General features: G+C 45.5%; 3 protein-coding genes across 8 annotated transcripts in view; 2 read left to right on the top strand and 1 right to left on the bottom strand.

The window, feature by feature from the left end:
* Window positions 1-2132, bottom strand: part of rrp15 (ribosomal RNA processing 15 homolog) — a 5519-nt gene extending 3387 nt beyond the window's left edge. Inside the window, exons 1-2 of the mRNA XM_079275948.1 lie at window positions 2080-2132; window positions 626-987 (exon numbers count right to left, since the gene is read on the bottom strand). Coding sequence (XP_079132074.1) covers window positions 626-987; window positions 2080-2119 — 402 coding nt within the window. The 5' untranslated portion in view covers window positions 2120-2132. The remainder of the gene's footprint in view (window positions 1-625; window positions 988-2079) is intronic.
* Window positions 2133-18262: 16130 nt separating this feature from the next.
* LOC306781616 (alpha-N-acetylgalactosaminidase-like) lies at window positions 18263-53620 on the top strand. 2 transcript variants are annotated; one of them, XM_079274547.1, is made up of 9 exons: window positions 18263-18347; window positions 21609-21765; window positions 22466-22606; window positions 26675-26886; window positions 27011-27105; window positions 35999-36160; window positions 40600-40797; window positions 40968-41108; window positions 53247-53620. In XM_079274547.1, the coding sequence occupies exons 2-9, from the start codon at window positions 21611-21613 to the stop codon at window positions 53451-53453; spliced, it is 1311 nt and encodes a 436-aa protein (XP_079130673.1). In that variant the 5' UTR covers window positions 18263-18347; window positions 21609-21610; the 3' UTR covers window positions 53454-53620. The 2 variants fall into 2 exon arrangements, with proteins under 2 accessions (XP_079130673.1, XP_079130674.1); XM_079274548.1 differs by lacking the exon at window positions 35999-36160.
* Window positions 53621-63108: 9488 nt separating this feature from the next.
* Window positions 63109-72089, top strand: part of hace1 (HECT domain and ankyrin repeat containing E3 ubiquitin protein ligase 1) — an 89534-nt gene continuing 80553 nt past the window's right edge. For all 5 annotated transcript variants that reach the window (XR_013772236.1, XM_079274967.1, XM_079274968.1 and 2 more), the window contains exons 1-3: window positions 63109-63366; window positions 65011-65065; window positions 65239-65328. Coding sequence is in view for 4 of the 5 variants with exons in the window: in XM_079274967.1 (XP_079131093.1) it covers window positions 63276-63366; window positions 65011-65065; window positions 65239-65328 (236 nt within the window). In the remaining variant the exon portion in view is untranslated. The remainder of the gene's footprint in view (window positions 63367-65010; window positions 65066-65238; window positions 65329-72089) is intronic.

The following is a 72089-nucleotide window of genomic DNA, read 5'->3' as shown; positions in this document are numbered from 1 at the left end:
TCATGTGTTAGGATTCTGATCATATTGGACTCTTAGGTTGTTTATTATCTGTGTCTTCATTTCAGATGTGAGTGGGTACGTTTGCTCTAAAGAGTTGTTCTTTGTCTCTTTAGTGGCGCTTCACATTACTGCTTTTAATTATCGTCACGGTCTCTGAACATGTGAGACACACTGGTTTTAAACTGTCCATGGGGAGAATGATCCTATAAGAGTCTGTTCATTAATGGTTAAAGACTCTGGTCTATCCGACCACTCTTCTCTTTTGGAGGACGTCATGTGAGATAACTTCTGACTCACACATTATTCTCCGACTGTTGACTCTCTGTGTGTGAATATCTCACTCAAGTCGAGGGTGATTATCAGAATACACATATTTGATATCTATGGGTTTTAGGTCCAGGTTACAACAGCGTCTGGGTCCGGACCGCCTATGAGTGACCCTGCACTACGGCATCGCTGTCATGATACCTGTATTCTGTATGTACCAGACCCGTTTGCTTTATGCCTGGAGCAGAACTAGCTTTCCCTTTTTACCGTCATTGGATTTCCCAGTATATGGGTTGGAAGTGTATTCCTGGGAATAAAGACGGACTACCAATAAAGAATGTGACAGCACCAGTGTTACCTGCTTCCTTCTCTCCAGCTGCTCCTGTCTCTCTCTCTCCTTCATCTTGTCCAGCTCTTTGTTCTTCACCAGGATGCTGGTTCTGCTCTCGGGAGTTTTCTTTCCCAGGATCTTCGCCATGGCCTCAGCCCACCCAGCATTGGCGTTACTGCCATCTCCCTCCTCCTCCTCCTCCTTATTACTCCCTCCTTCCCCATCTCCCTCCTCATTACTCCCTCCTTCCCCAGCTCCCTCCTCATCCTCCTCCCCATTACTCCCTCCTTCACCGTCTTCTCCATCACTCGCTCCATCGTCTGACTCTTCATCGTTGCTCCCTTCTTCAGAATCCCTCTGGTCCTCAAATTGAGGCTGCGCATCATCTCCTAAATGACACAAACACAAATGTTTTTACATTACTTATGGTCCATCACAAATATGAGATCAAACATCTGTACAATATTCCTTTCTCACAAAACCCTTCAGAATGGAAACCCATTGTCTAAATGTTTGTGGATAATCTGCTTATAAAAAGGCACAGGAAACTCAAAACGGGCAATCACGCAGCTTAATAGGAGCTAATTATGTCTGCTGTCATTGTATTTTTTCCAATTTTATTGTCTGCCTCTGAAGAAGGAATGGCGGCCGCCAACGAGCCGCTGCAGCAGACACACAGGGAATATTTTAAAATCTCACTCCGGGAATTCAAGATGTATTTTGACCAAACCAGAGTTTATTGTTGGAGCAGTGGAAAGACTCAGCTAGTGTACTTGTGTGTGTCAGCGTCTCACAGCATGTGGTCTATGCTGTGGGGAATGGATGCCATGCAAGGCAACGTCCTGTAAATCAGATGAAAGAATAACCCGAGGATATAACAATGCATCTGCAACACAGTAACTTAACAGAATACACACATTACTAGATATATTACTCAGATATCATAAATGCATTGGTTACACATTCACAGTCAGGGATTTATTACCAGCTGTCCTTCCTGCATTTGGCAGTTTAAACTGTTACTTTCAATGAAGTGTTTCACTTTTAATATGATCGTTCTCGGTCAGTATAGCAGCACTGGGGATGTAGTTCTTCAGTGGACTACATTTACCATGAGCACTGATTGGACATCAACATAAAAGCTGGCGAGATTTCCCTTGAACGTTACCGTTCTTCCTCCTGTCACAGGTTAGTGCTCTCCTACAGTGCTGCACTTTGTAGAGGATTCAGAAGCTCGTCGAGCTGTCCAGCTTTAACTGTTAGTTAAAGCTGGACGTTAGTTAACGTTAGTTAAAGCTGGACAGCGTTAGCCGACTACAGAGCTCGTGCTAAGCTAGCTACGGAGCATATCAACGTCTGCCACCGAACACAGTAGCATCCGCTAGCTAGACAACGTGTGTCTGTGAGATTAGGAACAGGTGGCACACACATTTGTCGTGTTTTACAGAGGCAACAATAGTGAACTGAGTATAAAAACTCACCAGAAGACTGCACATGTGTTTTCATCAGCGCTGCCATCATGGAGTTACACTGAAACGTGTCCGTAGAGTCCAGCTCCAACCCGTTCCGTCACTACTTCTTCGGTTTTATGACGTTAAAGCGCATTACCGCCACCTACTGTGTTGGAGTGTAATCCCAATGGCCCTGCTTTGACCCCTCAGGGAATGGAAGATGATTGGCCCAATCCCAATGTCCCCCCTAAACCCTCAAGGATTTACTGACCTCACCTGGTAAGTGGTTGAGTGTGAGAGGCTGTGAGGGCTTGAAATGGTGTGAATATGTCCCAAACACAACCTCCACACTCACGGACTTTGAGGAACACACGGTTTAGTTCTGTCCCACTGTCAAATCATCTCTCACTGACATGTTGAGCCCTTTATGAACACTTTCCGCGAGTCAGCAGTAGATGCAGACTTTGCCAACGTTAAACACGGAGTCACCAGCAGAAGCATGGAGACGTAACAAAAAGGTAATCACAGACGACGGCTCACGTGTGTTCAGCCTGGTGTATTCAAGTTACACAGAAACATTAAGGGTTAAAGATGGAACATAAAAACACATGAAATCAGAGGATATTTATTAATTTATTCATCAAATATTTGATTTTGTCATTGAAGCTGTTTTGACAAAACCGAATAAATAGATTATATGAAATGACCTCATCTTGTGAGGAAAGAGCCTGAAGAAGCCAGTTATGTGATGAACCGATCAGACTGATCAGATTTTTCTAAATATCACTGGAGTTTCACACCAGAGTGACGACAGATCAGATTAAAGTCAAGCTTCATATTTTGGTTAGTTTTCTGATTCATCATCTGGTTTAAATAAATGTTCATTGTAGACTGAACAACAAAAGGACCACAAACAACTCTCTTCATTTTTTAGAAAGGTTTGTCTTTTCATGATCTGATGTTTCCCTCAATAACTTTATTATGAAAGCAATTACACGTGAGGCTGATCATTCCTGAGTGTTTGATGAGTTTTATCATTTAAATTGAACCTGCAACATGGAGCCTAATAAATTAATTCCAGTGTTCAAGAGAAAGCATAATCATATTCTTGGTTATATGATAATGACGTCACGATCACAATTTCAAAACGTACACACGGTGTCTGTATTACTTATTAGTATTATTAGATACTATTATTAATCATCATGTGGGCGGACACAAACTTCTCAAAAGTCTCTCCAGCTGATGAGGAAAGGACGTCTCACCTCCTCTCCTCTCACCTCCATTACCTCCTCTCAGCTCCTCCTCTCCTCTCAGCTCCTCCTCTCCCCTCCCTCCTCTCCTCTCCCCTACCTCCTCTCCCCTCCCTCCTCTCCCCTCCCCTACCTCCTCTCACCTCCCTCCTCTCCCTCCTCTCCTCTCCCCTACCTCCTCTCACCTCCTCTCCCCTCCTCTCCCCTCCCTCCTCTCCCCTCCCCTACCTCCTCTCACCTCCCTCCTCTCCCCTCCTCTCCCTCCTCTCCCTCCTCTCCTCTCCCCTACCTCCTCTCACCTCCCTCCTCTCCTCTCCCCTACCTCCTCTCCCCTCCTCTCCCCTCCCTCCTCTCCTCTCCCCTACCTCCTCTCACCTCCCTCCTCTCCTCTCCCCTCCCTCCTCTCAGCTCCTCCTCTCCCCTCCCTCCTCTCCTCTCCCCTACCTCCTCTCACCTCCCTCCTCTCCTCTCCCCTACCTCCTCTCCCCTCCCTCCTCTCCCCTCCCCTACCTCCTCTCACCTCCCTCCTCTCCCTCCTCTCCTCTCCCCTACCTCCTCTCACCTCCCTCCTCTCCTCTCCCCTACCTCCTCTCCCCTCCTCTCCCCTCCCCTCCCCTCCTCTCCCCTCCCTCCTCTCCCCTCCCCTACCTCCTCTCACCTCCCTCCTCTCCCCTCCTCTCCCTCCTCTCCCCTCCCTCCTCTCCCCTCCCTCCTCTCCCCTCCCCTACCTCCTCTCACCTCCCTCCTCTCCCCTCCTCTCCCCTCCCCTCCCTCCTCTCCTCTCCCCTACCTCCTCTCACCTCCCTCCTCTCCTCTCCCCTCCCTCCTCTCCCCTCCCTCCTCTCCTCTCCCCTCCCTCCTCTCAGCTCCTCCTCTCAGCTCCTCCTCTCCCCTCCCTCCTCTCAGCTCCTCCTCTCCCCTCCCTCCTCTCAGCTCCCTCCTCTCAGCTCCCTCCTCTCCCCTCCCTCCTCTCAGCTCCTCCTCTCAGCTCCTCCTCTCAGCTCCTCCTCTCAGCTCCTCCTCTCCCCTCCCTCCTCTCAGCTCCCTCCTCTCCCCTCCTTCCTCTCAGCTCCCTCCTCTCCCCTCCCTCCTCTCAGCTCCTCCTCTCCCCTCCCTCCTCAGCGCCTCCTCTCAGCTCCTCCTCTCCCCTCCCTCCTCAGCGCCTCCTCTCAGCTCCTCCTCTCACCTCCCTCCTCAGCGCCTCCTCTCAGCTCCTCCTCTCAGCTCCTCCTCTCACCTCCCTCCTCAGCACCTCCTCTCCCCTCCCTCCTCAGCTCCTCCTCAGCGCCTCCTCTCAGCTCCTCCTCTCAGCTCCTCCTCTCCCCTCCCTCCTCAGCGCCTCCTCTCAGCTCCTCCTCTCAGCTCCTCCTCTCAGCTCCTCTTCTCCCCTCCCTCCTCTCAGCTCCTCCTCTCAGCTCCTCCTCTCCCCTCCCTCCTCTCAGCTCCTCCTCTCAGCTCCTCCTCTCCCCTCCCTCCTCTCCCCTCCCTCCTCAGCACCTCCTCTCAGCTCCTCCTCAGCGCCTCCTCTCAGCTCCTCCTCTCCCCTCCCTCCTCAGCTCCTCCTCTCAGCTCCTCCTCTCACCTCCCTCCTCAGCGCCTCCTCTCAGCTCCTCCTCTCAGCTCCTCCTCTCACCTCCCTCCTCAGCTCCTCCTCTCAGCTCCTCCTCTCAGCTCCTCTTCTCCCCTCCCTCCTCTCAGCTCCCTCCTCAGCTCCTCCTCTCAGCTCCTCCTCTCACCTCCCTCCTCAGCTCCTCCTCTCCCCTCCCTCCTCTCAGCTCCTCCTCTCCCCTCCCTCCTCTCAGCTCCTCCTCTCCCCTCCCTCCTCTCAGCTCCTCCTCTCACCTCCCTCCTCAGCTCCTCCTCTCCCCTCCCTCCTCTCAGCTCCTCCTCTCCCCTCCCTCCTCTCAGCTCCTCCTCTCAGCTCCTCCTCTCCCCTCCCTCCTCTCCCCTCCCTCCTCAGCGCCTCCTCTCACCTCCCTCCTCAGCGCCTCCTCTCAGCTCCTCCTCTCCCCTCCCTCCTCTCAGCTCCTCCTCTCAGCTCCTCCTCTCACCTCCCTCCTCAGCTCCTCCGCTCAGCTGAGTACCAGGAGCACAGAAGCTGTGTAAGCTGTGTAAGGATTTTTAGATGACATAGATATTTGAAGTTATTCCTCTCACAATCCCGTGATACATAACAAACAAATACACATTGTACCTTTCTGTGCTTTCCGCTGTAGACTTCACTGCCTGACCCTGACTGTGGCTAAGTGGATAGCAGGGCCGTCTTTCAATCAGAGGGTCGGCGGTTCAATCCCCGGCTCCGGCTCTGCTCGTCGCATGTCGATGTGTCCTTGAGAAAGACACTTAACCCCGAAATGTCTCCCGTAGTTGTGCCTACGGTGGAGAAATGTGATAGACTCTGAATTGTAAGTCACTTTGGATAAAGTGTCTGCTAAATGACTGTAATGCAGCATCCAGTTCCAGCTGAAAGAACTTTGGAGGAGGAAGATCAGAGATGCTGTCGATTCATTCTGGCTGGGGAGGGAGACGCCACAATGACACCATCTTCATGAGGTTGCGCACAGGAAAGGAGCCTGGCCAGAGACCCGTGGATTCCAGCTCTGTCTTCATCCAGATCCTCTGCTGCTGTGAACAGGTCCACTGGCTGACTTCATGCTCGTAGCCAGGGAGCTGTGGAGGAGGACGGGTGGGGACAGCTAACGTCCTGAGTGATGGCTCACCTAGTCAGACAAGAATAAACGGAGCAAATGAGTACGATTCTGGTTGCGTCTTGATTTAATCTTTTGACATGAAAAACCTTCTCACACTAACTTTGATCTCTCTGTGCAGGTGACAGTTGAGCGGGCTCTGCAGACGTCTCAGGAGAAATCAGGGGGGCCTCTGACACTATCGAGAATATTAAACATGTTGTCATTATTATTGACAGTAAGATGAAGCAAGGATGTAACATGACAGCTACACTGTAGTCTGTGAAACTCAGCAAGCTGGACACTGGAGTGCTGCCTACCTATTGTCTGAATACAGTGCAGCAGCAACTGTATAGCATTAACAACAGTTTTGATGAACACTACATAAAGTATATTTTTAAGATGCAAATACAGGTCAAATAACACACACCAGGGACTGTGACAGTCGCCTCTGTTGAGGACGACCCGCTCCTTCTGGCAGCAGACACGTGAGCTCCTGAGGAACAGGCACTGGTCTCCTTACAGTTACAGCTGCAAGGAGAGAAGGATCACAAAACATAATCAATGGTTTATAACAGATATGAGCACAGTGAATATGACAGATGTGTTTAAATGTTGGATGTATTTACCATCTACTTGTGAACCCTTCAGATGAGTTGGTGCAGCCAGTGTAGCAGATGGTTCTACAATGGAAAACACCTTGTCAGTAATTTATATTTTGACAATATACAAACACAACTGTTAGTATCGTTACTTCACCTTTCTCAGCCGTATCCAATGACAGACTGTTTCTCATATTAATATATAAAGAATATACTTCATTCATACACGTGTGTTTGTCTTTCAATGGGTTAATATTCAGTCGCCAGTCATTGTGATGTAACCTAGGCAGGTGAAGCAACATGGCACACTTCAAACACATGCATTCAGGTGTTAGTAACACAGCAGTTTCATACATACATATTGTTTATTTTTATCCATATAAGGAAACAAAGAGTGATACGTACCCTCATCATGACTGGTATCAATTCATAGTCACGAGGACAACAAGCAGAACACCAAAACATGAGACAGAACGGTTCAATGCTTCATGTGGGATAAGAAGTCATGGTCCCATGCTTGTCTGTTGATGGCAGAACGTTTTTGGTGAAAAACCTCTTTCTGTTCCCGGAGCCTGTTGTCTGGCTGTTTGATGATGCAGAAACAGCTGGTAAACAAACAAAAAACATATCATATACACTGAATAGAACACACGATTAACCGTTCAGCAAACCGGCTGAACTGTAACTGATTTTAAATCTTCAGGTGGTAGAAATGAAAGACATCAAATGTTTACTCTCAGCTCTGCACATGTGGCTTTGAAGGAGAGATACTCAGCATCCCTCTCTCCAGCTCTTCATCTTCATCCATCACTGAGATGCAAACAGACGAGAATTAGAACGTCATTAAATTAATATCTTCTTGCACTTCTTGTACATAAACATTTTTTTAACAGTGATGGAGAAGGTCTACACATCTTGTACTTCAGTAAAAAAATATGTATTAATACCACCACATGGTGGAAATACTCTTTAAGTGAAAGTCCTGCATTCAAATCTTACTTACTCAAAGTCTGACTTAAGTAAAAGTACAAAAAAGCATGTGTTCATCACTTTAATGACTTTATATACTGCTGGTAGTTTAATCTGTAATAACACATCATTTATTAGTTGAGTATATTTTGTCTGATATCCTGAATCTGCCAAGTAACTAACGTTAGTAACTAATGCTGTCAAACACACGTGGAGCAGTTAATGTACATAACTATGAACTACATGCATTAATGACGATACGTGACGTGATACAACGGAGACGTGCATGTTTATTTAACGTTAACGTGATTCACATGAACCACCGGGTCCGGTCACAGCTTGTTGTTCTTTTGTTACGTGTCCGTAAAGTAACAGAGTATATCTTACGTTCACCACAACCTTAACCGGCCGCTGCTCAGCCTCTATGTTCACTGACATACGTAGTAAACGCTAACTCATTTTATTTGAATGCACGTTCGTGTTAACTTGTGATACTTTTGGTCACAAAAACGCATCAAAGTCGGACATGAATTAACCGATATGAACCGTTAACGGCTCCAGATTACGTTACGTTGTAAGGTAACGAACTCATACAGAAGTCCGACTTCGACACAATATAACACAAAAAAAACACAACTAACTTTATCTTTGAAGCTTTCAAGTGAATGTCAGACAGCCCAGACTAATTGTCATGACATTTTAATTCATTGTTATTCATCTTAATGACTTACCGTTCAACGTAGTGTCCACCCAGCGAATAGCTCCGGAAAATGCGGGCTGTCGATGCTCTTTCCAGGCTCCGACTGACTGACAAACACCGGAGAAAATCTTTCTCTCGCAAAACGGCACCACAGCGCTGCTGCTGCTGGTGGCCAAAGATATATTACATCCGTACTGGTTTAGGACTACCATTGAAAATGAATGGGAAACGGTTTAGGGAGTTTTAGCTAAAGAATCCCCGGGTGCCGCGCGGAAGACCAGGGTTCGATTCCCTGACGGGGAGTTTTATACCAGTTGCTGGTAAGACAACAGCCATTTAACACAGAGACTATACGTTTCGAGCATGTTCCTGCTGTCAGCTTCACGTTGACGATATGATCGCCTACCTCGGCATGCATGAAAGGTTGCACATCAGAATGGAAAATACTGGTTCTCTTCATCCAGTTTGCTAGGAATGCTAGTCAGAACACTTTGATTGTGTGGAGGAAAAGCTAACCCTGGGGCAGTTGTACTTCTTATCCAGTTTCTGACAGTTCCAGAAAGTAGAGTTTTATTGTGTGGAGTAAGCAGGAACAAAGAACCCTGTTTCCGCCCAGTTTCGAACAGGGGACCTTTCACGTGTGAAGCAAACGTGATAACCACTATACTACAGAAACTGCTGAAAATGACTTTTACGCACCTGCCCAGGCTCAATGCACTATTCACCATTGACAGCAAATATTTCAGATGCCAGACAACATGATTTCCGAATGGATTCAGTCACAGCTGCTGTGTCATTGAGTGACAGTAAATGTCTACTACACTTAAAGCAGGCATGTCCAAAGTCCGGCCCGCGGGCCAATCACGGCCCGAGGTCAGATTTTATACGGCCCGCGCCTTCTGTCTTAAAATGCATTATTTATGGCCCGCCAGCACAGTCAAAACGGAATGAATAAATCATACAAATTCAACATGCAATTCCTATTTCTACCTCATGGTGGCAGCACCACTCTGTAACTGTCTCTGTAACTTGTTTGAAATTGGCTCTGACCCTTGAACTGTCATGGCTACGGCAAGTAAAAAAAGGAAAGTCGATAATGAGGGCCGCCGCTTCCAGGAGAGGTGGAGATCGCAATATTTTTATCACCGAAAACCGAAACAACTGTCTCCCTAATTTGTCATGAGACTGTTGCCTTGTTTAAGGAATATAATGTAAAGAGACACTACGAGACCAAACGTGCTAATGCTACAACAAGCTATCAGAGAGCGTCCCTGCTAGAAAAGTGAAGCAACTCCAAGATAACTTGGCCACACAGCAGCGGTCCCTTTCACATGAAAACATCATCAAAGTAAGCTGCGGAGTGGCCGTGGTAATTGCTAAACATGACAAACCTTTTACGGAATGTGAGGTTATCAAAGACTGTGTTATGAAAATAGCAGAAAACATTTGCCCCGAGAAGAAGACAGAGTTTGCTAATGTTTGCCTGGCTCGTAACACTGAAGAGCTATCATCAGATACGAAGAGACAACTTGATTTTTTTCGTGAGCCTGTTTCATGTGTGTTGAATTTAAATGTTAGACAACTTTTCATCACCCTCACTAAGTCATATTTAAGATTGTCTTGAGGTGAGAATATTGATCGGTTTCTATGTAATTAGCTTTTAGATGGCTTGTTCTTTGTTATCTGACTTTCAAGATGTGAAAGAAAGGCAGAATAGTTGTTGAGATGTGTTCACACATGAATGCTTACATTTGGTTACATTGCTATTTGCTGTCATTGAAAATAAAATGATAAAATAACAATGTATGTATAGGCTACTTGTATTGTTTAAAATAATGTCAGCAGGGACTGTTGGCCCTTGGGCATTTTCACATTATCAAATTTGGCCCTCTTTGAAAAAAGTTTGGACACCCCTGCTGTAATGTAATGACCCTCAGTCCCACAGCAACCAGCTGTTGCTAGAAGAGCAACACTTTGCTACACGTTTCCAGGCTCTGGTCAGAGATCCAGCAGAATGGAGGACAGAGCCAAGGTGACGAGATCAAAAGAGAGAACACAACAGCTGCGCTGGCTTTTGTTGACCTAGTGATATCATGGATCAGCTGACAGTAACCAACAGTAACTGTAAACGTTGAGTCCGTGGGCGGAGTTCAGGGCTCAAGGATCCCTCGAAGCTGAGTTAAATGACTCAGCTTCCATTTTGAGTGAGGAGTCTCTACCAGTGGTGGGTCATCAGGGCCTGCAAGGCCTTCTTTGCTGACCTAGACAGAATCACAAAGTTATAGCTATTTTATAATTTAATACTTTTTCATAAATACACTACATGTATTGTAATTTGTTTTTCATGATCTTATGTTCTCATTGCACAGCTCCTGTGTTCCTCAGTTGCTCTGCTTCCAGTGCAGCTTGTTATAAGTAGAGCTTTTATCCAATCAGATCTCACCTCTGTGTCTCTAGGTAGAACAGAGCCAGAGGCCTGCAGACTCACAAGTGAATCCATGTGCACTTTAAGTGAATGGGGACGATATTGTTGATTGTCATAGTGTTCAACCAATCAGATCTTTAGTTTGACATGTTGGGCATATTCTTTGACGTGTCAGCGCTGCTAGCTGGCCTACAAGTACGTGATTGGTCAGTGGGCTAGCGTGACATGTTGGGCGGTGACAATCCCAATATCTGCTGCCTCTATGGAGCGGACATTTTCAGCCTCAAACGCATTTAAACGTATTCAAGAAATACAACTGGGGAGGCTCAACTGTCTTCACTGGCCAGTGTTGCCAACTTGCTGACTTTCTCGGTAAATCTGGTGACTTTCCAAACCCTCTTGGAGACTTTATTTGTGAAAAACTATTAGCGACACATCTAGCGACTTGTTCTGTTGTTGGAGACTTTTCTGGTGTTGTGACTCTGACGTTAAAGCACGTACGGTCTGCACTGTCATGAACGAGCAGCGGGTGCTGCCGTGAGCCCCTCCGCCCCAAAGCACTCACAGCCGGCTACTCTCACAGCAGTGCGCAGCAGTCAGCTGCAGTCAGAGCAGAGAGGAGACGCACTCTCGGCATATTCCTGTATCTGCACTCTGCAGTTAGTGTATTTATAGGTGTTGAGCCAACCCTAACCCTACATAAAAAAGGGCCGGGAAATACATATGGCATTAGGAAATAACATTCTGCTGAAAAGAATAAATGTGGAATAATAAAGTAAAATAAAATTCTGAATGATTTGTCCTTTGAAATATGTCCTTTTTTAAATAATAAACATATATTTAATAATATTGACGAATTTAAACATTAACATTTATTTATGTATTTTTTTGCTTCATTTGTTAATCAGGATACATTTTTTCATAGGCGTGTGTATTTATTCATTCGTTTATGTATTTATATATTTAATATTGAATGAAATGGCATTCCGTATGAACTCGTTTATATATTGATTCATTTACATTCATTTAAATGTTCCTGAATTTATTTTATAGCTATGCCTATTTTTCTCTACAGAAGGATACCAGTCCTAAAGTGATTGTCACCTCATTAACATATGGGTTAAGAAATACAGAGATAGATTCAAGTTCTAAAAATAAGTAATTTCTCCAAAAAAAATATTTACATTATAATTGTTTTCTATTTTGATATATTTCTGTGCATATTTATTCATATTCAAATGAACCTGCTCATGTACTTGATAATTAAGGCTTTAATCTTTTTCATTGATACGTGTGTTGTGATGGTCGCTTTAGTCCTCCATACCGATCACCTGGAGGAAGGATACAGAAAGGACAAAGCAATAGTGGGTGTGTCCTGTATGGGCTGCTGTCATATAAACAGGGAGAAAGAAGCACTTTCAGACATAGTTTGTGCCTCACAGGGTTCTGTCGACTCACTTAGGAACAGGTCTGGAGAGAGCCTGACAAACCTCCAGGGGAAGAGGATTTGTCAGTCTACTGCCCATCTCAGGACAACATGGCACGCACTAAACTGGGTAAAGACATGTCCACTGACTAAATCTACTTTCATTCATCTCTGTGTTAATGATAAGCATTGCATGCCTCTGTAAACTGTGCTTAACAAAATACAATTAGTAGTGCACCCTTCTCTTGGGATTATGCTTCGAGTGCTTTTATTTTCAATGACTTTCATTCTGATATTTTCACTGCTATGTATTTGAAGTGGCTACGTGGGGCATACTCTCATGCCATGTGACACAGGTCACATGACCTATTGATGACACTGCCCTCATCACACGTTATACCCTGATGAAGACTTGCTGAGTAGAAACCTGTTGCTCGTTCAGAAGTAATAAAAGATTTGAACTCACAATCGGAGTGCAGACCTTCCTTTAAGAGTAAGCTGGACACGCATTGTTTTTGATGCCTTACTTGAATACTTTCCTAACCCTTGAAAGGCACCAAGCTCCCTGTCTTGAGTTGGCTTCACATGCAGAGTGTGAACAGATAGGAATCAGGGCAGCAGGTTGTCTCTGCCGGCTGAACCTGACTAACCAGTCTGTTGGGAGTCTCTGCAGGCGTGTCATGCACTACACATCGTGACTTTACTCACTCACTCACACATGTCATTAGAAAGTCATGTCAGTGGTTAACGAGTACATTTGAATGAAGAAAGAGGAGTTCTGTTATTCAAATGAAATCTTTGTGCAGTCATTGAAAGGTTTAACATTTCATGTATTATCATGTAGTCCTGAACAGCAACTGTTCAAAAGGAAATCTACTTCACCTGATTCTGCTAAAGAAAATAGTAAAAAAAGCATGAAGTAGATAAGCGACTATTAAACAATACACCCTGCTACAAGTTATCAAAATACCTTCAAAAAAAGAAACCAAGTAACCAAAGCTCTATGTAACTATTACAACATCACACAAAATAACTTCCTCAGTGCTGAATGCTTTTGTTCTTGTCATGCTTCAGGAGCTCGGAGCCCTTTAATGGAGGCAGCTGTGGGGTTTGCACTGGGAGCAGTGGGAGGCTGCATACTGGGAGCCACAGAGGACCCAGTGGACAAGACCCTGTCGGTGATGACTGCAGCCGGTCCACTGAAACCAGTGGTGGATGAAGTCAGGACAGTGGGTGCTCTGGGGCTGGGGACCCTTATTGGAGCCACAGCACTGACCACGGCCATGACTTCAGTAGTAGCTGGTGTGATTCTGGCAGCAGCTGTAGCCTCAGTGTTTGTGGGCACGCAGAGCTGTGGTACCGCCCACACAGGCCTGTGGGCATCAGCAGGACTCGCTGGGGCCTTCGGGACCACTGTCAGTGGAGCCACGCTCGGGGTCTCTATCGAATGGATTGTGAAGAATTATGGCATGGTGGGTCTTCTGTGGGCGCTGAGCATATTCGCCGTGCTCAAACCGCTTCTGCACTTTGTATTTAAGCTCCTCTGGAAGCAGGGAGAGGTCTGTTGCACTCTGGGATCTAACGACTGGGACAGTAAGAAGAAACACACAGAGATTACAGAGTTGCAGCACAGGCAGAAGCTGGCTCTGCAGACAGAGCAGAGGATCCTGACACTGGAGAAGGGAGGCAGCGCCAGCGGGATGGAGAACATGACCACATGGGTCACTGAGCGAAGGCAGAGAGGGGAGATAGAGAAGAGGAAAATGGAGAATGAAGAGGCAGAGATGGAGCAAAGAACCATGCAAGACTGGATCAACACAGTGGTGGTCAAATATGTGGACTTCTTGGCTTTCTCAGGGATTCCAATGACAGTGGTTGCCATAGTAACATCAGGGTTTGGGGTGTTCGGTTATGGAGGCCACCAGTCTGTGTTTATAGTTCTTCTGGCTTTGGTTGCAGTGATAGCCTATCTTCTCCTGAAATCGTCTGACTTTAAGTTCTGGATGTTGATCGGATGCATGGGGATGCTTGCAACTTTTGTCATCGCCATGCTCACCCTACATGCCGGTCAGATGGTCCTAACCACTGCCATGAAGACGCGAGCAGCAGGGCAGAGTCAGTCCAGAGAAAACATCCGCGCTCAAATTAACCACCATTCCTCTCTGGAGGCTTTGAACGCAGCTTTTTTTGCAGCAAAATTATGCGAGTTGGGTTTGGGGGCTGCAGTGGGGGGTCCGCTGGTGAGGCGAGCAGCTGGAGAGGTGAAAGTCATAGTTGGGGCAGCTTTAGTTGCAGGGGGGTTACTGACTGGGGTGGAGTTTTTAGCCCCTGTGCTAGGAGACGGGGGAAAAGCGGGGGCGTTGCTGGGGGTGGTGGGGGCAGCAGGGGTGTCTGTGGGTGCAGCGGCAGCTGTGGCTGGAAGGTGGTCCTCATGGCCAGGAACTTTGGGAACGGTAGCGGGGTTGGTTATTGGAGCATTAGCAATGGGAAAATGGCATATTGTCAACATCGGCCTGCAAGTGCCTGTAGCCTATGTCTTTGCTATGACCAATCCATTTTAACACAACACATGATCCTATAGGCCGACTGTGGAAACTGTTGTCAATGCACTATGAGGTGCCAGTGTGTCATTTGCACTACCGTAATTTCCGGACTATGGAGTGCACCTATATATAGGCCGCACCTGCTAATTTTTAGAAGGAAAAAGAAATTGCTGTTATGGGAAAATATGTCATGGTCTTATGCTTTAGGATTGAAGAATGTAAGTCTTTTAAAGTGCAGGCACAAAACCTATTTGAGTAGATGATTCTATCAGTTTTGCATCCAGGTGTTTTGTTATCTGTTATCTTGTTATCTGTTCTCCTGTGCATTGTTTCTGTCTTCAAAGACAGCGACACACAGAGGTTTAGATTACGGTACTTCCTGATCAGCATCAGCTGAAGGGCATGACCCTCTGTATGTATATGTGATGTGTGATGGTAAAACAGGCTTATTCAGAATCTGTATTTCTTGTGACTGAACTCTTTGATTGGGTCACAGTGACCCAATCAAAGGAAGCAGTATAAAGGTCCATGTATCTGACTATGTTGTCAGAGCACCTCTAACAGATGACGGCGATGTATCTGTGAGACTGTGCTCTCTTTGCTTGCAAGACATGCATCTGACTGTGTTATTCAGAGCACCTCCTGCAGATGACGTGATGTGTCTGTGGGACAGTGTTCTCTTTGCTTGCAAGCAAATAAATTGACTATTACAACCTTGATCATTCATCCAGACTCTGTTTCATTTGACATTGATTTGATAACACTTTGACACTCTTCTCCCGACTTTTCATAGAAATATTCCACAACATTGCCCATAAAGAAGCTGCACTTGTCTATAAGCCGCAGGTGTCCCCGTTGAAACATGAGATATTAACGCGGCAAGATGTTACAGGAAAGATTCTTTTAAACTTTGAATTAAATAAATGCCGGTAACATCCACAGCTTTTGTCGTCTTTTTGCAGCGAGTCAGTTCTTCATGCTGCCGTCTCCAGCGTCTCACCATCGATTCATTGATGCCGAGCGTACGTGCGGCAGCTCTATTTCCTTCTTCGAAAGCCAGACGGATCGCTTTTAACTTGAAAGCCGCATCATATGCATTTCTTCGTGTCTTTTCCATGATGAGAGTGTGTGCACGAAGCACAAAATGGGTGATCTGAAACGTAACGGGAGACACCTGGGCCAGTGCTCCAGGACAAAGGCGCCCCCCGCCCACAATCGCAGGGTTCCTGCCGTTAAAGGGACACACACACACCAGGAACATGGCAGGGAACCGTCACACCCATGAAAATCCATCAATTAGCCGCATCGTTGTAAAAGCCGCAGTCTCAAAGGGTGTGGAAAAAAGTAGCGGCTTATATGCCGGAATTTACGGTAGTTGCCTGCTGACTCTACTTTGAAGGATAAGTGTGGTTGTATTCAATATTTGTCTTACAATCACAAATCCTATGTCGTGTCCTACTAGTGTGTGTATCAAAGCCTGATAGAGCTTCTTCCTCTGTGACATAGAGCTCCATTGTTGTCTAAAAACGAGTAGAACACGTCAGTGAGCAGCACTGTTGTACTGAGTGACATGTTCTTTTTGACTCAATCCCACATACCAGAGCATCATGGATGAAAATGAAAATAGTGACCAATAAACAGTTTCCTCCTGTTTGAGCAACATTACAAACTTTTACAGATAGCAACCAATGGACTTGGGACTGAGAGCCTTCAAAGTCACAAAGTATTGAGAGACAGATTCACTAGACCAGACTGGTCATTTAAAGCTTACCTCCAGACATTTTGACCTGGTTCATATTTAACTCTATTCTATTCTATGTACCAATCATTTTTGCCAATTCTTGTAAAATCCTTCACTTCATGAACAGTTCCATTCCAAAATCCAAATCCATTATTTTAGGCCATACTGAGAGCACACAGGTCTGGAGATCAGGGTAGCTTAGTGACATAAGATCCATGCATATAACTGCAAAGGTAAAAAAAATACCATCCAGCAATCACCCTTAGGGATTTAACTACGTAAATACACCTGTGTGGGCCTGAATGGAGTTCCAGTCACCAACACCCAGCCAGATGTCGTAGTCTAAGTGGAGTGGAGCAGTTGGAAATGCTTTAGAAAAAGCTTGGAAGAAGGAATAAGACTGGATGAAGGATACTAGGATGAAATTGAATAAAGTTTAGAAAAGGGTTGTGTGAATAAATGTCTTTATATTGAGGCTGGGGGAGGGGGCCAGAGGGTTCTGGGTGTGTAGCAACATATGTTCATCCTGGGTCAGTATGGGTCTTCTCCTGGTCTTCCAGCTTCCTACTACAGTTGAGAAAATATATACAAGTTTCTTTTGATGGCTTGATGATCTGTATTTTGACATGTCTGTATCCAGGGGCTGATTGCATTATAATATCTCTGTGTATTGATTGATTGATTGCATTGAAAATGTTGATCTTTCCAGGGAAAGATTTGCCTCAACTTTTCACATTCCAGATTTCATTTGAAGGCTCCATCTGAAATGTCATAGTACATGAATAAAGAGAATGATATGCATGATATGAGTTTCTGTTGTCCAGCTCCACTGAACCTTTTCCTTAAGCATGCCTGAGAGAACCATTCGTTGGTAAAGGCTGCCACTTCTCCTTATACAACGAATTAGGCTCAATTTGATTGACAGCAAAATTACTTCTCACATTAGCTTCAGTATTTTGCATATAAAACAGCCATGTGAGTTCACAGTCTCTCTCAGGCACCTTCAGGGAACATGGATGGGAATTCTTTGAAATGAATGGCAGTTTATGACTTGCCATCGGCCTAAGAGGGATGGATATCTTTACGACACATCATCCACCTCCACTGGCCCCGTCCCACAACGGATCCAGTTCAAAGTCCTCCTCACTCACAAAGCCCTCCATAACCAGGCCCCCTCTATTACCGTCTCCATATGTGCCTCCTCCCTCTCTCCCAAAACACATCAGAGACCGCACCAACCTGTTCATGTAGATTATTAGTCTAGTGTTTATATGATCATATGAACCTGTGGTAAGTGTCTTTGAGTACTATGAAAACTGCTCTATTGATCAAATACATCATTATCATCATAAGCAGTGTGTGACAGAATCTTGCCACCAAATGTGTGAACCTCCAGGTACAGGTGAAGAAAAGAAAAGTACAAAGGAATTCATACTGTGTGTCCCTGGTGCCGTTTGATGAGCGAGAAATGGATAACTTCATCATTAGCCACTCAACTATTTCTCTTCACATGTTCCCAATGCAACTATTTCTCAGTTTTCTCAAAATGTATACATTTACGTTATTAAAAGCATGGTCAACATGGTCACTATGTGTTATTTTCTTATATGATTAGTCCCTAAACCACTGATATTAATGCAGCACCATTATCATACTCGTAACAATATGTGTGAAAATAATGTCCAATGAAAACAAATACTCAATACAAATGTACAAAAACGATATGCAACACCACATGTCACCAAAAGACCACTTTTCTGCCTCTTCAACCTGTTTCCTGTTTTATCACATGACACAGAGCAGCCAGTCACATGACCTCAGTTTACCTTAACAGGAAGAGATAGATGTTGCAGCTCAGGGGAAAATCCAGGAAGAAGGAAGGGCAGTCATGTGCCTGCACTGACACGACTGTTCACATCAGCCGTGTGCAAGCTGAAGTTTCAGCTGAACAGGTAGGAGACCGTCATTTTCATAATTGTAATAATGGCTTTTCAGTAATGTAAACATCTTGAATAGACCTTATTAATGGTATGTGTTTAGCTAAACAGGATCTCAGATCTCAGCTGCTGGACTGTTCTCTGTATCACAGAGCTGCTTTGGTAACATTTCCTCTCTGGCAAGATATCATACACTCTTCATGTAGTAATAAGGAAACGAGACATTTGGTGGATGGTGTCATCTTATTGAAGAGCTGCTTATAAAGTCATTTCATCTTTTTGGTCTATCTACAGAGTTGTTTCCCATGGTGATCTAAATGTTAACAACACTTTCAAATCTCGTATTAATCCTAATTGAAGTATATAAACTCATTTGATCTCATTTTAAAGCATTCAGGAGTTTTCCTAATCTCAAGATAAATCAACTTAAAGGTTATTTATACGACATTCAGAGCATTAATATCTCATCCAACAACTATGGTCTCTGTAAAGATATAGAGGAGTAGTCTACCTGAGCAGAGAATGAAGTCTCTCTCCATCTGTGTTGTTATCACAGCTTCTCCTTGATTTGCTGACATAGCAATGGCTGTGTGCCATTTAGTGCATGTTCGTACCACGGCTCTGCGGTTACCACTGATAACTGACCAAATGACAGCGTCCTTGTGGAAGCCAGAACCCAGCCTCTGTCAGCACTGTACGCGCATTAACACCTTTAGCTGCGATCCACCACCTCAGCCGTCGCCATGTTGAAAGCTGTTGAGAGGCAATCGTATCGCTCTGAGTATCAAATGATGCACCTTTAAACTTACGTAAGTCAATTTTAGTTTTTATCTTCACATCACTTCAGTAAGATATGAACCTGAGCTGCTGTGACTTAAGTTGAATAAATGTTCTGCTAAGAGTTAACTTAACTCATTCAATTGTTTTGAAATGAACATGATCAGCATATGATCTGCTTGTCAGCATGCGTGTTTGAGAGTTAAACCCATACATGCAGTGTCCAGGCAGCGTGATCTCACAAAGGTCGAATGACACCCTGTGTGTGGAGTTTCCTTGTAAACAGAGTGAACTTATTTGAAAGTGGCTGCTAACAGTGCTGCAGTAATTATGCAGAACACCAAATATATCAGACTAAAAAAAGTGAGACAACTGAAAAACCAAGACAAACGAGCAGCTCTCGTCAACGGAAACAGTTGTCAGCTGTGTTGACCTCAAACTAACGCATGTAACTTACTGCCTGACTCACTAATGAGCAAACTGAAAAGGTTTCATATTCTAAAAAGACTTACAGAGAAAATGTACTTGCTTGAGCTAGAAGTGCAGGTGCGAACATTAAAATGGCTTAAGTCATAAGGGAGTTTTAATAATAATAATACATGCATTTTGTATAGGGCTTTAAAAGGTGCTCCAAGGCACTTTACATCATAAAAGACAGCAAGAGCAATAGCGGTAAACACAAAGCCAATAAATGACATCACAGCAAAAATAGAATCATATTTCATAACTATGCATCACAGGGCAGAGAGTTCCAGAGTGAGGGGGCAGCAATGGAGAAGGCCCTGTCCCCTCAGGTCAGTGGTAGTAGTCAAATCGAGAAGTGATGAAGGCTTGGATGATTCAGCGGAGGAGAGGGAGGGGTGTAGACAGGCGATGTTTTTGAGATGAAAGAAGTGGGGGTGATGGATTTGGTGGAGATGTAGAGCTGGGTGTCATCAGCATAGCAGTGGAAATGGAGACCATGGTGGCGTATGATGTAGCCAAGGGGGAGCAGGTAGAGGATACAGAGGAGGGGACCGAGTACCCCCTCCTTGAGAGGCTGGGGCTGTGTCAGACTTTAATTTGTTGATGCTAATGAACTGTTCACGGTTGGAGAGGTATGATCTGAACCAGGAGAGGGCTGTGCCAGTGATGTGGAGGGAGGACTCGAGAAAGGAGGATGGAGTGGTTGATGGTGTCAAAGGCTGCACTGAGGTCGAGCAGTATCAGGATGTTGAGGGAGTGGTCATCAGAGGAGAGCAGGAGGTCGTTGGTGACTGTGATTCGGGCAGTTTCTGTGCTGTGATGAGATCTGAATCCAGATTGAAATGGATCGTAGAGTTGGTTGGAGTCCAGATAAGTGTTCTGGTAGGCAACAGTGCGTTCCAGTAGTTTAGACAGAAAAGGGAGATTGGAGATAGGAACAGACCAGGTCCAGGATGTGGCCGTGGTTGTCGGGGGGGGGGGGGGATTGATGTGTGAGTGAATTTGAAGCATCTAAGCATGTCCAGAAATTCTGTGGCTGTTTTACAGTCTGAGGAGTCGATGTGGATGGAAGGTGAGACGGAGCAGAGCTGGGTGAGGGATTGAGATAGGTCGGAGAGGAAGGCAGGGTTGGGTTTGGCGGTAGATAATTGAAATGACCAGAGAGTTTGAATGCCAGCTGTTCAAATGAGGATGGACTTTGGATAGTAGTCAGGCTGGATTTTATGTGCAGGCGGTAAAGAGTGGCAATTCAGCCATTGCTAAGTTGAGACAAACAATATCAAGGTTATTGTCTTTAATGAATTCATTGAGGAAGTTGAATCATTTAAGCTAAAGCAGTTGAAGCTGCTCATTTAAAGTCCTGGTGTCATTTCAAGTGTAAGATCTGAAAGCAGTTGAAATTAGTACAAGTGTAGTGACTGAATTATCAGTTTTATTGAAAATGGTAAATGGACTGTACTTCTCTTTTCTAGTCTTCTGACCACTCAAAGCACTTTAACACTACATGTCATCATTCAACCATTCACACCCATTCATACACTGATGACAGCATAACACCATGCAAGGTGCCACCTGCCCATCAGGACTAACTAACATTCACACACCGTAGGCACAGCTACGGGAGCAACTTGTGTTTAAGTGTATTGCCCAAGGACACATCAACATAGCGGAGCCGGGGATCGAACCGCCGATCCTCTGAGTGAGCCACAGTGGTAGAGCAGGGTCTGCCACAGTTTGTATGCAACACTGAGAGAAGTGGAACGAACAGTTGAGGGGGAAAAAGTACCTGCAATGTCAGTCAGTGTCTGCAAAAAAAGCAGTTCCTGTTTCATGTAACGTAGGACTGAGAGTATTTTAGCTGGGCAATGCACACTATTGTTAGAATCAGAAGTGTCAAAATAAACTGCCATTTCTCAAAAAACTGTTAGAGAGTAGATATTTACCATCTTGGCAAGAGTAACACATTGTATGTCTGCTTGTGTATGTGACTAAATATTTCGTACATTTTTAATTTGCACATTTCTTCCGTTTTAGAAATGGGGCCCTTAGCAGTGACTCAGCTCCTTGGCCTGATCTCACTCACTGTTGCCCTAGACAACGGATTACTGAAGACTCCCCCGATGGGATGGATGGCCTGGGAACGCTTTCGCTGTGATACGGACTGTAAAGATGACCCGGAGAACTGCATCAGGTATGATCAGTTTGGGAATTTCTGTGATTTCAATTACCCTGGATACTGTGAGCAAAGCCATTGAAGGTTTAATCACTGAGAAGATAAGGGACTGATTGAAACCAATCAACAAAGACAATGTGCTCAGATGCTGCAGGAGAGAGAAAGAGGAGACTGTGTCAGAGTAGGAAACCACACGATGAGGTACTTTTGATGGGAGCTTTGGATGTTTGCTGTAGAAAGGGGCTGAAGCAATGAATCATGGTTTCAGCCAAACCTCATGCTGAAGAGCTTGAGGAGTGTGAACATGAGGTCCATGCCAGGCTACAGTGCAATGAAGGGTTCGTAAGATGGGTGTAGAGTTTTCAAAATGAACATAGTCGATCATTTTGCTGTTGATGTCGTTTAAAGTGAAAGTGTGAGACACCGGTAGTTACTTCCACACTACTGAGGTGAAGTTTAGTATTTATACAGACGTTTTGGGTTTAGTGTGATAATAGGCTCACAGCCTAAACAGCCTGTTTAGCAATCACCTAAATATCTTATAGTATTCATAGAAAATATTTAGAAATCAATGCGGCCTTCGCCAGTGACTTAACTTTCCAGCATATTTAATTGAAATCTTGTTAAAGGATGCAGAAAACTGGACTTAAAAAGTATATCAATGTGTTTCATGCATGGCTGACGAACTGTGTTCCATCCCTCTGTCCACCGTCCACAGCGAGGCCCTGTTCAGAGACACAGCTGACCGACTGGCAGAAGATGGCTGGAAGGAGCTGGGCTATGAGTATGTGATCATAGATGACTGTTGGATGTCCTTGCTGAGAGATGAACACGGGAGATTACAACCTGACCCCTCCAGGTTGGTCGACTTGTCTGACTTTGTGTCCCATTAACATTCATTCAATTGCAACACATTCTCACAGCAATGCGTCATATAACGCAGCCTGGTCAGTGAAAATAAGCTTCATACTGTCTGTTGGAGCTATTTATTAGATATTAGTATTTTGTTATTTAATTTATAAGTAGTATTGTTAAATTATTCTAGATGCTTGATATATTAAGATTGTTTTTTGTCTTTAATAGTCATTTGTTTAGTTATATTATTTATTGTTGTTTGGGTAATTACTGTGGGCACCTGTGGCTATATATCAATATGAGCAGACAGATAGGACCAGCATGCACCAGCACAGGAGAGACAGCACGACGGGAGTTTTCTTTGTTCTTTTTGTTTGTTTGCTTTACTAAATAAATCAGAATAAATAAATCAGGCTGTCTTCTGCCTGCGTAAAACACCGACCACGGTGCATCAGTGGACTTTGATTATTGTTTGTTTTATTTTGATTTATTCGACAAATGGCCACTGCACTATGAGCTCTTTGTAGCCCTCTTGTGTTTAGCACGTCACATTGACGGTGTGTCTTTTCAAAATTCAAAATAAACTTCTGTGCTCAAAGGAAGTTATGTTTTGGCAACAACAACACTTAGTTTTAGGAAGAGAAGGTGGTTGTGGGGGGGTCGATGCAAAAAAGGGATACCATTTGTATTTCATCAAAGAATAGAAGTGTCTGTGCAAGCAACACTCTACTCTTTGCTTCGCTGCTGTTGTGGTGGTGTGTGCATTCAGAGAGCTGACCGGCTACTCACAGCTGTGCAAGATGGTTTCGTGTAGTTTGTACTTTTGATAAATTATTTGCACTACGAAATGCTTTAAAACATTCATTGTTCTCAACAAATAAATGTTTGCACTTTGTTGACTAAAATACATGTTTTTATGTTTGCGCATTCATTTCACAACAACAAACTAAAAGTGTAGCGTGAAATGTGGCGTAAAACTGGATAGAAATGTCAATTTGTGAAGGGGAGCGGACAAGCACCCAAAACGCTAACTGACGCATTAATGAGCCATCTGAAGAAATAAATGTAATTGTGCGAAGTGTAAATGTTTTTATTTTTGCTAACCTATCCTATCAAGGACAAATGATACTTCCCATGTTTGCATATCTGTGAAGATTTGTGTGGCACACATTTGTGCATCTCCCCATGGCCTTTTTCTCAAGGGTCTGAGGGCAATTGTACAGGTATGTGCTGACAAACTTGTGTGTCTGCTTTCCTGTATGCAGACACCCAATGTAGTATGAACCAAATAAGCTGCTGTCCAAATTGTCTGGCTTGGAGTTTATCCAGCTCTCGACCTCTCTGATTTATTGGTCTCAACCCCTGGTAGGGAGCTGCTGTGTTACAGAATAATGCCACCTTCTGGACTTGTGTCTGCTGGGGCTCACCCTGATGCTCCTCTAGTGCGGTAAAACCAAAATGGAAGCTGTCGGGATTTTTTAAAAGGAACATTTGCCGATTTTCAAGCTTATCTCCCCCTATCCAAGTTTGGTATATCGTGTGAAAACCGTCTGCAGTTGTTACTGATGTTCTCTGTGGCGCAGCTGCAAAATCTGTTGTGACAAGGAGACGCTTGAGGCTGCAGCCGGGACCATGGCTGATGGAGACCCTTCACAACCTGTACTGCCATGAGCAAACACTGACTTGCTCTCTGATCAGGAGTGAAAGGAGTTTGAAGTTCTTGCTTCTTGTACTGCTGCCCCAACTGTCATTGTTTCTATTGTTCTCCTCCCACCCCCAGCTGCAGCCTATGCTGTTTTAATAGATCAAATTTAACAGATAAAACAGATCAGATGTTTGCCATGGGTCCTAAATTCAAGTTTGACACACTATCCACAGGGAAGGGATGCTCTGTCAGTCATTTTGAAGGAAATGGACACAGATGCAGCAGATACACATTTCCTCATGTGCTCTATCTGTTTTCGTTTTACACAACTAACTGTATGTTGACCAAATGTTAGCAGATGGGTTTTCTTGTTGGAAAAGCGTTTGTGACAACAATAAAACCCAGAGAGAGAGGGCTGTGTATGCGTTACTATACATGGCAGTTTTCCTCCAGACGGGTGTGCTGGACACCTTACTCAGGACGCCAAAGACAACCAAGATCAACATTGTATTTTTCTGACTGCGTGGTCTTCCTCTGAAGGAGTTCTAGCTACTCAGCAGGCAGCCGGACGGCAGAGAGAGACAGCTGGTATGAATTCACATCCGACTCAGTGAATGAAAGATTTATTTAGAGCAGGGATTCCCAAAGTGGGGTGCGCGCACCCCTGGGGGTGCGCGAGCTGCCTCTAGGGGGTGCGCGAGAGGAAAAGTGTAATGGCGGTCTGATGGTGTAATAATATTAAATATAAAAAAAAAATGTAATTTTAATTTAAAAACTGTCAGGTGGGACATCTGAAGCTATCAGTCGTAAAAGAGGAGAGGGACAGAGAGAGAGAGAGGAATCGGAGGCGAGGGGAACGGAGAGGTGCGTTGGGGAGAGACCGGGAGAAGAAATCGAGCCAGAGTCAGAGGAAGATGAGACGGAGGAGACCGGAAAGGAGGAAGGGATAGCACAGACAAATCGGGAGCACATCGGCCCATCGCGGAGTCAAGGTGAAAGAAGAGGAAACGAGAGAGCATCAGACTGGGAAAAAAAAGAGGAAATATGATGAAAAGTATCTGTGTCTGGGCTTCACTTGGATTGGCAACGCAGATTCCCCAAAGCCACAGTGCGTGGTGTGCAGTGAGGTTCTGGCTAACAGTCTGAAGCTCTTATTTACGTCGCCACCTGAACACCAAGCATGCCAGTGCAAGTCAAAAGCCCCTTACGTTGTTTATATCGAAATTGGAGGAGTTACAAAACAGCCAAAAACAACTGGAGTCTCATTCATATGTTGGGTCTATAAATGACGCACTACGGGCTTCATATCTGGTTACAGAATAGCGAGAAAGGGGCTACCGCACACAATCGCCGAAGACGTGAGCTTGCCAGCTGCCAGAGAGATGGTGGAATGTATGATTGGGGAGAAAGAAGCAAAAAAGTTGGACATGATCCCGGTGTCCAACAACACTGTGTCGCCGCATCGATGCTTTGTCCGAAGACATCCTGGCTACATTAGTCGCTCATTAATTGTAAATTAAATGTGATAATCTGCCTCTGAGCCTGTGTGTGTGTGCTCGCATCCGTATTGCTCTTTAAAAGTGACGCCTTGTGTCACTGAAAGTTATTGAAACTTTGTTGCAGTGTTTCAGGGCGTTTTCACACCTTCAGTTCGTTTGCTTTGTTGCAGTTGCTCCTTTGTTCGGTTTGTGTTCACACTGCAACATTTAACAGCGGACTAAATCTTGTAAACAAATGCCACGCGCGAGCAAACTGTTCTCTCATTGGTCCGATTCTTATGCGGCTATGAAGGCTTAAAAGGCTCTGTTGCTTCTTTTTTTTTTTTTTTATTAAGGGGGGGGGGGGGGGGTGCGCGCGAACCCGGTCGGGATGTAGAAGGGGGTGCGCGGCCTAAAAAGTTTGGGAACCGCTGATTTAGACCAACCAGAGTGGCAGCTTGTTGGAACAGTAACCAAGACGTTTTTGGTGATTTGATTTTGTTTCCGTCCAGTTTAAATAAAGTGTGTTTATGATGAGTTATAAGGCAGTTAAACCCGTTTTAGTTTAGTGTTAACAAAGAGACAATTCAATTCAGAAGGTGTACTGTTTTATTTTTCGGTTTAGATGTAAGAATATTTCCTTGACTGATGTTTTTGTGAGTTTATTTTGTTTATTTGTCAGAAATAGCAATGCATCCTGGTACGTGTAGGCACTGCCGGTACAGCTCTGCAGCAGGAGGGATCAGCTTTCTCCGTCAATGCAGGGGGGGAATTTATTTCTTCAGTGATCTACAATTACCATCAGCGCTGATTGGACATCCACATAAAAGATGGCGAATTTTCCCTTTAAGTACAAATGGGGCCTGTTTGACTGAAATATCTCAATAATTAGGGGTCATGGTTGAATCAGCTCCTTGTAAAGTAATAGTTTGTGCTTGTTTCCCTCTAGGTTCCCAGGGGGCATTGCAAAACTGGCAAGGTATATCCATGACCGTGGATTGAAGCTGGGCATCTATGCAGACATGGGCACTCACACATGTATGGGATTCCCTGGCACCACACTGGATAAAATCGAGATCGATGCCCAGACCTTTGCTAGTTGGGGGGTAGACTATCTGAAGTTTGATGGCTGTTCCTCAAATCCTGTAGAACACATGCTGGGTAAGAGCATACTAACAAACTAAATGGCATGGGATGAAATCATTGAAAACCTAGAATTCTTAAGTACAATAAGCCACAAGAGATGGTGGACAAGCTATATTAAGTGTTTTCATGTGTCGCACAGGTTACCCTCTGATGTCCAAGGCTTTGAATGCTACAGGCAGACCAATGGCCTACTCCTGTAGTTGGCCTGTCTATATTGGAGGCCTTCCCCCTAATGTGAGTGTCATCCTCACACCAGCTGATGAGTCATTGGGACTTGGATTTTAAATGCCAATATTGTTATTTTCTTTTATGATCTTTATTTTTTCACCTAAAGTTGGTGCACTTCCATCCCCTCGAATGGAAAAGACAGAAAGCGCACAGAGGTCACTGACTCTCTGAGCCGGTGTCAGAGTAGTGCTGTCTTGAGAGAGATTTGTGCTATCAGCTCAAAAGGGGGACCCCCAAATGCGTGCAGCACCAGCGGTAAATCCCACTGTGGTAATCACAGTGGGATTTACTGATTTGCCGACCTGCTCCACTGGATGAACCTACCACTATCACTTATGGGCAGATAAGCCACTGTACAAATGCCAATACTTCATAAAATCTTTTCACAATGATTCCTACTCAACACACCCTCACCTGGTTTAAGAATTAAACTGGCCACTCTACAAAAACTATAAACACAAGGAGGGCTCGAAGCCGGCTCACAGCAAGAGGGACCCGGATTCGATCCCCGATCCCGGGTGGTCTTTCTGTGTGGAGTTTGCAAGTTCTCCCCGTGGCAGCGTGGGTTCCCTCCGGGTTCTCCGGCTTCCTCCCACAGTCCAAAGACATGCAGCTCAGGTTATTTGGTGACTCGAAATTGACCGTGAGTGTGAATGTTTGTCTGTCTCTATATGTGCCCTGCGCTGAACTGGCGACCTGTCCAGGGTGAACCCTGCCTTCGCCCAATGTCAGCTGGGATCGGCTCCAGCGACCCTGAACAGGATAAGCGGTTTGGATGATGGAAGGACTCGAAGCCTTACATATGAACTTCAATATATTTTCAAATGGGTCCACCCCACCCAATCAATCCGAAAACACAAAGGTACATGTAGAACAAAGAGTTTGTAAAGAAATTCAGATTTCAGATTCATCATTCTCTATTCAACACCATCCTTGTTTCAAGGCAAGGCAAGGCAAGTTTATTTGTATAGCACATTTCAACAACAAGGTAATTCAAAGTGCTTCACATAAAACCATTAAAAGCATCAAAACATGAGGCAAAAGGAAAGGAGATTTAAAAACAATTAAAGAAACAGTGTAAGAAATAAAATTCAGTTGTAAAAAGTAAAGGAGATTTAAAACATACATTGAAACAATAATTGATGTCTCCCTGAGACATTACGCTGCACGCAATCAACCATACACTGCCGCAGTTCTGCAATTACTCGCACACAAACCACGTCTGGAAAAGATCTCTGCCGATCTGCGTTTTATAGTGTACGCCTTGCACGAACTCGGTCCCGGAGGAAATGGCGATATATTGTGCAGTCCTTTTAAAACCATTAAAAGCATCAAAACATAAGGCAAAAGAAAAGGAGATTTAACAGCAATTAAGAACAGTGTAAGAAATAAAATACAGTAGTAAAATGCAGAAATGCAGGAAATTGATTCATATATTACTTGAATGTGGTTCAATTAATGGCAGCAGCAAACAGAAAAGTCTTCAATCTTGATTTAAATGAGCTGAGGGTCTCAGCAGACCTGCAGATTTCTGGGACTTTGTTCCAGATATGTGGAGCAGAAAAACTGAACGCTGCTTCTCCATGTTTAGTTCTGACTCTGGGAACAGATAGTAGACCGGTCCCAGACGACCTGAGGGATCGGGATGGTTCATAAGGTAGCAGCAGATCAGAGATGTATTTTGGACCTAAACCATTCAGTGCTTTGTAAACCAACAGCAGGATTTTAAAGTCAATTCTTTGTTGGACAGGAAGCCAGTGCAAAGACATCAGAACTGGGGTGATATGATCCACCCTCCTGGTCTTAGTGAGGACTCGAGCTGCAGCGTTCTGAATCAGCTGCAGCTTTCTGACGGACTTTTTACAGAGACCTGTAAACACACCGTTACAGTAGTCCAGTCTGCTGAAGATAAATGCGTGGACAAGTTTTTCCAAGTCCTGTTGAGACATAAATCCTCTAATCCTTGATATATTCTTCAGGTGATAGTAGGCTGATTTTGTAATTGTCTTGATATGGCTGTTCAGGTTGAGGTCTGAATCCATAACTACACATAGATTTATGGCTTGGTTTGTGGGTTTTAAAATCAGTGACTGAAGCTGAGCGGTGACTTTCAATTGTTCATCCTTGGTACCAAAAACAATTACTTCTGTTTTATCTTTGTTTAATTGAAGAAAATTCTGGCACATCCAGTTGTTGGTTTTTTCAATGCAGTTACCCAGCCCTTGTATGGGATTATAGTCCCCTGGTGACATAGTTATGTAGATTTGTGTGTCATCTGCATAATTATGTGTAGGTGTGTGGAAACAAACAAGGAGTCGAGTATTCCCTTTGGCTGCACCATGTGGCCATTTATTTCCATCCATACAAACATTTCACACCTTCACTTCCTGTCACCCTTTAACCCCCTCTGTCACCAGGGTTACGCCCCTTTCCTTAAAGGGGCCCCGTGAATTTGGTCGTCCCCTACATGCCTCCCCCAGAATTCACACACTCCCGAGATTAGTCCCAACCATTAATGTTTGGGGGCCCAGATCAACCGACCAGCCCGACTCCGTGTCTCTGGGGCTGGAGGCAGAACCACCGTTGCAGGCCCCCTCCGGGTCCTGTCGTGCTGAGGTGGGAGGGCACGAGGTTGCCCCCGCCGTGGGGGTTCAGCCAACCGTACAGGTTGGTCCAGGTCCAGATGTGCTGGTTTAAGGCGGTCAACCGACACGTACTCCAGCTTGCCGCCCATGTCGACCTTGCAGGTTTTGTCTCCGGTCTCCAGCACCCGAAACGGCCCGACGTAGGGGGGTTGAAAGGGTCCACGGTGGCCGTCCTGGCGAACAAACACATACTCCGCTGACCTGAGGCTGGACGGGACATATGACTGCGGAAGGCCGTGCTGCGACGTGGGCACTGGTTTAAACAGCCTGGCTTTTTCCAGGAGCGTTTCCCGCTGCTGGGTTGCAGACCAAGGGTCTGTGACTTTGGGGATAAACTCCCCCGGGACCCGCAGTGGCTCTCCATAGACCAGCTCAGCCGATGAAGCTTGCAGATCATCTTTGGGGGCTGTCCTGAGCCCCAACATGACCCACGGGAGCCTGTCCACCCAACTGCTGTCTTTGAGGCTGGCACGGAGAGCAGCTTTCATCGACCGGTGGAACCGCTCGCATAAGCCATTAGCCTGTGGGTGGTAGGCGGTAGTGCGATGGAGCTTCACCCCTAGGCTTCCTGAAACTGCATTCCACAGCTCTGATGTAAACTGTGGGCCTCGGTCCGAGGAAACGTCAGCTGGGGCTCCAAACCTGGCAACCCAAGCCTGAATAAATGCCCGAGCCACCTCATCTGCCGTTGTTGATGACAACGGGACAGCTTCTGGCCAACGAGTGGTTCGGTCTACCATCGTGAGGAGATGTGTGAACCCACGGGATGGGGGCAAAGGTCCTACCAAGTCCACATTCACATGATCGAACCTCCTTTCTGGCACCGAGAACTGTGCTAACGGGGCCTTTATGTGACGGTGCACCTTGGAGAGCTGGCACACCACACAAGTCCCGGCCCACTTCCGTATATCCTTTTTCAGCCCGTGCCAGACAAATTTTGCTGAGATCAACTTCTGACACGCCCTTTTGCCCGGGTGGGACAGACCATGAATAGCATTGAAAACCTGCTGTCTCCATCCGTCGGGAACAACTGGCCGCGGCTGGCCTGTGGAGACGTTGCACAGGAGCGTAACGCCAGTTTCGCCAAACGGGACCTCCTCCAACCGCAGTCCCGTGACTGCCGTCCTCAACTCCTGGACGCCCGGGTCTGTAACTTGATCCTCTGCCATCTTGTTATAGTCCAAGCCTAACTGGACAGCCCCGGTGAGAGCCCTGGAGAGACAGTCTGCGACCAGGTTTTCCTTGCCCGCTACATGCTGCAGATCCGTGGTAAACTCTGATATGAAGGAGAGCTGGCGCTGCTGGCGTGCAGACCATGGTTCGGTGCTCTTACTCATGGCAAACGTCAGTGGTTTGTGATCCACAAACGCAGTGAACGGCCGAGCCTCCAGCAGGAACCGGAAATGCCGGATGGCCAGAAAGAGGCGAGGAGCTCCCGATCGAACGTGCTGTATTTCCGCTCATTAGGCCGCAACTGTCGACTGAAGAAGGCCAGCGGTTGCCACGCCCCTTTCACCCACTGCTCGTGCACCGCGCCCACCGAGTAGTCCGAAGCGTCCGTGGTGATGGCAATCGGAGCCTTAGGTGACGGGTGTGCCAGCATTGTTGCATTTGCCAGAGCTGTTTTCGCATCAACAAATGCAAGTTCCCTCTCTTCAGTCCAATCCACCAGCTGTTTGATGGCCTTGCCTTTCAGGGCTTCGTACAGGGGCCGCATCACTTGCGCTGCTCGGGGAATAAAGCGATGGTAAAAGTTCACCATGCCTAAAAACTCCTGCAGGGCCCTCACCGTGAGTGGGCGTGTAAAGTTAGTCACTGCCTCCACCTTTGCCGGGAGGGGGAGCGCCCCGTCCTTTGTGATGCGGTGACCCAGAAAGTCAATGGTGGTCAACCCAAACTGGCACTTAGCCGGGTTGATGATCAACCCCTGCTGGCTGAGTCGCTCGAATAGAGTCCGGAGGTGAGACCTGTGCTCCGCTCTTGACGAACTGGCCACCAGGATGTCATCCAGGTAGACGAACAGGAAAGGCAGGTCCCTCAGCACCGTGTCCATTAGACGCTGGAACGTCTGCGCTGCATTTTTTAGGCCAAACGGCATCCTCAAGAACTCAAACAGGCCGAACAGAGTGATCAGCGCAGTCTTGGGAATGTCCAGCGGGTGAACGGGCACTTGATGGTAACCTCGTACCAGGTCCACTTTCAAAAACACCACGCTCTCCGACAAGTGGGTAGAAAAGTCTTGGATATGTGGAACCGGATAGCGGTCCGGGATTGTTGCGTCGTTGAGCCGGCGATAATCTCCACACGGGCGCCACCCGCCCCCAGGCTTCGGGGCCATGTGCAGGGGTGAAGCCCATGGACTGTCGGAGCGGCGAATGATGCCCAGGCGCTCCATGTTTTCAAACGTATATATATATATATACGTATATATATATATATATATATATATATATATATATATATGTATGTATGTATGTATGTATGTATGTATGTATGTATGTATGTATATATGTATATATATATATATATATGTATATGTATATGTATATGTGTATGTATATATATGTATGTATATATATGTATATGTATATGTATGTATATGTATATATATGTATATATATGTATATGTGTATATATATGTATATATGTGTATATATATATATATATATGTATATATGTATATGTATGTATATGTATATATATGTATATATGTATATGTATATATGTATATATGTATATGTATGTATGTATATATGTGTATATGTATATATGTATATATGTATATATGTGTATATGTATATATATATATATATATGTACTCTGCAAACTGGGAGAACTGGTCACTGTTGAATGGGGGACCATTATCAGTTTTCACAAACATGGAGAAAACTTTGTCCATGACCGCAATGACTGTGTTAGCCGAGGTTGACCTTACGCTCTCTACAACTGGGTAGTGTGTGTAATCATCCGTGATGACAAGCAAGTACTCTCCAGTTGGAAGTGGTCCATAGAAGTCGGCACTAAGACTATGCCAAGGAGCTTCTGGCAGAACAGACATTTTTAGTGGCTCAGTATGTGCAACTGGTGCGTTGGCTTGACATGCAAGACAACTCCGAACTACTGCTTCTGCTTTGCGATCAATGTCTGGAAACCAAACCTTGGTTCTGAGTAGGGATTTGGTTTTGACAATGCCCTGAAGTCCTTCATGGGCTAGCTGTAACACTCTATCTTGTAGGGCTGTGGGAATTACTATTCTAGTGCCCCGCAGTACAATGTCTGATGCATGTGATGTGGTTGGTTCACTGCTAACTTGTCTGAACTGCTTTACTATGTCAGCATGTCGTGACTCATCACTCTGGTGCCATGTGTTGTGTCTGATGTGAGCACTAATCTCTTGAAGGATTGGGTCTGTGAGTGTCTTGCATGACTTGCGATGAAGTTTACATACTCCTCTGCTACCTTTGCTGCACGTGTACTGCCAGCTGTCTGAGACAAGATAGGATGACGAGACATATAGTCAGCTGGGTTGTCGGCTCCCTTTCGGTATTCCACCTTAAAGTTTTAGGGCTGAATCCACAGTCCCCATCTCTCAATCCTGGCGGGTGGTTTTGACCTGGGATTGTTCCATATGATTTCCAGTGCTTTGTGATCTGTCATTAGAGTTAAAAGATGACCATAGATGTACAGGTGGAAATGCTCACAGCTCCACACAATGGCTAGCACCTCCTTTTCTGTTTGGGAGTATCTCCTCTCCACATCGCTGAGAGGCCGACTAGCATTGCTAGCATGTACTTCACCCCTTTTTCATCTTTTTGGTAGAGGATTGCATCCAGTCCAACAGGGCTAGCATCCACAATCAGTTCTGTCTCTCTACCGGATAAAAGTATGACATAGTAGTGTCACTGGTTAGACTGTCTTTCAGTGTCTGTAATGCAACTTGCTGTTCTGGGCCCCATACCCAGGGTGTGTCTTTTCTGGTGAGCTTGCACAGTGGTTCTGAAATGGAGGAGAAGTCTTTGATAAATCTGGAGCAATAGTTGGCCATGCCCAGCAGACTCCTGACTTCACCTGGATTCTGGGGGTCTGCAGCCTGCTGAACTGCAATGACTTTCTTGGGATCAGCTGAGACACCCTCTGCAGAGAAAATGAAACCAAAGAACTTGAGCCTGGACTTGTTGAACTCACATTTGTCACGATTGAGTGTGAGACCGCTTTCCCTGAGTCTCTGGAACAGTGCTCGGAGGTTGTTGTCATGTTCAGTCTGGGAGGCACCGTAGACGATGATGTCATCGCTGAGGTTTTTCACACCAGAGACCTTGCAGTGTTTAGCATGTGGTATTTTGAAATACCTCAGCAGCAGACGATATGCCAAAACTCAGTCTCTTGTAGCGCCTCAATCCAAGGTGAGTGGTGAAGGTAGTGATGTATCTGCTGTCTGGATGATGCTCTAGCTGGTGGTATCCAGCTCTCAGATCCAGTTTGGAAAACACAGTTGCTCCATTCAACTCATGTATCACATTGTCCATGATGGGAGTGATGTGGCGTTCCCTCTCTATAGCCGTGTTAGCTTGGCGCATGTCAACACAAAGTCTTACTTTGTCAGGGTCTTTAGGCTTGGGAGGAGCGACAATAGGTGAGACCCATGGTGTTGGGCCAGTGACCTCCTCAATGATGTCATCTGCCTCCAGTTTCTGAAGCTCATCCTCAACCTTCTGGCGGATGTGGAACGGCACACGTCGATGTGGTTGGCATGTAGGCTTAATGTCAGGATTTATGTGAAGCTTTACCAGAAAGTCTTTCAGAGTTCCGATCCCCTGAAACAATTCAGGATGACTCTCCACTAGCTCATCTGCGACTGTGCAGCTCTGTGGTGTGGATGATACTGCTGTGACTATTTTGATCAGTCCCAGTGCTTTGGAAGTTTTGTAGCTGAGATCATTGTCGTTTTCTGTCCTTTCTCCACACTGCACTTGAACGCACCACTGACAGGAGATGGAACCTTGGAGCGGAAGGGGTAGATCTTGGTGCTGGTGGGGCTAAGTTGTGGACTTGGAATCAATTTCCCGAAACTTGTTTCACTGACACAATTTACTGAGGCTCCTGAATCAATTAAAACTAGCATACTACTGCCATTTAGCTTGATGTGAGTCTGTTGCAGCTCAGAGAACTTGTCAGCATCAACTGCAAAAACATAAGCGTCATCACTGCTGGAAGAGTTGTGCTCATTTTCCTCACCTGGTGTCTTTGTGATGTGATGGACTTCTTTAGGGTGTTGGTTATCCTTGTACTGCGTTTGTTTTGTATCACCGTCTTCGGCTTTAGAACGGCATTGCTTTGCAAAATGGTTTAGTTTACCACAGGCTCTGCATTGTTTGTTTCTAGCGGGGCATTCACCATCATGAGGATATCTACCTCCACAGTTCCTGCAGCTGTTGTGAGAAAGTCTTCTTTCCGACCATCTGCTGTTGTCTGGATGCGTCTGTGTCGTTTTTTGATCCAACGAGTTGACTGTAGCTGTTGAGCCTCTTTATATGCCAGTCGCTTGCATTTCAGACAGTTCCAGTGTTCTTCCCTGGATGATGCACAGCTTTGTATGATTTGCGTTTTAATCTCTGCCTCGAGACTTGCAAATTTACAGTTCTTAGCTAACATCCTCAGCCTAGTGGGATAACTGTCCACATTTTCTCCTGGTTCCTGGTTAGTTTTTCTGAAGATGTACACTTGATACTGTACGTTTTTCTTAGCAGAGAAATATCCAGATAACTTCGCAACTGGAAAAACTTATTTTCGATGGAAAATCTGTCCACCTCTGTCATAACCCCACTTCCCTTGATCGTCACTCATTAGGTTCTTACAATCCTTATTCCATCCATATTGTTATTTTTGTTTAGCTATTATTATTAATATAACTTTTTCCCCTGTGTCCACTCATGATATTTTGACCGCACGCACGTGTATTAGTTCCTAAACATCCATCAGAGTCAACATACACACATACAATACAAACATATATACACACATACAAAAATACACACATACATATACACACAAACATACATACACACACACACGTACACATGCACATATATATATATACACACATGGATAGATACATACGCACACACATACATATGTATACATATACACACACACACACATACATATATGTATATGTATATTTATACATATACACATAAAAAGGTCCATAAAATCTTTGTTCGCAGCCTTAAAGTCTGTTTTCTTGGTCCTACCAGGTGAACTACTCTTTTCTGGGTGATATCTGTCACCTGTGGAGGAATTACTATGATATCCAGGACTCATGGGACAGTGTGCAAGGCATCATTGAGTGGTTCTCCAACAACCAGGATGATCTGCAGCCGGCCGCGGGGCCCGGACGATGGAATGACCCTGACATGGTATGATGGGTCTTTATTATTGATCCTGTACCATAAGACATTACACAACTGGTCATAGAGGCAATCAGTACCCTAACTGTTGTATCTCAAGGTGCGTTCACAGCCAAGGTTACCCTATTCCAAACCATAGTAAATACGTTTTCTTGACTGGCATTTTTGTATTTGGTTTGTTTGTGTTCATGCTGTCAGATTGCATGACTTGTATGCAGAAGTCTGACTTACCAGTAGCTTGTTTATTGGACAGGGTTTAGCTAAAGTCATCTTTTCCCTGTGAGAATAGCCACACAACATTTCCACTGTTTTGGCCTTCTAACCACACAAAGCTGTTGTGCTCACCCAACCTCCAGCTCCATGTTTGTCTGATTAAGGGTGCGCTGACAGTAGGGTTCAAGCGCTCTGAGGACCTCCTTGCCTATCAATCTCCATACTTATCAGCTATCTGTATGACGACAGATAAGCCTCTGGCAGCAAGGGGCTATGTTTCTGGGGTTTCTGGTGTCAAATATACAGATGGTGCTTTTCAAAAATGGTGGATGAGTCTGAAACAACAGTATTGTGTCATAGTGTCGATGAAGAAAACAAGCTTTTCCAAAACTGTGATGTTTGCTTTCACAAATGAGTGGATGCTGTTGGGCAGTAATGTGAAGCAGCCCCCACTCTCTTGCTTCTCAGCTCTTCTTCCTCTTACCAGGGTTCCCATGCATCCTGGAAAACCTGAAAAACAGTTGACAAATTTTCCAGTCATTGAAACACATGGATAATGAGAGAAAAAGTCAAATATCCTGGAACATGCTTGTGTTTCTTTATTATTTCAACATTCTCCTATTTTCCTTCTGCTGAGAATGAATGAAATTCATTTACTGTTGTATTTAGCCTTGTATAGATCCTTGTATAGATTACTTGTATAGATAGCCTTGTATTTACTATACAAGGCTATCTATCAGAGCTCCCCAAAACAAATAAGATTAGCATCTGAAAGGAAGAAGTTATGTTCAGGATCATGCTAAAGTTCAAATGGTAGTTTATGGACGAGAGTATTTTGAACTGCTCTCTGGGTATGTTGTGGAAACTCTGTGAACATAGCAGTATAGTACATAGTAGTTCTGGCCAGATCAATCACATAACACCGTTGTTGTTGTTTGGTTAAATCTTTGCACTGCTGTTTAGTTTAGTTAGCTATTTTAATACTATTCTATTTCATAATATATATTGTGGATTTGATATTTGCATTTGATATTTACGATTTGTACTCTGTTATTTTTACTTGTACCATAATTGCTGCTGTAGCGAAAAAATGTCCACTCGCGGGATTAATAAATTACCTGTCTATCTATCTATCTATCTATCTATCTATCTGTCTAGTAGTACATGCAGTTAACTCTAAATATTAGTCACTGTTGGCTGCTCACTGTGGTAGGTTTTATTATATTACTTTATGTTCCATTTGTCATCATTTCTAAGTATGGAAGAGAATATTTCATAGATAAGTTATAGCTATTAACTGCATGTCTCTTCAATCAGATTTCAACATAGAAGAAGATATTAGTGTATGGCACCAAGCCGGTTGTCATACCAGCAAGATCTGGGGTCACCAACCTTTTTTGAAGCCGAGAACTACTTCAAGGGTACTGAGCAGTACGAAGGGCTACTTGTTTGATACAAACTTCCTGAATAACAAAATTGCACAGATCACCTCTTAATAATAATAATATATGTGAAGAGACTGTCTGATCACGTTTATGTTAATTATTCCTCACAATAATTAACAATTATTTCCACAACAATGATGGTGGGAAACAGATATATTTAAACATGCAAAATGTATTTGTTAATCTCTTTCAACATTTGAAAGTCAGAGGACTGTAACATTTTTGAACAAATCGTGAACTCTGTCCCATGTTTATACAAATGATAAATAATAATAATAAAAAAATCAACACTCACTTTTTTAAATGAATCCTATCACATTAGTACTGATCACCAAATCTGTAGCATTTTTAACAAATCAAAATCTTTGAACACACTTTTTGAACATATTGTTTTTCACATTTTTGTACAATATTTGAGTTTGATGTTGTCATGGTGTTTTCAATGAAAACATTACGTTATCTCTTTCTTTGTCTGTAAATGTTAGTGGGAAGCCTGGCATTGCATACCGTTCACCAACGCACTGTCATCTGGTGTATAATTTGACACTGCAGCTGTGAGTGAGTCTTGTAGATGTGCATCAGTGAGGCGTGTTCTGTTTGTTCTTGATGAAGTTCATGTCAGAAAAGGCTGATTCACAGAGATCGGTTGAACCAAAAAGGCAGGCAGCTTACATAGCTGCTGTGCATACACCTTTGTATTTGTCTGTGTCCACAAGGCACCAAAAGTTTGGTGCAGATTGATGGGCTTTGAGGTGGAGGTAATTTTGCAACGTTACGATTTCAATCTCTACCTGTCCAGCACCCAAGTTGAAAGTAGCACTTAGTTGCTCAGCAATGCATGTCATGTCCACTTGCATGAAAGGATATGAAACAAATGACACACATGGATCAAGTTGATCAAAGTCACAAAACCTGTTCTCAAACTCTTGCCCTAGTCTGTTTATGACTTGACAGTACTTTTCTACTGCTTTGTCAAAAGCCCCAGATGCTGAAGCATCGTCATTCAACACTGACTGCACGGAGGGAAAGTGCAGCACTTTGTTTCTCTGTAAATGCACAGAGAAAATGTTCAACTTAGCTTAAAATGCGTCTACAGCACTTATCATGTCAGCAACAGATTTACCTTTGCCTTGCAGCTCACAGTTCAGATGGTTCAGTTTCCCAGTGATGTCCGTTAAAAAGGCAAGGTCAAGGATCCACTCAGGGTCCTCGAGCAGCGAGGCGTCTTCCCCTTTGGATTGCATGAACTCTTTGATTTCGCCCAAAAGTGCCAAAAAACGCTGCAAAATTTGTCCCCTGCTGAGCCATCGGATTTCTGTGTGTAGCAACAGGTCACCATATTCAGCTGACAGCTCCTCCAATAGCACCTTGAATGTCCTGTGTTGTTTGACTTTGGAGCGGATGCCATTTATGATCTTCACGACAGGAGTCATAACATGATGAAAGCCGGTCACTTTTGCACATAGTGCCTGCTGGTGAATGATGCAGTGGTAATGGATACATTTTGGGAAGTCTGGGTCACCTTTACATTGTACAATGAAGCCTACATGCCGGCCCGTCATGGCGGGAGCACTGTCTGTTGTCACAGACACCAGCTTTTCTAACGGGACCTTTTTCTCCACAAAGAAACTCTTCACCGCGTTGTAGATGTCAATTCCCCTTGTTGTTGTCTTCAGGGGCAGAAGTGTCAGGACTTCTTCTTTTGTGGAGAAATCATCGAACACCATTCGGATAAACATCATCAGCTGTGCTGTCCACGGACTCGTCGCACTGGATGCTAAACCACCTGCACTGAACCAGATCCCGGTCCAGTTGCTCCGTTAAGTTTTCGGCTGTAGCCGACACTCTTCTTACCATCGTACTCGCCCCCAGTTGCACATCAGAGAGAGCGGAGATGGCATCGGGACCATTCTTCTCGTCTTTGAGCACAGTGTTTGCAACTATCATCATTGCTTCTTTCAAGACCTCCCCGTCCGAAAAGGGTTTCTTGTTCTTCATCAAAAAATGTGCAGCTCTAAACGAAGCTTCAGTTGTTTTTTGTGATTTTATCACCGGCCTCGTGAAAAAAGACTGTTGTTTGCCCAAAGCTGCCTTTAAGTCACGCACTTTTTCTTTCCGTAGTGCGCTGCCAGGTGGGTAGTTAGCATGGAAGCTATTGTGACAGTACTGAAGTGTCTCTCCACATTGTGCCGCTTTACCGTCGCAACAGTTGCCCCGCAAATGACACACCCATTTGTCTTTCACTGTCGTAAAAAAGAACTCTTCCTCCCAATCATTGTGGAAGTAGTATGTTTCCTTTCGCTTTTCTGCCATGTTGTCTTTAGTTTGGGGGGTAACAACTACATCTAGCTTCGTAGCTTCCCATCGTAGCTGCGCCCACTTCCTTGTCTCAGCAAAGAGTGAGATGGCCATTTGACATGCGCACAATTTTGAACTTTGACTTCAGACAAGGTCAGAGTTCAGATATACATAAAACATTTTAGTTTTTAAAATGTTATATTAAATATTGTGAGATTACATTAATTACATTAATGCAAGTGTTTTTGATTAAAAAAAAGAACAGCGACTAAATCTTTTTAGATGGAGCTCCATGGTGACTGGTGCTATTTTTAGAACATGCCTCGCGGGCGACTCGCATGGTCCTCGCGGGCGACCAGGTGCCCGCGGGCACCGTGTTGGCTACCTCTGAGCTAGATCATTGCTGGAAAAGTCCTGGACAATGACGTCTAGAAAAGAGTGTGAGTCTTACTATATATCCATTGCCTCCATACTTGTGATATCTCTCCTCAGCTCATCATTGGAAACTTTGGTCTTAGTGTGGACCAGGCTCGCTCTCAGATGGCTCTGTGGGCTATAATGGCTGCACCTCTCATCATGTCCAATGACCTCCGAAACCTGGACAACAGTGCAAGGGCCATCCTGCAAAACAAAGTGGCCATTGCCATAAACCAGGACTCCATGGGAATCCAGGGAAGACGCCTGTTACAGGTCCTCATCATTATTGAGACATACGTTTAGTGACAGTAAACAAACAAGTCTGGGAAATAATACACAATAATACACAAATCTGATCATCAACAGTGAGTCACAGTTAAGCATTGTAAAAAAAGGCTCATATTTGTATTGAGGTGTGTGTGACTGTGTGTGTTGTTGCACAGGAGAAGAACCATATTGAGGTTCACTGGAGGCCTCTGTCTCATTCAGCCAGTGTCCTCGTGTTCCTGAGTCGACGGACAGACATGCCCTACCTCTACCACACCTCTCTGGCTAAACTGGAATACGATGCTGGCAACTATGAGGTTTGTTTACCCGCTATGTCTTACCTTGTGTCTCTTCTTTGTACAGAAATGGTTAGTTGATTAATAGATTAGTTGTCAACATAATCAAACATTGCAGAAATCAATTAATTATTTCAGTTCAGTGGTTGGAAGACTAGAAAAGCACGATACAAGTACGGTCCATTTACCATTCATTAAGAATGTCAAATTATCTGGTTCCAGCTTCTCCAAAGATTTCCTGCTGAATATCTTTGGATACTAGACTGTTGGTCTTTGAAAATTGAGATGGACATTTTTCACTATTTCCTGATATTTTAAACACCAGCCAATGACTGTATTCATTTTAAAGAAGACAAGACAAACTGTTATTATATCTAGCTTTAAAGCAGCACGAGAAACAGACCAGAGTGATAACTAATACATCTAACTTGGAAAACCATATACAGTAAGTTACCATAAACTAGTGCCCATGAATGTAAAACCCAGTGGCAAATTGTGGCCCTGCACATTTGGACTTTAATATGATTACAGTATATTTCTTACGTCAATAGAAAAATAGATTCCCAAATTATCAAAATAATAAAACAAATGTTTATTTCTTACTGACATGTGTCTTGACTGCATAATGGTTGTAGGGAAATTAATGACAAATATATGCATTTCATACTGACTTATGTGCCTGAACACTACAATACATGACATCAAACATGGACACAAAACCTTGGCAAGATCAGTGACTGCTGTCATGTATATATGTACAGTAAAACTCTTCTTTTTGAAGTTATTGTTGTATAAGTATAAGTACTGTATAGTGTTGAGTCCAGAACCTCTCCCTGAACTATGGAAGGCCGCACGTCTCCCGCTGCTGCTATCTTTCGTCAGCAGAGTCCTACCAAAAATCAGCTGGATACGGATTATAATCAAAAAAGTATTTAATAATTAACAAGAAGCTAAGACAGTTAGAAACTGAATTACTCTATCGATAGAATATGTTCCTAGGAGCAGAGATCAAACAAATTCCTCCGCACAGTCCAGCCAAGCTAGTTATCTGTCCGAAGGCTCCGAGTTATCTGATTATTGTTCTGTGGAACAATGTCTCTAAGTCCAAAGTGTCCGTCCTCCTCATTGACCGCTTCCTGTTTCCTCGGTGCTGCCAGCTCTCTGCTTGCTCTGCTTATCACCTCATACGATCATCTTCTGAAAAGCCTCACTCTAAAATCCCTTTCTGGCCCTCATGACTGTTCTTTACAGCGTTTAATACATAGTGACTATACTTTTTAGTTTAATACATTAAATGATTATGCTTTTATGGTTTAACACTTCTATAAGTAAATATACTGTGACAGATAATATCCTCTATAAGTAAACATATTGTAAACATATAATACATTCCAGAAGTAATTTAATATTCACCACTAGGGGTGCCATTAATCATGCCAAGAATGCTTTCACTAACAAGGACCACGCCAATAACAGTATGAGTTTTGAGAGGTTTATTGCATAGTGGAAAGATTGTTAGATTCAAGAAGCGGAAGGGGTCGAGGGATGAAATAGATATAGGGTAGGGGTAGAGGGATGAAGGGGAGTAGGGTAGAGGGATGATGGGATGTGGGGGTAGGGATGAAGGGATGTGGGGTAGGGGTCGAGGTAGAGGGATGAAGGGATGTAGGGTAGAGGGATGAAGGGATGTAGGGTAGAGGGATGAAGGGATATAGGGTAGCGGGATGAAGGGATGTAGGGGTAGAGGGGATGTAGGATAGAGGGATGAAGGGATGTCAGGAAGAAGAAACAAGGAGGGTTTGTAGAAAGGAGGTTAGGCGATCGATGGGGGACCGTTGATGTCCGGCAGCTGGCGGGAACGGGGGGGACTGGAGACTGTAGGGTGGGGGCCGTCTCTTCGGAAGCTCTGGCGGAGCAGAGTCCCCAAAAGATAGCTCCATAAAGACTGATGCCGATGGCAGTTTCTGGAGTCGTTTGGTTTGGAACGAACTTATGAGAGGTACGTGGGGGAAGACCAACAATTGCGTATCTTGGGGGGGTGGTTGGAAATTCCTTGGCTTGAAGCGGTGGAGGCGGCGCCAAGTAAACTCGGGGGGTATTCTGGATCGGGCCAAGATATGGCGAAAGTGATGGTGAGCCCGAGACCGCAACAGGGATCTTGTGGAGAGTTCGGCTGGCTGAAATTTGACCTTAAGTAGTTGGATGGGTTCGTACGGACTCGAGTAAGAGTCTGGTCGGAAACGGTAGAGTGGTTGAGGTGGACCGTATTGGTTGGTCTTGCGGCATTTGAGGTGATAGACGACTGTGTCGAGAGGATGTTTTGTGATGTCTGACGCGGTGGCATGACGGGACGGATGGAGTTCAAGGCGGTGAACTCGGAGCAGCGAAAGAAGCTGGCAAGAACGTGGACTTTAATGCTTTGTCCATGAAGGGAGATGGATGACCTGAGCTGAGGGTGAGGATGCTGCAGGTGAGGAGGTCCGAAGTGAGGGGCAGCCGTTTAGGCGCTATCTTCCGAGTGGATGGCAATGGTCTTAATGGACCATTCATGCCCCAAAAGAATGGCTACTATGACTATGGAATGCGTTTCGTAGATCGCGGGGGAAGGTGTGGGGGATGAGAATTCAAGCGGCTAAGGACCGATTGTCATTGTAGAAGCCGTCGAAGCTGATTGAGGGTGCTGCGTCTGTGAAAAGCTGGATGTCTTCCGGCTTAGTAATGTGTTTGTCGTGGAAGATGCCAAGAAGAACTGGTGTCCGTTTAGCTCGGTTTACGTGCTTCGTCAAGTGTGACGTGGTCATGGAGGTTTGTAACGGCGGTGGGGACTAACGGGATGTGTGGCATTTAGTTTAATCTATTGATTCTATTTATTTGTTTTATCTGGTGGAGGAAAGCCGAGTGTTTAGACCGTGTGCCGGGTTTGAAGAAGGCCATGGTTGAGCGTCTGGGCCTGCAACATAGTAGCTGGTTACGTAATTAAATACTCTTCCGTGCCAGTGGGTGGCAGTAGGTAGCACGATAATGACCGTGGTGATTAAGACGGTAGAATTAAGAGATGCACCGAGGTTGTGGTGACAAGACGTTTGTCCGGATTCAGGTTAGCAATTTTCCGGCTGCTCTTGGACGGACGCATAGCGGAGTAATACACGTCCTTCCGAAGGAAACGAAAAGGTACCAGGAGATGTGGGGATTGCGTGTGGATGACTCGATAATTGGGCGAGGTTCATGTGGTTACCGGTGGTCAACAGCCTGTGTTGTGTTGAATGGAAAGGCAGGAGCGAGGGAAGAGGAAAAGATGATGGGATGAAAGGACGCATGTGCGTGGGTTGGAAATGCAGATTGGGGAAAAGAGGCTGCTGGCAGAGATGTGGAAATGAGGTGCGTTTAAGATGGGATGGCAACGCTAGTGGGGGTAGGGGTGGAGGAAGAGGAGTGGGGGGGTGGCATAGGCAGAAAGTAACAACTGTTGCATTCCTGGCAAGAAAACCAACCCCGAGCTGCTCCCTTAGCTGTGCCATATACCAACCTGTTCTGTTGTTGGAGCGGTCTGTGCAGCTGGGGTAGCCGCTAGAGGTGGGAGGAGTTAGCCGAAGTCGACCGAGATGGGTGGAACCTGGAAGGTAGAAGTAACAGAACATGAAAGGAGGGGAAAAACATTGCGAGGAGAGGTCTCTGGCGCGGGGGAGCTTGGCGGCCAGAGTCAGTATGGCATGGGATGACTTAAGGCAGGACGCAGTCGACTGCCCTTCTCGAAACACATCTAAGTTGAGGCCAACAGCAGACTGGAAGCAGCAGTCTAACTTACACGAAAACACCTTCTCCTGAACGCCGTATATCTGACTCCCGCATGCGGTTTGACAGATATTTAATCGTGGCTCGTCTTGAAGAGGATCGATTCATAGCCTTGGTACCGGTCTCATTACCCTAATAGGGTTCTTATTGGCCGTATTAAAATCAGATTGAACATTCACAATCAGCTGCATCATGACGTCGTCGGCACGCGCCTGACGTGGTGCCGGGAACCCGGAAGTGCTGTGGAGGCTCGGAGCACGAGAGGGGTGTTGTGCTCCAGGTGCTTGAAAAGTTTGGAAAGTTGCGCTTTGCAACGGACTGATGTAAAAGGACTGTTGCGTTGGATGATTGCTTTCTTCGTTTGAGAGACTGTCCACTCGGAGAAGTGGAATATATAGAGACTGTCGGGCTTCGGAATGGCGAAAGAGGGTCACGTGGTTTACCAGTCGTTCGAGCACCTGAAACTCCGGCTGTCGGGAGGCGGCGTGGGTGAAGAATTGAGAGGATTAGGGTCGAAGGATGGGATTCCGAATCGGGATTCTGTTGTCACATGTTGGTGAGCCTGTGAGCCTGTAGCCTCAGCTTCCTGTTGTTAGCTGACAGGAGTGACACCCGGTGTGGTCTCTGCTGCTGTAGCCCGGTTGCTTCAAGGTTCCACGTGTTGTACGTTCACAGATGGTATTCTGCATACCGTGGTTGTGAGTGTGTGTGTATACACATGTATATATGTATGTTTGTATGTATGTATGTATGTATTGTAGTGTCATGGGTTGGCCCTAGGGTGGGGCAGTGCAAAAGAGAGCATAAAACAGGCACAAGCAGACCGTATAAACAAACATAAAGGTTTTATTGGCCCATCACACTGGCAGTTCCTTTAACTCCAAAACTCACACCTCAAACAAAAAAGTCCATGAATAAACCTAAAGCGTCCCGGAGGAGAAAGGGGTTTCTTCCTCCAACAAAGTACTCCCACCCTGCAAAGTCCTGGGTCTCGGTTCCTCCAGGTATGCGTCCTCTCTCCTACTCCGGGCCCAACTCCTCTGCCGTGGTGCTCTCCCCTATATTCCGTTTCCCAGCCCTGCCTCAATTAGGGGCCTTAAGCACCTGCAGCTGGGTGCCTGATGAGGCAGTCTGGGAGCTGTAGTCTCTAGCCCAGCGGCCATTTTGGGTTGTGGGCCCTGATCCTGGGTGAGGATGTAGCACCCCTCCACAACCTGTCCCCTTGTGATGCCACATATCCCTCTCCCCGGGCCTGACATCCTCGGCAGGGTGAATGAGGACCAGAAGGCATCACGGCGTGACAGGGCATCTGCGTTTCCATGGCGCCGTCCTGCCCTGTGAATGACAGAGAAATTAAAAGGCTGGATGCTTAAAAACCACCTAGTTACCCTGCTGTTGGTTTCTTTGTTTTTTGCCATCCATTGCAAAGGTGAATGATTGGTCACCAAAGTGAACCTCCTTCCAAGCAGGTAATATTTGAGGGTTTCCTGGGCCCATTTTAAGGCTAGGCACTCTTTCTCCACTGTGGCATAGTTCTTCTCTCTTGGCAGCAACTTCCGACTCAAATACAGAACGGGGTGTTTCTCACCTTCCTTTATCTGGGCTAGCACAGCGTCCAGGCCCACCTCAGAAGCATCTGCCTGGACCACAAACTCCTTGCTGAAGTCGGGGGCAGTAAGGACTGGTTTCGAACACAAGGCCCTCTTCAGGTCGCCAAATGCTTCTTCTGCCGCCGGGGACCATGTCACCATACGGGAGTGTTTCTTGGTCGTTAGTTCTGTGAGAGGGGCTGCTATCATAGAGAAGACAGGGATGAACCTTCGGTAATAATTGGCAAGGCCCAAAAAAGATCTCACCTGCTTCTTGGTCACCGGTTTTGGCCAGTCTTGGATTGCACAGAGTTTTGCCTCCTGGGGTTTGACAAGGCCCCGCCCGATGGTATACCCCAAGTAGTTGGTCTCCCCGCAAGCCAGCTTACACTTCTTGGGGTTCGCTGTCAAGCCTGCCCGCCGGAGGGAGTCCAGGACCTTCTGCACACGTGGTAAGTGACTTTCCCAGTCTGGGCTCTGAATCACCACATCATCCAAATAGGCAGCTGCATACTCTCGATGGGGTTTCAGTACCTGATCCATCAAGCGCTGGAACGTGGCGGGAGCTCCAAACAGGCCAAAGGGCATCATCCGGTATTGCCAAAGACCTCCCGGGGTGGCAAAGGCTGTCTTCTCCTTTGATTCTGCAGACAAGGGAACCTGCCAATACCCTTTTGTAAGATCCAGGGTTGTTAGGAATCGTGCCTGGCCCAGGTTTTCAATCAGCTCATCGACACGAGGCACGGGGCATGCATCAAATTCAGACACTTCATTTACTTTTCTGAAATCATTACAAAAACGTATAGTTTTGTCCGGCTTGTCTGCCAGGACTATAGAGCTTGACCAGGCACTCTTCGTCTATCAGCTTCTTGCGGGCCTCCGGTACCCGATAAGGCTTTTGGTTTACCGTTTTCCCTGGCTGGGTACGTACTTCATGCCTGGGAGGCATGAAAAGACATCCTGATTACCTTCCACAAGCTCCTTTGCCTGCTGCAGCTGGTGAGGGGCAAGGTCCGGGCCAAACTGCACTTCGTTCCGGGCAGGATCTTTCAACTCTCTGGGGGGAAGACAATGGAACAACGCCTCTCGATCATGCCATTTCTTTAAGAGGTTAATATGGTAGATTTGCTCACCTTTCCTCTTCCCCGGTTGCCGTACTTTATAATTGACTTCCCCAACCTTTTCAATTACTTCATAGGGTACCTGCCAAGTGGCCAAGAACTTACATTCCACGGTGGGGACCAGGACTAGGACTCTGTCTCCAGGGTTGAATTCCGGGGGTTGGGCTGCTCGGTTGTACGCTGCCCTCTGATCCCTCTGAGCCTTCTCCATGTGCTCCTTCACAATGGGGAAACACCGCTGCCATCCTTTCTCACATCACCCCCACATGTTCAATCATGGTACGATGGGGACAGGGTTGCTCCTCCCATGTCTCTTTGGCTATGTCTAGGAGGCCCCGGGGTTTGTGAGAATACAACAGCTCAAAGGGTGAGAAACCAGTGGAAGCCTGAGGAACTTCTCTTACCGCAAACAGCAGGTAGGGTAGCAGCTGGTCCCAGTTTCTTCCGTCTTTGTCGATGGCCTTCCTCAGCATGGCTTTCAGGGTCTTGTTGAACCTCTCCACTAACCCATCCGTCTGGGGGTGGTACACCGAGGTTCTTACCTGTTTCACGTGCAAAAGCACACACAACTCCTTGGTGACTCTGGACATAAAGGGGGTCCCTTGGTCGGTAAGAATCTCCTTTGGAATCCCTACCCGGCTGCTGAAGAGGAACAGTTCCTTTTGAAGAGGAACAGTTGCTATTTGGTTGGCATTTGCCTTTTTTAAGGGGACGGCTTCCGGATAACGGGTGGCGTAGTCTACTATGACCAAGATGTACTGGTGTCCTCGGGCACTCTTGGGCAGTGGACCCACAATATCCATGCCCACCCGTTCAAAGGGGGTTTCTATGATGGGTAAAGGGATAAGGGGGTTCCGGTAGGTTGGTTTTGGTGCGGTTATCTGGCAATCTGGGCAGCTGCGGCAGTAGTTCTCTACCTCCTTGTGGACTCCTGGCCAAAGAAATCTCTGTAACACCCTCTCTTTAGTTTTCTCTACCCCCAAGTGAGCTCCCAGCAAGTGTGTGTGGGCTAACTGCAGAACGGTGGGGCGGTGAGGTCGGGGCACCAGTAGTTTCTCAACAATTAGGTCCTTACTTCTTGTTACCTGATACACAAGGCCATTTTTCACTGAAAAATGAGGGTAGGAAGGAGTCAACCGGGTTCCCACCAACGTTCCCTCTAGGACCTGGACATTTCTTAAGGCATTTCCCAGGGTTGGGTCCTGTAACTGCGCTGTTCCATACTGTCCTTTAAGGGGCGGCAGGTCCGGAGGGCCATCCTCACTCGGCCCAGGTGGTGGCTCGGTGTCGTCCGATTCAGCTCCACTCGAGGCGTCTGCCGAGGCTTGGGCTGACCCGGGGGTGTAAAGGCAGGGATTGACAACGCTAACCCATGATTTATTTATTTCAGAATTGTGCGACTTACGTTTCCGGGGCTCTCGACTGAGCTTCTTTAGTGCTTCCCTCCACAGCATCCGGAAGGCCGGGCAGTCCCTCCCAATCAGGATGGGGACCAGAAGGGACTGGATCACACCCACCTCAACATTAAAGGTGCCCTTAGTTGTGGTGAGTTTCACTACGGTGGTTGGGTACTCATGGGTGTCTCCGTGGACACAAACCACCGGGACGAGGGGGCCTTGAGCCGGGAAAGATGCCTCCAAGACGGCCTCCTGGATCAGGGTCCTGGCACTTCCAGAGTCGAGCAGGGCTTCTACATCGCGCTGATTCACTTTTACGGGGCACGTGGGTCACCGGTCCCTACTTTCCCCCAGCAGGGCAGCAAAGTGGGCCTGTAGTCCACTGGCGGACTCTGCTGTGGACATGGGCTCGTCTAGCCGTTCACACTGCCACTAGATGTGGCCCCATTGGCCACAGCGATAGCACTGGCGGGCCGCCGGGTTCTGAACCACCCGGGGCTGCCCAGGTTGACTACTGCCTCTGAAGGGTGGGTTAGAGGGAGAGTTGGCCGGGGTAAGCCCACTTTGGCGAGGCACACGTGGCCAGACAGGGAGGGAAGCCACGGGGTCTTTACGGGGTGGACCGAGCATTTCGGAGGCCGCCTGGTACGCTCCATCGCTTCTACCAACTCTGTGGCCGTCGTTAACTTTTGGTGGCTGATTACCCATTTGGCCTCATAAGGCAGCCCCTGTAGATACCGGTCCATAACCAGGGTCTCTATAATGTCTGCGGGGCTGTGTTTGTCCGGTTCTAGCCACCTTTTCGTCACTCTTATCAACTCATGCATTTGGGACCGGGGCGTCTCTCCACTTCGGAAAGACCAGTTATGAAAACATTGGGCCATGCTAAATTTAGTGAGCCCCTGGCGACTCAAGATCTCTCTCTTCAACTGGTCATAGTCATGCGCAATATCGGCCTCTACATCTTGAAACGCTTTAAATGCCTCACCGGATAGGAAAGGTGCCAGAAGCCCAACCCACTGTCTCCTTGGCCACTCTTCTCGAGCTGCAGTAGCTTCAAAGGCATGGAGGTAGGCTTCCACATCGTCTGTCACCCCTAGTTTAGGGATGAAGTCAGCTGCCCTGGGTCTCAATGTTGGCACCTGCTGGAGCTCCTGCTCCTTCAGGTCATTAGCCCTTACTTGCTGTTGCAACAGGGCACCGCTGATTTCTTGCTGGGCCCTCTGGCTCTCCAACAGCATCTGCATCAGTGGCTCCATTTGGGATGGGTGGCCTGGTGGTTGCAGTCCTGCAAAAAGTTGGGTCAAGTCCTCCAAATCTTCACTCTCAATCATCAGCACTTCGGCCCCACTGCCTACATTCTCCACCACCTGTAGTGTCACGGGTTGACCCTAGGGTGGGGCAGTGCAAAAGAGAGCCTAAAACAGGCACAGGCAGTATGTATGTATGTATGTATGTATGTATATATATATATATATATATATATATATATATATATATATATATATATATATATATATATATATATATATATATATATATATATATTCATATATATATATATATATATATTCAAGAAGCCTAGTAGTAGTAACGTCTCTGTGTATTCAACAACTGTCAAATCAAATATAGAAAGTACACATCAATTATTATTCTGTTTTCAAATTTAACTGGATGAATTAAAAATACATAGAAATACATAAATAAATGTCCTCTCATTTCAAGGAAAATAAAATACACAAAAAAATAACTTTAAAGAAAGTGCTTGATTTTAGAAAAATTTATGAAAATAAAAGAGTGGCTGGAGTTAACTTTCTTCTTCTCTTTTGTTAAATAATTTCACATCATAAAGGTCTCAGTCAACTTTATAATAAACAATCTCTACACATCTCAACATCTTGCCCTTGGTTCAGATTAGTGTTTGGTGTAAAGATCTATATTTGGTCTCGTAGTGGCGTTTCACATTGGCGCTTTCAATAATGGCCACGGCATCTGAACATATGAGACAGAGTGGTTTTATAGCGCCAGCAGGAAGAATGAACAAATAAGAGTCTGTACATTCTTTGTTAAAAGCTCTGTTTTCGAGGTCCACTCTTCTTTTTAAAACACGCCATGTGAAACTGCTTCTCTGACTGCTCTCTCTCTCGCCCCGTCTCTCCCGTGTCTGTGTGTAAATCTCACTCAACTCACAATGCCTTTCAGAATACACATATTCGATTGGCTGAGTAGCGTCACGTGAGATATTTACAAAGCATGCAATTGGTCGGTGTGTTTCCTGCACTGCTGAACGAGTGCCATAAAGGCGAGTCTGGGTTGGCCAGCGTCCGGGGTGGTCCGCCTATTAGTGACCCTTGTGATAGAGCAGCGGTCCCCAAACTTTTTCGGCCACGCACCCCCTTCTACATCCCGACCGGGTTCACGCACCCCCAACCCCCCCCCCCCCCCCACACACACCTTAAAAAAAAAAAGCAACAGAGCCGCATAAAAATCGGACGAATGAGAGAACAGTTTGCTCGCGCGTGGCGTTTGTTTACAAGATAAAAAACACAAAAACTCTTCCTGCACCGTGCCTTCGAAAAGGTAACGGACGTAACGTTACGAAGGTAACGGACGATTGGCCAGATTGGCCACATCTGTAGGCTCGTCTACTTGCAGAGAGTAAAACTCACTCTTCTTCACGCGACCGATTAATGTAGCCAGGATGTCTTCGGACAAAGCATCGATGCGCGCGACAGTGTTGTTGGACACCGGGATCACGTCCAACTTTTTCGCTTCTCTCTCTCCAATCATACATTCCACCATCTCTTTAACATTTTTCCATTAACATTTCTCTGTCTTCGGCAGAAATGCGCTCATCCACGCACGGGAACAACACCGAGTTGTAATATATACCTCCATAACACCCCGCCACTCTCGGCTCATACCTCCCCAGCAACGAGGCACATCACCCGGTCACAATACCTCCAGAATGTCCCCCGGGTGAAATCCGGGACTTGGTTTTATGGTTCCGAGTGGCGGGCGCTCACTCGTTGGCGCTGGGACGTGAGGTCTCCAGCCGCCCCCGCCGTGAGGCACCCGATCGTCAGGTCTTCAGCCCTCGGAACAGGCCGCGGGTCAATAACTTGTGGGTGGCGGGGCAGAGGCGAGGCAGATCACAGAAACATAATAAAGACTAGAGTATGGCAAAGATATGTTGATGAGAAACGTATTTGTACATACGTCAAACACAAACGTAATCAGGCAGAAAATACGTTCGTGGTAAAACGTAATTGAGAATGCATTTTAGTTTTGGGGGAATGTAATTTTTAGGAGACAGGACTGCACCGCCATTACATTTTTCCTCTCACGCACCCCCTAGAGGCAGCTCGCGCACCCCCAGGGGTGCGCGCACCCCACTTTGGGAATCCCTGTGATAGAGGATCTGTGAGGGTTTTAAGTTTTATTTCATGCATTCAGTGTCTGTGAGATGGGGTTTGAGGAATGTGCAGGAGTGGGGGTGGTGTGAAAGTGGCAGGGAGAGGTGTGAAGTTTAGGACAATGGGGCATAGGTCCAGGTGGGGCTTGTTGGACTTCAGCCAATCAGTGAGCTGATCGATGAGCTGAGGAATGCAACTTTGAGGGGACAAAGGGTTTGAAGCGCTGGGGGATTTCAGATCTTCTGCTGGCCACCGAGGAGGCAGACCAGCCTTCTGGGTGGCTCGGATTGGATCTCACATTTGATTTTATATATAGGTTTGTTTTGTTAATAATTGTGTGATTCGGTTTGTAACTGTATCTGTTTTTATGCTTCTTGGATAATAAACCCATTTGATTTTTACTTTAACCTGCTGTTGTGTTTTGGAGGCGATTGAGACAGCATGGCTGCAAGGGGGGGGGGGGGGGGGAGATTTCTCCCTGTGTCCAGATGTTGTGGCCTAACAGATCCTCCTCTGTTGCTCTCCCACAGGTTTCTTCCTTTTTCTCCCCATTAAAGTTTTTTTTTGGGAGAGTTTTTCCTGTACCGATGTGAGGGTCCCGGGACAGAGGATGTCGCATGTGTACAGATTGTAAAGCCCTCTGAATTGAATTGAATTGAATTATAGTTTTGAATTTGTCTTTTTTACTCCAAGCTGCTCTAACAGTGACATTCCCCACCAGTCATAATAAAGTACTCTTTATAAATAGTTAAAAATTGATTTGGTGAAATTTGGCTAAAATCATCATCAAATGTGAATGACCTTGTCTTTTTCAGTCTTTGATATGTTGTTCTCTTGCTTTTAGGCCTATGATGTGTTTACTGGCTCAACAGTGACGGGGTTGAACGCCACCACAGAGTTGACATTCTCCATAAATCCCTCCGGGGTTGTCATGTGGTATGTCTACCCAGAACAACAGTCCAAACAGACGGAAATGCTCCACGACCTGCACAATAAAGCCTCACAATTTGCATTCCACAAAGCTAAACCTGGTCATCTTACTGTGTTATGAAGGAACTGTTGTGGAGAAAAAAATGCTACGCCATGTCAGCTCTATTTTGACTTATTGTTGAACAGATGTTCTTTTGATGTGACCAAACAACTTTTGATAATTCTGTGTTGTCTTTATACTTGTTTATAGGGGTCTTTTCCTTCAATTAAAAAAACCCCATTTACTAATTGTTGTCCTTGTTTGTGATGTTTGTGCCCAGAAGTAAATACAAGTAATTTTGTCTAAATCTAGTTTAAATGGCGACACAATTAATACATAAAATCAGGGTTCGAAGTAACTAATGTAATTGAATCATTACTGTAACAAAGTAATATTTTTGTGAACTGGTACTTTTTGGAGTATACTGTAAAAACAGTCATTTAAATGTACTGAAGTATTTTGTGCTACATTTCAATTCAATATATTTTGTATAGTCCCAAATCACAAATTTGCTTCGGAGGGCTTTACAATCTGTACACATTCGACATCCTCTGTCCCGGGACCCTCACATCAGAACAGGAAAAACTCCCTCAAAAAGGCCGAGCACAACACACAAATCCACAACACTGCAATAGAATGAAGAATGACGTCATTATGGGTTGTGGTAAAAAATAAGCATTATTGTACCTTGTTGGGGTCTGACCAAATGGCTTCAACATGTGCTGTGAACAAAGAGAATCAGGCCTTCCCTTTTGCAAGCAAAGGTTTCATCCTGATTGTGGTTTGATGAGAGCAAACCTCCTCTGAAGGAATTTCACACTAGGGTGTGAATTTCCCCCCCCCAAAAAAACTGTGGTTCCTGAAGTCACCTGAATGCACCGCTGCAATCTCATTGGCCGAGAGCCAAGACAGCACCAGGACCCCTATGGTTCAGCCACTGTTCTACAAAACTGCCTGCAGCTCACACCTCAATGATTTTTGTGCTCCCTAGCTCAAAGCTAGAGAGCACACAAACGCTCTCTTCCCTCTGGACTTCGTCCTGGGACCAGAAGAGGCACCGGGCCCTTCTCCCCCCCAGCACCACGCTGACGACGGAAGGCCCATGAGGCTCATCAAACCCTCCGGCAGGAAGACAAGGACGAACCCCCTTTGTCAGCCGATGATTACCGGGGGGTACGAACGACGTACCCCACCGACGTTAACCCACAGGCCTCCCCTCTGCAGCGAGGAGACCTGCATCCGCGCCAGCTCAACGCCGCGCCGATGCCAGCCGAGACCTGCATCCGCATCATTTATGTGTTATTACTCCCGCATCCTGTTGTGTTAAATCACTGTCTTATTACACCGCGCCATCGCGCAAACAACGCTGACCACGGACCCCCGCTATATTGTGTATTGCCTGCTGTAACTGCCTGCATTTAGATCCGTCACTGCTAGTGAATGGGAGTTTGTGTATTATCACTGAAAGACTGAACCTATGGTGGCCAGACCTTCGTCTCGCCGACCTAACTACGTCACACGTCGCTGAGCTGTTCCCTCGTTCCCCCCCCCTTTTTGCTCACACACACACACACACACACACACACACACACACACACACACACACACACACACACACACACACACATCCTCATCCATTTTATTAATTTGACTTTAGGTGTTAGGCATATAAGATTGTGTGATAATGTTTGTTGGTTGCAATATTAATTGATTTGATCATTTACTATTTTGATTTAATAAACTCTGTTACACTTTAAGGAGCAGTCGTCTGTGATTACTTGTGCATATGTGCGTAATGAAACTGTATGTAGTAGCCGTGTGTACGAACTTAACCCTTCACTGTCACTGAATGTGTAGTCGCACCCGACGATTGACATGAGTGACCACTAATTATGAGACTTAGTTTTATCGTTTGGTTATTGGTCCCTGTTCGCAGGGTGGTGCCCCGTTGTTATTAATAATCATTAATAATTGTTACATACATTAATAATTCTATTGATGTCAAGAATTCAGTTTCTTAAATGCTGATAACCCAAACATGCCCCTCTTAGATCCCAACAACCTCGACATCAGTAGAAAGGTTGCATCTACGGTCTATCTGGTAATCAATGATTAAGTGTACTGCCCGGTTGCCTGAACATATGGTGCATGCTGGGTCTTGCTAAAATACAATATATACTTACATGTTCATGGTGGATCCTCCTCTCCGCCTTGTCCTTTTCTCTGGACTCTTTCTGTCCGCTCACTTCTCTGCAGGCCCGCCCAACCCCTCGAGCTCCATGATTGTTTGACTCAGTGTGCGCTGACAGAACCACCATAAAGAAAGCTGAAAGGTCCAAGCGCTCTAAGGACCTCCTTGCCTATCAATCTCCATACTCAGAAAACATCAGCTATCTGATGACATATAAGCCTCTGAGGGCAAGGGGCTATATAACTTTTGTTCCGGTGTAACCAGCAGATATACAAATCAAGATTTCCTTTTCCGTCAAATCAATAAAAAGCCAAACTATCATCACACGTTAACTGGTGGGTTCCCAGATTACCTTTCTGGACTACCTTGCTTAGCTTATTGCCACAGCAACCGGGCGTCGGATAAGCAGCAGAAAATGGATGGATGTCTGGGTGAATTAATCAGTCCAAAATGTAACACCAACAACAATTTAGCTAGGACATAGTATCTTGATGCTGTGAAATATGAAGGCTCCATTAAGTTCTGTAAATTTATTTCTATTTAAGTTCACTTGTCAAGACAAGGTGATGCCAGGGAAATACAGAGAGGTTTCTGCCATTTTTGAGTAGGACAGAAAGACAAGTAAGATGGAGTAAGTAAGTAAGAAAGAACTATCACTATAAAAAGGTAATATTGTTGAAGCGTGGCGCTAACTAGTTAACTAGGTCCACAGAGGATAAGGCCATTGTGTTCAATGACTGCCAACAACACTGGAGTGCTTCCAGCAGCACCTAATTACTAACTAATCTTGTTTCTACAGTTTCTATTCTTTAGAATATTAAGCTTTTTTCACTTCTTTTTTTTACAATGCTACTAAATAGGCAGAATCTTCAAATCCTCTAAAACCTACTCCAATGTAAAATACTGCTGCATATTTTCAGCAACAGAGGATGAGAAGTGCACCTCAACTAAAGTTCAATGTGGTACCCTATCTTACCAAGTAGTAAGACGTTTCATACATTATTTATATTTTTTAACTTTTAAAGTAGTTTAGAAATAGTACTCAAAGACCACAAATGGTTCATAACACTGAAGCTAGAATCTTAACTAAGACTAGAAAATGTGAGCATAGAGGCCCTTTCTATCTCATTGACTGCCATTTTATTTCACTTCTGAAAAGAATTCTACTCTGAGGGGAAGGTCCTACGTAGACAGGCATAATGTGGTGCGGAGACACGGCGTCTGTTGGTAGACTGTTGGTAGCGTTCGGAAGAGTGCGGAACAGTCCTGCCTCCAAGTGCGTCGACGCCGCTGGACCAATGCCTTCGAGTGAGGGAACACTGGCCTCCTGTTACTGCTCGGGGAAGAGTGGTGGCTGGTAACCCAGGGCACATTGGAAAGGTGAGAGACACATGGCTGAACTAGGAAGGGTGTTGTGGGCATACTCGACTCGCAACTGGGGCTCAGGGGGACCGGACTGCGGGGACAGGAACCGAAGATCGCTGCGGCCCAGCGGAGACAGGAACCGAAGATCGCTGCGGCCCAGCGGAGACAGGAACTGAAGATCGCTGGAACGCCCTAAGGACACGTGGAACCGGAATCGGTCAGAACACCGTCAGGACATGTGAATCCGGAGTCTGCAGGCAATCCGGGGGTTGCTGCGGCTCGGAAGCGGGAGCTGGAAACGGGACTGGGGTCGACCGGATCGCCGACAAGTTAATTGCTCTTAATTGCTGATCATTATTCAGTGGTGTTAAAAAAAAGATAAACACATCAAGGAGAACATTAAAGGTTCTATAAAATCCAAATTGACCAAAATAGGAATTATGCCTGAGAATAAACAAGAGTCCTCTCCAATTCCTACTGTTGTGTCTTTTCAGACTCATGGACTGACGTTTGAGCAACAGAAGGAGATTTTGCTGTTCACAAAATTAAACATGAATTGGAAATTAAAAATCTGATCGAAGTAGAGAAAATCTGAAAGGAATCAAAGACGGCTAAAATAAATCTGGAGTGATATCGTTTGTCTATGGTCAGAGATGTTGTCTGGTGAGGATCAGGCCGCAAAAGGTGCCCAGGTCTGCTGTGAATCGATTTGATGTTCATAATATATTGAGAGGGGTCCACACACTTTCTTCTTGCTGTTTGAAGATGTAGCTGTAACAGGTTTCCCTCAGCACAATGACGAACATTACGCTCAAATAGAGTTTCTCAATGTTTCTTTATTTCACTCTTGTTCAAGCTGGCCTCGTCGTGCGCTCTCCTGCCGTGCCTCCAAGCGCACATGCCGTCTATACTTGTCTCTGTGAGGTTCTCATCTTGGGCCACTGTCACTGCTTGTGTTTATATGGTAGAGAGACACAATCCAAGATTGAATTCAGCTGAGGCTAATTGAGCCTCTTCCCCTCCCCCACTCTGTCCCCTCTGCAGCTGAGCCCAACCACGCCCCGCCACCACAGTAGCTAAGGGTAGACATTGGCCCAATGCGTCCTCTCAGGGAAAGCACAGGAAGATTATTCATCTTTGAGTCTGGAGGTTAGCTCTGGCTGTAGGAGCCAGGTATGGCCTGTGCCATTTTGTACACCCTTTTTTGTCACTTCCGGTAATTGAGTCACGTGGTGTTGGGGAAAGCGATGGTGATATATGCTGTTCCGTAGCTTAGTTAGATGAATGGAAGGAGAGGGGGTGAAAGAGGGAGTCTTATTTTTTGCTGACCTCTATTTACACTGTCATTGTTTGACACTGTTGATTATCTTTGTAAATCAAGAGAAACTATTTTGAAAGTTTTTCAATGTGTATTATTCAGCACAAGAGTTTGTTTGTTTCCCTCAAATAAAACTACAAAACTCAGCCACTGAATCCGTGATTCATTCGGTGACTCATCTTAGGTTGCCGATAGTCACCTACATTTGTCAGCAAAAAACGAGTGCAACGGAGCCACGCCACTTTCGCCGCTGTCGAGCCGGACATGGAGGATTGCGATCGCCATGTTGAGCCTTCATGTTTCCCACAACGCTGCTCCTGACAGCGGCCGGCTCCCCAACAGCATTACGAGCCCAACGTCAGTATGTAACCTGTGTTTTCTGCTGTGTGTAGCTTGGTTGGAACGCAGTTTAAATTGGTTACTGCCGCACGTCGAAGCGGTGTGTTGTCCATTCGGCGTGATTTTGCCGCTGCCTGGGTTTACGTACCTTCTGTTTGGAGCCGTGAAGCAGACTGTTTGTGGTGTGGATTCTGTGTCTTGGACGTTAATTTGGCGCCTTCATTCTAGTGTTACTGCTGTTGAGGTTGCTGGCTTTAAATTGAATTTCCTTGTTTGTTTGAAATGAGTGCATCAAGGACTGGTTCGATGGTTGGCACATCTGAACTGGAGAAAAGGACAAGATCTCTCACCGAAAAGGCTCTGGCAAGCAAAATTGAGACAATACAGAAGAAACGTAGAAAGGAAGCTTTGCCGGGTAAAGAAAATGGTGCTCACAAGGAGTCTATCTGGTCAACATGATGTTCACATTGCCATGTGACAGTATATCAAACCACAGCAGCAGGTAACACACTTCAAAATCGAATTTTTCCAGAACTTCGTCTGCACGTCTCAGAGCAGAGGCTAAAATGGCTGCTTTGCTTCCTCTCTGGCTCACTTACAGTTTTGACTGTTGATTGGTGTGCATTATCCCTGCAAAATAAACAAATAAACAAATAAATAAATACTTTGGAAGAATCTCGGTTAGTCTGGCGAGACAGTCTTAAACATATAAGAAGGCCCTCCGTAAGGCCAGAGCAGCCTATTACTCATCATTAATAGAGATAAATAAGAACAACCCCAGGTTTCTCTTCGGCACTGTAGCCAGGCTGACAGAGAGTCACAGCTCTGTTGAGCCGTGTATTCCTATAGATCTCAGTAGTAATGACTTCATGAACTTCTTTAATGATAAGATTATAACTATTACAGAGAACATTAATAATCTCCTGCCCTCAACTAGTACTGATCTACCCTCAAATAGAGTAACCTTAGAAACAGCTGTAAACCCTGATATGTATTTAGATGGCTTTACTCCCATCGACCTTCACCAATTGACTTCAACAATTTCTACGTCTAAACCTTCTACCTCTTAGACCCTATACTGACGAAAGAAGTTTTACCGTTAATTAGTACTGTAGTGACCGTTGCTTCCCAAAAAAGTCACCACGGTTGCTGAAATGTTTGTTCTGAAGCGTGCCATAAAGTCCAGTTTCCGATATAGGCATTTTATTTCTCACATAAACAGAGGCCAACCACTTTCTCTGTCGTTATCCATTTTCTACACATACCAATAAATCATGACATTTACATTCATTCAGTGGTGGGTCATCAGGGCCAGCAAGGCCTCTTCTCTGCTGGCCTAGACAGAATCTGAAAGTTATAGCTATTTTATAATTTAATAATTTTTCATAAATATACATATATTATAATTTTTTTCTCCATGATCTTGTGTTCTCAATGCACAGCTACTGTCTTCCTCGGTTGCTCTGCTTCCAGTGCAGCTTGTTACTTCTTACTGGAACTAAAACACACGGATGTACTGAACAACCGTGAGATTAAACTCTTTGTTAACAAAGAAAGGAGGATGGACTTTGTCTTTAAATAGTGAACAACAGCTCTGGTAAGTTAAATGCTTTTGTTTTTACATCTGCAGTAGCTTTAATATGCTTGTTTATATATTATTTGTACAACTTGTTTTTATGAAGATGGATTTTTGTTTGGTTTTATATGTGATAGGAACGATTGTTACGTCCAATGTTGCTCTGGGGACACATTTAGCCGCTGCCAGTGTTGCCAACTTGACGACTTTCTCGCTAAATCTGGCGACTTTCCAAACCCTCATGGAGACTTTATTTGTCAAAAGCTACTAGCGACACATCTAGCGACATTTTCTGGTGTTGTTGGAGACCTTTCTGGTGTTTTGACTTGGGGTACGTGAAGGCACTCCAGGGGGTACGTGATATTTTTTAAATATATATTTAAAATTAGCATCCATTCAAAAATCCTTGAAAAATTGTTATTTAATAAATATTCAATAAAATATAAGTGTAAGTTCCTAAACTGCATTTTATATTCAGTAGGCTATTCCATTTCATTATCCTAAACAATGCAATCTTCAGTGTTGACAGTTTAATAAATCAGACACTGATGATCTTTTTTTCAACCAATTCAATTCAATTCAATTCAATTTATTTTTGTATAGCCCAAAATCACAAATTACAAATTTGCCTCAGAGGGCTTTACAATATGTACACGTTTGACATCCTCTTGTCCCGGGACCCTCACATCGGAACAGGAAAACCTCCCCAAAAACCCCTTTAACGGGGAGGAAAGAGGAAGAAACCTGTGGGAGAGCAATAGAGGAGGGATCCCTCTCCCAGGATGGACAGACGTGCAATGATGTCATGTGTAGAACAGGATAGTGAATTACAACACATTCAATGTAATTACAGCACATGCAATGTATGACACAACCACGACAGGAGGCAAGACCTGGTCCAGGTTTAACCCGGATACACAGGAACCTGTGAGGCGAGAAAGCACAGAGACTCTGGTGAAGAAGCAGGTCAATAATGTGCATTAATGGTATTGGTAATATGAAATAGTAATGTGAGTAATAATAAAAGTGATATTAGCAGTTAGAGTCAGCAGGGCCATGGTAGGAGGAAGGACCAGGGTCCAGATGAAACCATGCTCCATGGAAACCTGTGAGGAGAGGAAGCACAAGGACTCCGGGGAAGAGACAAAATGAGTACTGTGCATTAATGGTACCGGTAATAGGATTAATAATGTTAACAATGAAGATCGTAGTAGGTGTCAGCAGGGCCATGGCTGGATGAAGAACCAGTGTCCAGATAAAACTGCGGTCATCCTGTGAGGTGAGAAAGCACAAATACTCCGGGGAAGAAGTAAAGTTAGTAATGAGCATTAATGGGACATCAATGCATACAGACGGAGGTGAAGAAGAGGAGGAGAGAGGTGCTCAGTGTAGGAAGTCCCCCTGTAGTTTTTGCCTATACCAGTTTGTCCATGGGCCGGTCCAAGGCAAGCCAGAGCCAGCCCTAACTATCAGCACTATCAAAGAGGAAAGTCTTAAGCCTACTCTTACATGTGGTGAGTGTGTCTGCCCCCCGGACTGAAACGGGAAGCTGGTTCCACAGAAGAGGAGCTTGATAACTGAAGCCTCTGGCTCCCATCCTACTTTTTACAACCAAAGATGCTTTGCGTTGGTTAGGGGGTACTTGGCTGAAATCCATATTTCACAGGGGGTACATCAGTGAAAAAAGGTTGAGACAATGACATAGCAAGATAATTTGAAGTGTTTGATCTGAGGATAAGCCCCTCTGTAGTTTACCCGGTGATGGCTCCATGGACGCTTGTGTGGCCTGACATAGATTGATATTTGTTAGAGGTCAAAAGGAAAGAAAAAGATAACATTTATTTGGTAAGTGCATCTGAATATTCTGTAATGAAAGAGTACAGTGATTTTACGCAGATTTACATGGTAATGCTAAGAAACCTGAGACAGGAGAGACAGGATATGGGGCGGCAACACCAGCTAAAACAGAAGAACAGCCGGTAATCTAGTTTACACAGTGGAGATGCTGCCAGTGCTGGTTGCTCCACGATGGGTGGAAAAAACTAGACAGCCCTAGACAGCCACAAGAATAACTAATCAGGGAGGTCAGGTTAAATTCCTGTGGTTCAGTGCATGTAGGGGTGAGTGGGAATGAGAGGGCTTTAAAGAAAGGAAACACAGATATGCAAATGTATATCAGTAAAGCAGATGTCAAGTGTATTATTTGAAAGAAATCAACCAATTGTGGCAAAAAAGGTGGGACAGAGAGGATACAGGAGATATCTATATCATATTCAAAAGAGTGTCAAAGGGGCCAGGTTAGGTAGTGAAACAGGAGAGAGGAACAAGGTTGACAAGATTAAGGTTGGGCTAAACAAATCACTGAAAATGATAGAAAACACCAGACAGGGTTGTGTGAGGGATGTGGAGAAGAGGAGCCAGTTGAGCACGTAGTGGTGAGTTGTTGTGAGTATGAGATGCAGAGAGAGATGATGAGGAATAATCGGAGAGAATTAGGGGTGCATGAATGCTCACTGAAAGGAGGACTGGGCACAGCGAGCGTCCTGTTAGCTTTCACAGCCTTTTTTATAGGATATGACGGAAATGCAGGGATGTGGTACAAGGGTGCTTGTCAGAGGCTCAGATTGTATAGGTCTCTCGAGGGTAAAACATGGAGGATAGAACATAGGTTAATGTGGTATTTGTGGTATTGTTTGTTTATTTTGTGTTTGTTTGTCTTGTTTTGTTTTGTTTTGGGGGAAAGATTGTATATCTATTGTCTGATCCACACCCCGGAGCAGAAAGTGGTGGTAATGCACCAATAAGATAGATGCCAAACGCTGTAAAACCAGAAGAAGAAGAAGAAGAAGGCCTACATGAACTTCTACAACAACACCCACACTGCATAGCGCTTGAACGTCATCACAACAGGAAGTATGTGAGGCTGTGCCGTAAGCAGTGTGGCAGGAAGAGTGTAGCGCTACTGTAGCTCAGTGTGTGTCGAAGGGAAACGGGTCCCCTCCTGCCAGCGCCCATGGACGACGCCCAGGAACATTGCAGCCCTACTAGGAACAAATAAATCCGTCGGGCGAGGCTTTGTTTCCTCGGTTCTCATCTCGGTGGAGCGTTCACCCTATGATGGAACGGGCGATGGAGCAGCTCAACGTACAGCTCAGCCGGCTGACCCGCTCCCTCCGCCGGGCCAGGACCGTGGAACTCCCAGAAGGTAAGCGCACAGAATGCTGGAGGCTGTGGTTAAAGCTGGCAGTGTCAGCCACACTATGCTTCATTCTGTATAGGCTGGAGGTACAGTCATGTAGCATCCTGCCTCGTCATAGTGATAGATGCTGCTCTCTCCTGTGTATGCTAGCTCTGACAGCAGAGAGAGGACCAGGTTCTGTTAGTCTGTCCACGCGACGGCAGCTCGCGAGGCTACATTTTAAAACTACATTTCAAAAAGTGTACGACTGAAATTCTCTTAACTGTAATTTTCACCACGAAGCAGGTGTTTGCAAATATGTTAATTTATAATCTGCAATATGACAAGTACATGTACATTAATGGTGTGATTCTATCTGATTTAATACTAGGAACTAGAAATACTAGACTGTAATGATACAAAGATAACGTTACGTAACGCATGTTACCGATGCTATTAGAATGGTATTGCTTCTTAAATGGCTGTGTTTATTAATCAATTGATCTTGCTACAAATATTCCTCTGATCCGTTTCTGTCAGTGCGCTGTAGCTTCCTGTAACTTTAGAAAGCAGCTTTTGACTTATCAGCATGAGCACTGCCTCTTTGGCCCTCACCTCCTTTATGCTTTAGTGAAGCATGACTCGACCCTCCCTACTGTAATGCACCTCATCCACACGTATTGCCTACAACGTTAGATTCTTTTCCATACTTTTGCATGTTGGGAAAGCTGACTCTGTGGGTACTTCTCAAGTCTTATTTTATTTTTTATTTTTCTCTCTGTATATAATTTATTGACCCTAGGGTTACATTGTGTTTTTTGTGCTTTTAAATGTCTGCTCTGTTAAGCACTTTGTGATATTATTGTCTGAAAACCGCTCTATAAATAAAATTCATTCATTCAAGTCTCTGAATTGCATCCCCGGTTCCCTCACTTGAGTCCTTTCCTTGCGTCTTAGTCCCTCCCACCAGGGATGCATGGAGGAAACCATGCAAGGAGAGAGGAACGAGGAGATGTTTTAAGAGACATGAGACGTCCTTTCCTCAGTTGCGTCACGACGTCTGTTTCTGATGACGGTGCTGATGATCACAGCTGGATCAGCTGTCAGTCTGCTTTAGCAGCTGGAGAGACATTTGATACGTTTGTGTGTGTTCACATGATCAGTGTACTTAATAATAGTAACTAATACAAACCCACCCATGGAACAAATATAACTCCATATAACATTTACAAAATGGGAGAGAAAGTCACCGATACTTCGGGGAGTGGTCTGGTAGGTATCTTCTGTACCAGGTGACATCATTAGCAACTCTACAGGGTACCTCTCAAGTCTCTTAATTGTCGTTTCCTCGCTCCTCGATCCTCGCTTGAACCGGAAGTTGTTTCGCGTGCGTGAAGTTGCGTGAGCGCTGGAGCCCAGAGTGCTAAGTTTGCCCATCAGTTTCATGGGGAGATTGTGCTGAGCAAACAAACATCATTGTGATGTAGGTGTTGCTATTTTTAAACTGTATGAAGGCTGAGTGGAGGGCAGTGGAGATAACATACTCTGTGGATCTGTTGGCTCTTAATGCAAGCTGGTGAGTGTACTGTTGTAAGACATATTGTCTGTTTGAAAGAACTACATTTGTCAAGTCTGATAGTTAATAATTATGTCCTATTTTTCCTTCCACAGACAATGAGACTGCAGTGTACACACTTATGCCAATGGTCATGGCTGACCAGCACAGGTAAGCATCAAACCCGAGTAGTGTGTCAGGGCTCACTTAACAATGCATGTATTGTGGCATGCCTCTGCTTTTGTTCGTAGTCTTTCTTCTTACGGCCGTTACAACCGAGGCATAGTGAATTTGTGTTGTCTACAGAGAAAAATTATTTACTTGTTCCATCCTGTCTCTAAAAGGTCAGTGTCAGAGTTGCTCCTCAACTCCAAGTTTGATGTGAACTACGCCTTTGGACGAGTGAAGAGAAGTCTACTTCATATCGCTGCCAAGTAAGATATTGTTCACTCCGTTCTTGTTCAAGTGTGAGCTTGAATTCTGTCAGGACCCTCCTTCCTGTCCAGCATATTCAATCAAAATGTCAACAAAGATGAGGGAGTAGATTGGAGGACAATGTTGGTTTGAGGTGCGGCCTTGTGCCTACGTAGTGTGTGATGACACAGGGGTTCATAATAGAACTAGACCAGCCCATATGAGCTTATTGCAGACATATCGGTATAGTTGTATATGTCGGCTGTGGTCCTTTAGAAGCCGTGTCTTCCTTCATAGTTTGTCCTCCAGAGACCTTTTGCAGTTGATTTTTCAACTGTAAAATGTCATGCTCAGAGCTTTTACAAAATAATTAATACCAGATTTCAAAGTGTCTAATGCAGGGGTCTCAAACTCAAGGCCCGCGGGCCGAATCCGTCCCACCACATCATTTTATGTGGCCCGCAAATCCGCCAACAATTTTTATTTTTTTTTAAAAGTTAGACTTGATAACAAAAATATCCACATAGTTGAAATTATGAGATGGGAAGTCAAAATGATGAGATACTTAAACACAGTCATAGAAGCAGCTCCTTGGATGGTTACTGTTACATTTGACATATAAATGTGTTGTGAGTACATTGAAGACTACTTTAAACGTGGCTTTACAACACATGAAATACTTCACGTGGGATTGTACAAACGCACCCTTGAAAGGATTTTAAGCTTTGAACAAAGTTATTGTAATAACTTGTGTTTGATATTTGTCTTTGATATTTTCTTTAAAAGTTTGATCTTTGATAGAGTAATGTGGATTTATTAACCCTACATTAAAAGGATTTAAGTTATATTAACAGAAATGTGCTTAAATATATTTTTACATTTATATAACTGAATGTACAATATTTTTACACTTGAATAAACAATCAAATGCAGAGAGAGTTATTTAACAATATGTTAGGAGTAGTTACATTTACAACCGGCCCTTTGAGGGCCGGTTATAATGCTGTAATGACATAATGCTGATGTGGCCCGGAGTGAAAATGAGTTTGAGACCCCTGGTCTAATGCATCACTTGCAACACAACACACATGCACACTACTTTGCGGATGGCATCGCATGTCTCGCTGCACAGTGAAGCCTGCCATGACTGCAGCAGCGACGATCGCAATGTACACCAGCCTGCTCTCTTGCTGAATTTGACTGGCGCAACAAGGAGTTCTGCACCGCGACTTGACAGCACGATTGGAGGGCGAAAGGATGGAGCTTATTTCTCATGCTTCCACATTATGATCGGGACTAGCATGCGTCGTCAGGGGAGGTGTCGTTGTCGTTTCGGTGCTTTGCTGCCGCTCTCGTCAGTGGTCTGTTCTGCTTCACTGTAGCGTCCTCTCCTGTCGGCTTTTCTCTGGTCAACACGGGCAACAGCCTTGTTGCAGTGGGAGATTTGGAACCAGTGGGGCTTTCCCTCGACTTTCACTGCCGTGGGCGACGTCAGCACAACCAGGTGAGGTCCAGATCATCTCGGCTCGTCCCACTTTCATCTGTAGATTTTAATGTAGACCCACTCACCCGGCTGGACCGTATTCTCTGGCTCCGTCACAGCTTGTCTCTCCTCCGTGGCGCCTTTCACCTGCTGAAACAGAAGTGTATGTATGCATGCTGAAAATAACTGCAGTTATTTTGTTAACAAGTCCAGTGGCGGTCCCTTGTGGGGTCCCATCAAGAATGGTACCGGCATGGGTCGACCCGTAAGCATTTCATGCGTTGTTCGGTTAGTCTGCATTCTCATGCTCATTAGTGCAAGTGGTAGTGCAGTCAACGAGTCCATCTTAGTTTCCCTACAAATCTTGGCTAATTTAGCTTTTAATGTGTCATTTGCTCGTTCCACCAATCCTTGCGATTGGGGATGATAGACACACCCTAGCCTCTGTTTGACCCTCAATGATTATTTTTCTCACTACCGCATTGTCGAAATGAGTACCATTGAAATTTAGCTACTGTTATAGCATCTGCTTTCGCTGCTGGACATGCCTCCACCCACCTGCTGAATCTCAATCACCACCAAGACATACTGTTTCCTGTTTACGGCTTTGATCATGTCAATGAAATCAATAACAATGTGTCTGAACGGGCCTTCTGGAGCTGATATATGGCCTATTTGCGCGACATGTGATTTTCGGATGTTGTGTTCCGCGCAAATTTTGTATGATTGTAACCATTTGTTCACCGTAGGCAGCATGTATGGAGACCACCAAGTGTTCTGTAAGTTCCTCAATAGTTCCTCCCTGGCTACATGGGAAATTCCATGAGCCACACAAACCAACTGGGGTAAAAGTGAAACGGGTGCCACCAACAAACCAGTGTGAGACTGGAACACTCCAGAAGCTGCGTCCTTAGAGGCACCCCTGTTAAGCCAAAGTTGCTGCTAATCCATGGCGGCAGTTGACTGTACCTCCACCAGAACTCGCAACGAGGTGGTAGGATCTGTATCGTCTGATTCACCGCCTGGGGTGGTTTCATGAATATCAGCGGTTTGGCTCAACATGAGCTGATCATGCAAGAGGAGGAAGAAGAAGCAGCTGCTTTTGCTGCGATGTCCGCTGCATTATTACCTCTGGTGACAAAGTCAGTTGATGTGCCATGTGCTGCACATTTTAAAATGGCAAGGGAAGCCGGTAAAGTCATAGAATACAAAAGCTCAGCAATGAGAGGACCATGCGTAACTAGTTTACTATCTGCACGTAAAAACCGTCTGGCACCAAATGGCACCGTTGAAGTGACACACGCCATGAGCGTACCCCGACTCGGTGTAAATGTTACAAGCCCTACCCCGTCCCAATTGACATGCAGCGGATAGCGCTTTGAGTTCAGCAGCCTATGCAGATAGGGGCGAATACAAAGGTTCTGAGAGCAAAGTTTCAAAAGAGCGTAACTCTGGATTTGGAGAAACAACGGCATACCCTGCCACCAACCCGGCATCAGACAGGTAGCAGGAGCCATCAACAAACATGTAGAGCTGGGGGCCTGGCAGTGCCTCTGCCTCCAAAACTACCCGTGCTTTAAGGAAACTACTGGACACTGCAACGCAATCGTGAGGAGTCCCTTCATGTGGAAGAGTAAGACGTTCGGCTGGGTTAACTGTATGGCAACGAGAAATTGTCACCTCCGGTGCGGCCAGAATTACGTCATAGCCCGAGCGTCGTGCATTTGTAATCACGAAATTTGGGGCCGTCAGCAGCGCATGAAGACCATTATATGTATACATGTATAACCTGAGGGCATGACCCATGGTTATGGTAGAGGCTTTCTCATAGGCGTAGGTGGCGGCTGCCAACCCCCCTGTAACAGGGTGGCATGCCTCTGACACGAGTCAAGTTGTGTGCCGAAGTAGGCCAAAGGCTGTTAATGGCCTCCCTTCTGCTGAGTCAATACGGCATTAGCAAAACCTTGTTTTTCTTTCCATCACTGTGGCATGAAATAGATCTTGGTCGGGGAAGGTAACAGTCACACCAGTTGGGCCCCAATATATATATATATATTACGGCCCCCAATTTACAGAAGAAATCTCTTCCCAGTAGATTGCATGGAGACGTAGGAGAGTACAACAATGGCGCATATATATGGTATTGTGCGCGAGAGTCAGTTGTTGAGGCTCAGTGAAAAATAAAACTTTTCTTTGTCCCGAGAAGCTAGTGACACGCTTTGTCTGAGCGGATAGGGGGAGGCATTGACCATCTGTCCTTCCTATGCTGGTGAAGGTAGCTCCAGAATCTACCAGAAATGGTTCAGATGGTTTTCTGTTGATGTCAATAGACAGAGTGAGTTCTCCACTCGCTGTGGTCATCAGTACACTGAGCATGTACTCTCCTTGTGGCTCTTCTGGGCACCCCTAGTACTAAGGTGGGGGCTGCATGCCTTGAGTCCACGCCGTGGAGTGAGGCTGCTGCAGGCTGTCTTGGTGTTGGTAGTCCACAGTGTTGTGGTGCATAACTGGGCTGTGGATTATACAGTTTTGGGCAGTCACGTCTCACATGTCCCTCATCCCCCACAATTCCAGCACTAGTATTGAGTGTGTCCCTGCTGCGGGTTGTTGTATTGCTGTGTCCAGTTGTTCTGAGACCTTGTCCTTGGTTAATCATCTGTCTCATAGGTGGTGGCGGTCCACGTGGAGCAGGTCTGTGATGTCCAGGGGGGCCATATCGGTATCCGGCTCCACCCCTACCTCGTCCACATCCTCCAGTTTGGAAGTTGGACCCTTGCCATTGTGGTCGATGAATTCGTGGACTGTACATGGGTGGGGCCTGTTGATACGCTCCCTGAGCTCCTTCGCTGAATGTGTTCACGAGCTGTGGGGCTGGTTGTGGAACTGGAACAGGTGCAGCGGTTTGAGTAATGATTACCGCTTGCATTTTGGTTTCTTTGCGCCTCAGTTTGGCTTCTTCCATGAGGGCACCCAGCTGAGTCTTGGTCAGGTTCTCGGTCAGTGTTTGGATGTCTTCTTCACGTTTCTTTTGGGCCTTGCAGTATTTTTTGGCGTAATGCACAAAGTAAGTTTGGCACTCTGGCCATGGTTTCACAGCGAAATTTATCTAAGGGTTTGGCATCATGGTCGTTGCTCGACAGGGCTCCTCCCATTTTTGCTGAGGCAAAAATGTCTTTTACCACATTTTTGTCCAATTGGTGGCACAGAATGGTTTTGACGTCACCCACTGTGATGACAAATCCTGCGGTGTGTTTTTCAAATGCTGTAACCCAAGCTTGGCCCCCTCTGGTCATTCTTGGGATAGCTTGAGATGGTGGTTATGTCAGTGTAGGACCATTGGGTATACGTAGAGTTTCCTCTTCCGTCGACACGCAGTAGCATCATGTTGCCATCGTCTTTCAGGTGGTTTTTTTTGGTGGCTTCCTTGGCTCACTGAATTCGAGACACTCTGGTGCGAGTAGGTTGAGTCGATTTCATGGATCGTGGCCCACGTAGGCTGAGGCGTTGGGGGCTGCCCTGTAGGCAGAGCTGCTAGGAGCGGTTCTTCCAGGTCTTCTTCTTCAATGTCCTGACCGGAGGCGCTGTAGGCCACAGTATGCTGAGGACGGTTGGTTGCTGTGTTGGCTGTAATACTTGCAGCTTCTGTTATAGCTAACCGTGCCAACTGTACCAGATTTGGAAATGCATTCATTGTTTTGTCCAGTTCCTGCTCCGCCTGTGTCATTGAGTGAGCGAGCTGCTTTTGTTCAGCTTCAGCAATGTTCTTCCTTGCCTGCGCTTCATCCCATGGTTCCAGTATGATTTGACCTGAAATTCTGCGGGGCATTGGTTCAGGCGAAGAGGTGTGTGTAGTTGCTCCTGCCCTTGGCCAGGGTTTTGGTGTCCGTTTCTGGCTGGGAGTATGGATCAGGCATTTTGCTTTAAGTTTTTGGCGTTCTTGGTAACGCTCCACGCCGTCTAATGAATCAATGTTAACAATCAGCCTTTCACGTTTGGAATCTGGTGATGTTGTAAAGGACAGTAATTCCTCCTGCGAGCTCCATGTCTTTGATTCCGGGGAGTCTAGTTGCCTACGGGCTTCCGCCTCGCTCCAAGTTACCTTGCCTGTTGATTTTTTGCGTGTTCCGGCATTGGAGCTGGAAGGGCGCTCCTCTTTGCTTGTTGTTTCAGAGTCACTTCCCTCCTGGCTGGCTCCCCAAATGTTGTTTTTTGCTTTGTTGATGCTGGCTTGGACTTTAAAGTTTATTCAATGTCAATATCTAAAAGCTGGCTTCATACTTATTTGCTATCTGACTCGTGGTGAGATACCACAGGATTCTCACTAACCAGGAACTCAGTCACGTACACCCACAGAACACGAGGGATTTGTTATGGCGTGGTGTGTTCATGGACCCAAATGCAGACTCAGGACAGCAGAGTTCTCAAAACCAAGATTATTTATTTCCCTGTCATGGGAAAAAAACAGGAAATAGATAACGTCAATAGGAGGCTCCGCACGGGTCCAAGCCGGAAAGTGGCTAATCTTTCTGAGCGGCAGACGAAGCCGCCAGGAAAACAGTCACACGTCAACACGGAGGCGTGTCCTCACGCTCCGCTCGGAGCCTAGCCGGAAAGTGGCTGGTCCGCGTCCGGCAGCTGGATCGACTATGTGATACCCGGGGCTCGACACAGGATCACCAAGACTTCACAGTTGATCTCCGAGGAACGAACTGGAAGGCTTCGTCGTACAGGTGAAAACCCGAGGCTCGACACTGGACGGCAGGCAAGTTGAAAACAAAACAGATCGTTAGTAGCAGATCTTCACAGAGTGAAAAAACGGAGAACTCATGTGTCTGAATACCAGGTAGGTAAACGGACGGACTGACAACTGGGATGAGAGTGATCGGAGTATTTATGTCAGCTGGAGATGATCACCGGCGATGAGCATCAGCTGTGCCTACGGAGAGAGGCACGGCAGTGGGCGGGACTCTGAGGAGGACACTACTGAGGGAAATACACCAGAGTTAGACATAAATTCTCACAGGATTGAAGTTTCTTCAGTTCACGCAGGTTTATTTGCATCACACAGAGTACAAGCAAACAGAGTTGTCCGGACTCAACTCCCTTCACCAAAGAAATGTACCTTATTTTATAACCTCGTCCCCCTATTCATGATCGCCCCCTCCTCTTACTCATCAACTGACAACATTCCTCTAAACAGTCATTTTGGTCATCATGCATACAGTAGGTTTTAAAACAATCTTCAGATCCGATTTCCTGGGGGAGTTTTGGACATCTGGGCACATGAGATGTACTGTT

This window comes from Melanostigma gelatinosum (genome assembly GCF_949748355.1).
Source record: "Melanostigma gelatinosum genome assembly, chromosome: 9".
Lineage (NCBI taxonomy): Eukaryota > Metazoa > Chordata > Actinopteri > Perciformes > Zoarcidae > Melanostigma > Melanostigma gelatinosum.
This window is presented reverse-complemented; position numbering and strand designations above follow the sequence as displayed.

Excerpts from the sequence above, each read along its gene's own strand:
- LOC306781616 (XM_079274547.1), top strand. The coding sequence starts at position 21,611 with ATGGGGCCCTTAGCAGTGACTCAGCTCCTTGGCCTGATCTCACTCACT. Across the intron at positions 27,106-35,998 it reads TTGGAGGCCTTCCCCCTAAT|GTGAACTACTCTTTTCTGGG; the intron begins GTGAGTGTCATC and ends TGGTCCTACCAG. Across the intron at positions 41,109-53,246 it reads ACGATGCTGGCAACTATGAG|GCCTATGATGTGTTTACTGG; the intron begins GTTTGTTTACCC and ends TCTTGCTTTTAG.